The sequence below is a fragment of the Erythrolamprus reginae genome, chromosome 3 (genome assembly GCF_031021105.1).
Source record: "Erythrolamprus reginae isolate rEryReg1 chromosome 3, rEryReg1.hap1, whole genome shotgun sequence".
Lineage (NCBI taxonomy): Eukaryota > Metazoa > Chordata > Lepidosauria > Squamata > Dipsadidae > Erythrolamprus > Erythrolamprus reginae.
Genome location: NC_091952.1, coordinates 175900860 through 175972948, shown reverse-complemented (window position 1 = coordinate 175972948; position 72089 = coordinate 175900860). Strand labels below are relative to the sequence as shown.

At 41.3% G+C, this 72089-nt stretch overlaps 1 long non-coding RNA gene across 1 annotated transcript; it reads left to right on the top strand.

The window, feature by feature from the left end:
- The first annotated feature begins 29465 nt into the window (after positions 1-29465).
- Positions 29466-64202, top strand: LOC139165869 (uncharacterized). The gene is made up of 4 exons (XR_011558826.1): positions 29466-29613; positions 37480-37585; positions 62000-62220; positions 63821-64202. It is a non-coding gene; the product is annotated as an uncharacterized lncRNA (long non-coding RNA).
- The last annotated feature ends 7887 nt before the right edge of the window (positions 64203-72089 follow it).

Genomic DNA, 72089 nt, shown 5'->3' with positions numbered 1-72089 from the left:
CTTCCATCCTTCCGAGGTCACTAAAATGAGGACCCAGATTGCTGGGGGCAATATGTTGACTCTGTAAAAACCACTTAGACAGGGCTGTAAAACACTGTGAAGTGGTATGTATAAGTCTAAGTGCTATTGTATTATAAGACATTATTTGAAGCAAGGTGCCACAAATAGGCTACCTTACAGAATGTGGTCAAAATCCACATTCTCCTCAGAAAATGAAATTTGGTCAAATTGTGGCTGTTTCATGAAATTTGGTCAAATTGTGCCAGGTTGCAGCTTAGCACACAGCCAGAATGTGGGGGTGGCAAACATCTCTGAAAGGACTGTCCCTATATTTTGGGGCTGTTAAGATGATGTGGGGAAAATATTGTTTTACGCTTGCAAGATTATGTGAATGTACCTGAAAAGTCGGAAGACCACCGGCATTTGAACAACGCTTCATTTAGAAACAGCACAGCAGGATGGCAGCAGACGCCGGCTGAAAAACCGGTGACGAACTTGTTTACAATAGCCTTTTAAGTAGTCCCAGCCGGCTGAGGGAACAACCAATGAAATGTATATATTATTCCTGCTTAAACTGTAACTTAACCGGGTGGTAACAACCAATCAGAGACTTTCCCCCAACAAGCAATTGTCTCTAGGCAAACTACAAGGTTTGTTTCTATGCGTAGACATAACAGTACCCTTACAATAAAGTAGAATTAGTTCATCTGGGTCTGCCTCACAAGACTGATGTTAATTTTGCAAGTCTGAAAGCGGGTTAAGTTTGCCACTGTCTTTTATTTGACCATTGGTCTAACTGCAGCTCTTCCTGTCTGCAAGGTCATTCCCACATACCATTATGGCCATATAGAGGAATGAGTTGCTGCTAACCACTGTCTAGTCCAGCATCCCGTGTCACCTACGATAGCCAACGTAAGGGCAAATCTCAGTTACAATGCAATTACTCAATTATGCCCTGGATTTTCAAATTCATTGCCTGAAATGAAAGAATAATATAGTTGGCATTTTTGTTCTCATTTCAAAATTCACAGAAAACAAATTTACCAAAGTTGATAAAAACCAAAAAATCCTTGGGATTGTTTAGAATTAATACAAATGAGAAATTTAGTTTTCCTCAATGCACCATTTCTTGGGGTATATGCCACTGCTTGAGCAAAACTATCTGACACCTGCCTGAGTTTATGTTAATGAGTTGGAGAAAGTAACTTGTCCAGGTGGAATCTGGAACTCAATGATGTGTTTAAGAATCTCCTTTACACTTCTATTTTAAATGACCTTCACAAAGAAGGCAACAAGATAGTAATTAGCAAATCTGTTTTCCAGATGACAGGACAAATTATTGCAGACTTAAGGCCAATGTACTTTGCTCTGTCACATCAATATAAAAACTATATCAATATACTGAAATAATACTTTATCAAGTAAAATTGTTGAAGAAATTTATCTGTTTTATCACTGAGCTTTGACAGTGCTACTTAGTATGCATAATTTGGCAAATGCAATTAAGAAGTAGTTTATCTTATAACTTTAGAAGGTTCCTTTTCTCACCAAGCTTGAAAGATGAATTTACCATTGCAGCCCAATTCATCCTCCCATTTTTTTTTTGCTTTGAGTATCTTCACTTGAAGTGAAAGATCCTATGCTCTTTTTCCTGCACTTTTTTAGTTACTGGTTTGCATTTTGGTAATTCAATTATTTTATTCTTTGTAAGGAAAAAAATTATGACTTCTATACAGTGAAGGGCTACCAAAATTTTTGCTACCACACTGTGGATGTGGCTTATGCAGGATGCCCTGCATTTTCTTTTAACATCTTTCAGTGCAAATTGGGTGCTCTGGGGTGGAACTCCATTTTCACTACCCTACAGCGTTCCCCCCACCCTCCATGTGGGCAGTAGCCCAACCCTGCTTCTATATTCCCAAGGACAATTCTATATTCCCAAGAACAATTGCATCTGTCCGTCCATTACCCTGGGGGGGGGATCACTAACCCCCTCAAAGAGAGTCCGCAACTTGGGCGTCCTCCTCGATCCACAGCTCACATTAGAGAAACATCTTACAGCTGTGGCAAGGGGGATACCTCTGAAAAGTGTTCAGAAACTCCGGATCGTGCAGAATGCAGCTGCGAGAGCAATCATAGGCTTCCCTAAGTATGCCCATGTTACACCAATACTCCACAGTCTGCATTGGGTGCCGATCTATAAAGCCCTTCATGGCATCAGACCAGAATATCTCCGGGACCGCCTTCTGCTGCACGAATCCCAATGACCAGTTAGGTCCCACAGAGTTGGCCTTCTCCAGGTCCCATCAACTAAACAGTGTCGTTTGGCGGGGCCCAGGGAAAGAACCTTCTCTGGGCGGCCCCGACCCTCAGGAACCAACTCCTCCCAGAGATCAGAATTGCCCCCACCCTCCTCGTCTTTCGTAAGCTTCTTAAAACCCACCTCTGTCGTCAGGCATGGGGGAATTGAGATATTCCCTTCCCCCTAGGCCTATACAATTTATGCATGGTATGTTTGTGTGTATGTTCGGTTTTTAAAATAAGGGTCTTTTAATTATTTTAAATATTAGATTTGTTATATGTTGTTTCATTATTGTTGTTAGCCGCCCCGAGTCTACGGGGAGGGGCGGCATACAAATCAAATCAAATCAAATCAAATCAAATCAAGTAAATAAGTAAATAAGTAAATAAGTAAATAAGTAAATAAGTAAATAAGTAAATAAGTAAATAAGTAAATAAGTAAATAAGTAAATAAGTAAATAAGTAAATAAGTAAATAAGTAAATAAGTAAATAAGTAAATAAGTAAATAAGTAAATAAGTAAATAAGTAAATAAGTAAGTAAGTAAGTAAATAAATAAATAAATAGATAGATAGATAGATAAATAGATAAATAGATAAATAAATAAATAAATAAATAAATAAATATTTAAAAAGATCAAATGTAACCTCAAAAGATCTTCAAATAGTTGTTGGAAACCAGGGGTGGGCTACTACCCAGACCGGGGGGGGGATGCATTGGGGTAGTGAAAAGGGAGCCCCACCCCAGAGCACCCAATTTGCACTGAAATATATTAAAAGAAAATGCAGGGCATCCTTCATATGCCACACCCACAGTGTGGTAGTAAACATTTTGGTAGCCCTTCACTGTTGGAAGCCTAAATAAGAACCTTTTATCACCTTCTGTGGACTTTCAAAAAAGTTAAGATGGAAATTAATAATGTAATCTAAAAAAAATGAAAATTAATGTACAATATAGCAATAGCAAAAGCACTTAGACTTCACGGAGCATTACAGCCCTCTCTAAATGGTTTACAAAGTCAACATATTGCCCCCCCAACAATCTGGGTCCTCATTTTACTGACCTTGGAAGGATGGAAGGATGAGTCAACCTCAAGCTTGTCATTTAGATAGGAAATTCTTTGTTAGGGTTTGTGGATACAGCATTGGGAGGGAATCACTTGTTTCATTGTTATATTTGATAACAATTGCATCACTTTTTTATACATATGAGAAGCTGACAGTATAGTAAACCAGTTGAACTCTTTATATCTTCTTTGAAATATGGCCATCCTTTTGGGGCTACAAAAGTTTTGACAACTCTCTGGATAGAAGGAGGGATTTATAGAAAACATGAACATTTTGCTTTCATCTAAGGATGGTCCAGAGTTTTCCAGCTGACAGTGCTATTTTGAAATGTGCTACGGTTTATCGATACTTTTTTAGTGTTGGGAGATAATGTACAGATAAGATGGATATGATGACCTCCAACTAATGAAATGGCATATGGCCTTTTCTGTCACTTCCACTTCTAGATAGAAGAAATTTCTGCAGAAAGAATCCCATGTTCTAGATGTCTTCTATGATATATCAACTTCCAAGAAAGAGAAAAGGAAGAAGAGAAGGCCCACAGTCATCTAGATCAGGGGTCTCCAACCTTCATAACTTTAAGGCTTGTGGACTTTAACTCCCAGAATTCCTCAGCCAGTATAGGGAATTCTGAGAGTTGAAGTCCACAATTTTATAATTGCCAAGCTTGGGGATCCTTGATCTAGAAAATTGGAACATTCAGTAGCCTGAAATGAAGATGAAAATAAGCTCACCCAATACTTGAAGTGTTTTTAAGATGTTTTACATAAAGACATGGCTTTAATGCCATGTGTTTCCTGAAGCAAAATCATTTCAAATATTCCTAGACCAGGTTCTGTGTTTCTATTTAAAATAAAGTTTATTAATTAACAAAGGGTAAATGGGGGGGAGGGAAAGGGAGTGTACATAAATTCAAAATGGGTAAGGGTATTTATCACATGATATTATATTTCATAATATATGTAACAAAATGTAACAAAAATTCAATATTCACATTTGTATATTATTACTATAAATAATTCATTTATCTATCTTATCATATTAATTAAAGCCCGTAAGAATAATAAGTATTAGTAAGAGTAGTAAAATACTTATTTGTAGAAAGGTAAGTAGAAAAATAAGATTAGATTTATATGAAATATTCCGCAAAAGAAAAGTAAAAGGAGTGAGAAAAGAGGGAAAAAAAGTTAAATAAATGGGGGAGAGTGAAGGGGGGGATCTGCATAAGTAGCAGACATTATCAGGAAATACGACTAGGTGTATTGATATATTATTGGGTGTATCAGTAGTATATCGGTAGAAAAAAGGGGGAGAAGAAAAAAGGAAAAGGAGTGAATAGAGAAAATAAAATATATTTACATCTATGTAGTAAATATTGAAAAAGAAAGAGGGTATAGCTTGATTGATCTGAAATTAATGATTGAATTGTAAAATTGTAGTGAAAATCATTGTTTAATTGAGTTTAAAAAACAGGTAAAAAGAGTAATGTGGTCGGAATCAGTTTCTGGTTGAAATTTTGTTTTTTATTTATTTATGTTATTAGTTAGTTAGTTAGTTAGTTAGTTAGTTAGTTAGTTAGTTAGTTAGTTAGTTAGTTAGTTAGTTAGTTATTCTGTGTTTCTATAACAGCTTCAGCATAGACTTTGCCTATTAGAAACTCATTGTAAAGACCCCTCTTTAATGATTCCTAGAGGACTTTTAATTGATACATTCTCCCATTGAAATGTCTTGGCACTGTGTTTTAACACTCTCAAATCAACAGGAACCTCTGGGGAAAAGTCACAGTAAATTAAGTACAATTAGCAGAGCAAACATCAACTCCACTCTCCAGCCATTGTAGTAATTATTCAGTCAGCCCTTATTATATGGACCATTTCTCAAATCAGTGATCTTTGAAAATGATCACGAGAACCCTAAAAGAGCCAGGAATGAAATATACGTCCAGGCCCAAAATGTGTTCATCATGTTGGTGCCTTTCACTACCTCCTTGTAATGGCTGGGACATTTAATGCCATCCTGAGTGTTATTTCTTTCTCTATTTTTATTTACTTATTTTTCTATTTATCATTTATTTATTTATTTTCACATTTCTAAACATCTATCTCGTTCAAAGATTTTGTTTTATACCCAGATTGAAGAAGATTGCAAATGGTACATAATTTATTTTATAGCAATCTTAAGGTAGCTTTACTTTTTCTCAAGTATACAATCTGAAACCCTGTTGCGTCCTGAAAGTATTGCATGCAGCTCTCAAAAATTTCCAAAAATAGTAAGCTTTTAATAATAAGATAAAGATAATTATAGGATAGGTGGATGAAGTATATTAAATATACTTCATTTTAATTAAATATAAATGAGATTAACTATTTTCTCTCCTGATCCCTCACTCTTCCACTTTTGCAGAATAAAATCTGCACCTTTGTCCTATCTATTAATCTCCTTGTCTGCTGCACTAGAACTCCTAAAATGAAAGCACATCTGGAGAGCACCGGGTTGAAGAAGGATGCCTTGTGACATTATCAAAGTAGCATCTAAACAATCCTAGGAGGTCAGACAAGTCTTTGTAAATGCTCACATAGCAGAGTTCACAAAAATAAGTTTACAGAGCAAGATATAAAGATAGGACAGCGGCATAATTAGAGAGAGAGCTTTTTGAATAGCACTGAATGAAACATGGAGTCCATGATTCATTTCTAAGTCTGTATTTAGATTATGAAGCATTTTTGTTCTGCTGCTACATATGCTGTAATAATGAAATTGCACAGTCCACTACAAAGACGTTAGTTGGTTTTCTCTAAATACTCTGAATTTTCTGAGTCAATTCTTCAGTATGTATCTTTTTGTACTATGGAAAACAGTAAATTGACCCTTTTCAGAGCAGAGATAGGCAATTTGGTCTCTATAGATATTCTGGGCTACAAATTCCATATCAGACATGCTGATCTGGGATTATAGGCGTTGTATTCAAAACTACAAGGCAGTATCAGGTTCATACGCAAGCACCAGAGGAAGAAACATCTGAATAAATAGGACTAGTCATTGTATACAAGTAACATAATTACCTTAAGGGGAAGGCATTGCTTGATTGAAAGTTATTTGCTTATAAACCGAGTAAACAGAAAAACCATACCTGTTGAATTTCAACTAGCATGCATATATGCCAAAAATAGATCATGCCAGACAATTCTTATTGCATTTTTTACAAAGTGACAAAAGTAGTGCACCAGACAAATGCTGTAAATGTAATTTATTTAAACTTCAGTAAGGCATTTGATAAAGTAGACCACAACAGTCTGCATTGGTTACCGATCAGTTTCTGGTCACAATTCAAAGTGTTGGTTATGACCTATAAAGCCCTTCATGGCACCGGACCAGATTACCTCAGGGACCGCCTTCTGCTGCACGAATCCCAGCAACCAGTTAGGTCCCACAGAGTGGGTCTTCTCCGGGTCCCATCAACCAAACAATGTCGCTTGGCAGGACCCAGGGGAAGAGCCTTCTCTGTGGCAGCCCCGGCCCTCTGGAGCCAATTCTTCCCAGAGATTAGAATTGCCCCCACCCTCCTTGCCTTTCATAAGCTGCTTAAAACCCACCTTTGCCGCCAGGCATGAGGGAACTGAGATACACTTCCTCCTAGGCCTTTAAAATTTTATGCATGGTATGTCTGTATGTATGATTGGTTTTTATATAATGGGTTTTTAACTGTTTTTAGTATTGGATTATTGTTATATACTGTTTTATTACTGTTGTTAGCAGCCCCGAGTCTGCGGAGAGGGGCGGCATACAAATCCAATAAAACAAACAACAAACAATAAAACAAACAAACATACATCTTAATAAGATGTGGATTAAATGTGGGTTAGTTAACATCACCGCCTGATGGATATGTAACTGGCTGATTAACCACACTCAATGTATAGTTCTTAGTGGAATTGCTATTATATTGAGGGAAATATGAAGTGGGGTACCCCAAGGCTCTGTCTTGGCCCTGTACTCTTCAACAGCTTCATCAGTGATTTAGATGATGGGGAACTCATAAAATTTACAGATGACACCAAGCTAGCAGGAATAGCCAACTCTCAGGAGCTGTGGTGGCACAATGGTTAGAATGTAATATTGCAGGTTAATTCACAGCTCACTGCCAGGAGTTCAATTCTGATCATCTCAAGGTTGACTCAGCCTTCCAATCCTTCCAAGGTAGGTAAAATGAGGACCCAGATTGTTGGGGGCAATGACTTTGTACACCACTTAGAGAAGATTGTAAAGCACTATGAAGCAATATATGTGTGTTATTGCTATTGCGGTATCAGGAGAAAAACAACAATATGAACAAAACAATATATTAAACATCAACTTTCATTCAGTACAGACTCTACAAGCAAGAGTATCTAAAATTATTTCTAGCTCTTTTCTATCATGCTGGATTTATTGCCTTTCTAAAGGACGATGTGTTAATTAACCAACCTCAGTGAGCATTTCATTTTTCACATAAAAAGCTATTTTTTTACTTAATCATGTGCAATGTCAAGCAGCTAAAAAAGAATATGTCGGAAGGTTTGCCCTTGATTAAAACATAAAAATGTGGTCATAAATATTTTTTTATTGGCTGTAATACCTTTGCTTTATTAGGAAGATAACAGACTGCTGGTTAACTGGTCATGAAATATTAATTAAAAAGAAAAATATATGAGAGAGAGTTATTTCTGTTGTGTCTGGATTTTTTCTTCTCTTTCCCGTAAGAAAAGGGAATGTTTCTGGCTTCTTGTGAGTAGGACAATCTGCTATGTTAATGCACTCAACCCTACCTCTTTTTAACCCTGCTGTTCTGTTCAGGTCTGTGAAACCCAAAATCAAAGTTTGAGACCCTGTAAAAAAATTTCCCTGCATATCTGAAACTTGAAGTTTCATGACTTTGCATCATTTCAGGGGTTCTATCTATGAGAATGTTTTGGGGGTAGGGGGCTTCTTTCTTGCTGAAAAAAAGTCTCTAAAATTCTGTCCCTGGGTCACTCTGACCCGGACCGAAAATCCTTCTTTTGAGGTACTTATGTTTGGTCAATTTGAAATCTTTTTTCACTGGAAGGTAGTCTGAACATTTCTGCACACAATGATATGAAAATTGAACTGAAAAAAAATGATGCTTATTGGGGGGTTTTATCAGAAATAAGGCCTCCCCCCCCCCCAGCTGCTTGCAACCATTTTCACTTTAAATTTTTTTGAGTATAAGCCTATTTGAGTATAAGCATGGGGACCCATTTATGAGTAAAATAAACCAATATGCATCAATTTTTTCAGTTCAATTTTCATTTCATTATGTGCAGAAATGTTCAAACTAGTTTCCAAGTGAAAAAAGCTTTCAGAAAGACCAAATATAAGTACCTAAAATGAACAATTTTCGGTCCCGGTCAAATAGACCCGGAACAGAAGATTAGTGAGGTTTTTTGAACAGAACAGCAGGGTTAAGCAAAGTCTAAGTTCCAGTCTGTATCTGCTAGTGAACTGATTACCCATTGTGTTCCATAGAATTAGTTTAAAGAAATTGGACATGAGAATGTCATACACATATACATACACAACAATTAAAACTTCCATGAGAGGAACCCTGAGTGTTGGGTCAAGCCAGTCCTTCTCAAATAGTGCCCCCCCAGAGGATGAGGAGCAATGTCAAGGGGGCAGGTGGGACCCCAGGGAACATACCTGGTCCCTCTCAATTGATTCCTCTGGATGGGGAGTGTTTTTCCAGTTGCACGCTGCTTCAAGCCCGGAGGAGAAGGTGGCTGGAGAGGGATGGCTGCATGGGTTCTTGTTCTCACCAAGCACCATGGTAGCCATGAACAGCAGGATGAACCTCTGCAGCTGGGCAAAGGCTTCAAGTGGCACCTTAAAGCCTCCTTTCACACCATACACTATGAATGCCTGGCAGAGGCAGGGCTTATGGGCCAGGCTGGAGACCCCAAAACATCAGCTTGATTAAGCTGGCCTGGCCCTGTGTCAAAAGAGGGACCTAACCATGATAGTCTATGCCTGCCCAACTGAAAACAGGCTCCATGGAATTCAGTGGGACTTACCCCCAGGTAAGTCGGTAGAACAACATTCCCCAGCCAACAGTTTGCTTGCAGCTTATAATAAGTAAAATAATAAATCTTAACAACACTAAAATTCCATTGGGGTCCAGATCAGAGATTTGAGGACGGGGGGACGACACTAAATGTTTACTTCTTCCTAGGGGAGGCGTTATAGAAAATTGAGAAGCAATGGGTTAAGCCAAAGTCCAGATGGCAAATCTCCAGCATTCAGAAAGGTCATTCACAAAATATGGGGGGTCATTGTCCCCATTCTCATCTCCCAGCTATTAAAATTTGGGTCATGATGCCCAGGATTCCAGAAGACCTCTGCATCAGGAATTACCAACAACTCCATACATTTTGCTGCCCCCTTTTAAAAACCTTCTAAACCAATGTGAATCACTGATTTAGAGATGATTATCACTGATTGGTATTTTTAAGAGTTTAACTCCCCAAATTCTCCAGCCAGGCAGAGAGGGGGGTAGGGCTGTCCTAAGTTTGGAAAATGATAATATATTTCCTTTTTTGAGTCCAGAAAGTAATTTTGTTTTATATTTTATATTTTAAAATTTTATTTTATGGTTCACCACAAAGTGAGCCAGTTGTTCAGACCGGATTTGGCATTTTTGTTCACCTATCAAGTTCTTCCTAAGGATCTGACATAGGCAGATGTGGAAGTTTGATGGTATTACAGGATATACATTAAGCTGCTTCCAGTAAATCTGCCTTTTGCATGTAACTGTTGTCAATTTGTCAATGCCGTTCATATTCAAGTGGTGTTTCCATTGTTTTGGGATTGCCTCCAAGCCACCTATTACTATTGGTACTTCTTTTGCTTTCATTTATTATTTTATTTTGCTCAATTATCTGTTTTCTGATAGCCAAGCTATATCCTGATGGTCTCTTAGCAAGTCCAATTTTCAAATTCAGTTAAATAATTTTATATTATCCAATTTTTTTTTTCAAATTTAACCACATTTATGTCAAAGGAGTAGCTGGTTTGTACTCTTACTTTGGATTTAGTTAAATAAGAAATCTTATTACTGTAAAAAGCCATAACTCCCAGATCTCTTTATGGCTTGATGTTAAATATTCACCAATGTTGAGTCCCAGACAAAATACAATATAGTAATTCAATTGTGAGATTCTGCTAATGTCCCCACCCTATATAAACATAGCTTAAGGGTTTAGGTATGTGGTAGTGAATCTTTCAACCTTGAGAGTGAATTATAACCACACTGAATGGCCTGATTCTCTTCTCAAATGCTATTGCAGTGCAAAACTCTTTACAAGTTGCTTCTAATATTATCTGCGAAATAGTTATTAATATAAGAAAGGAAAGGTAACAGGACTGTAAATTAAAGTTCATTCAAGAGAATAATATTGTTCAGGGGAAACCAAGGCTACTCTGATTATTATTATGACAGAAGGAAACTATAGCTCAGGAGGAAGCTTTGATAATGCGAAACCCAATAGCAGTCTTGTGTTATTTTACTCACATTCTAAGAAAATTAATCCCAAATGGTCATTCAGCTAATTATCCTCTGTGAAGCTGAAAATCATAGCATTTGGAACATGAAACTCCTAATGTGTTGGGACTACAAAGTCCAGAATGTTCTACCGCATCATACTGGATAAGAATTATGAGCGTTACAGTCCAGACATATCCGAAGCACATTAAGTTGGTATAGGTTAAACTAGGAGGACCAACAATGGTTTTTTTTAAAGCATTTAGATACTCGAAATAAAACCATATTCTTAAGTGGCTGCTACTACTACTACAGAATATTTTTAATTCTGCACAATATTTTAACATCTAAGCTATTTGTAAATAAAACTAATAAAATAACAAAGACGAATATGGGCAAATGTACTGAATTTGTATAATGTATACCCATATAGTATATATGGAATGACTAAAACTCACTAAAATATGAAAAGCTTTGCAGTATACTGGCATAGATGAGAATACAGTAGTACCTCGTGATACGAACCCCTCGTCATACGAACTTTTTGAGATACGAACCCGGGGTTCGAAAACTTTTTACCTCTTCTTATGAACTTTTTTCGCCTTATGAACCCGCCGCCCGAACGCCAAACCCGGAAGTTCATCAAAAGTTCGGGTTCGGGTTTGGGATGCCGCTGAGAAGCGCCGCCGCCCGGCTGTCACCTTTGCAGAAGAGCCGCCGAGCTGTCGGCCGGTCCGGAGGCTCAAACGGAGGTGGGGAATCCCAATAGGGAATTCCATGGGTGGAGCTTTGATGTTATGGAGACGTTCTTCCTGGCCGGCCAAAACGTGGACTCCAGGAAGGACGTCTTTGTGACATCAAAGCCCCGCCCATGGAATTCCCTATTGGGATTCCCCACCTCCGTTTGAGCCTCCTGACTGGCCGACAGCTCCGCGGCTCTTCTGCAAAGGTGACAGCCGGGCGGCGGAGCTTCTCAGCGTTCTCCCAAACCTGAACTTTTGCCAAACCTCCGGGTTTGGCATTCAGGAAAACGCCGAGAAGCGCCTGGCTGTTTCAAAAGGTGACAGCCGGGCGGTGGTGCCCAGCAGAGTGCCGTTTTTGCGATTATTATTTTTTGCTTGCACACATTAATTGATTTTACATTGTTTCCTATGGGAAACATTGTTTCGTCTTACGAACTTTTCGCCTTACGAACCTCCTCCCGGAACCAATTACATTCGTAAGATGAGGTATCACTGTATAATGGTCTGCCAAATCCAGTCAATGGCCTTTCAAATTCATTTTATCAAGGGCCTCATTAAATGTTTGTGGAAATGGGATTTTTTTCTGTTGTTATGCAGAAGTTGGTCTTCAAAGGTCCTAAATTTCCATTGGTTGTGTGACAAATGATTTCAGGTTCTAATTGTTTCTAAGAGAAATGTATCTCTCCCCCACCCTTTCATACAATGCATAGTTTTAATCATCTCAATCATCTACTCTTACTTATTTCAATGGTAATCATAATCTATTACTCAATGTCATCGTCCCCTTCATGTCTAATGGCAGAGATTAACTAGTAGGTTTTAATGAAGAAGTTTGACACAATCAAATGCAAAACTGCAAATACTGGAATTCCTCTTTCCATAAAAACAATATGTAGTATTTTTAGAGTTGCTGATCACTCAGGCCGATATTCCCCTCCTTGCACAGTAACTCAGTAAATTATTCATCACAATCTCTGCTCAAAAGGCAGAAGTTTCTCCAGCCAACAGAATCAGTGCACAATCCAAAATGCCAAATCAGGATTATTTTTTTTCATCCCTAGAACATGCACCTGCAGCGCCTGTGTAAAATGTTTTCTGTCAGACGGCCAGCTGTCCATCTTGTTGATCCATTCTGTTTTGTTTTGTTGTTAATATAATTTTTATTGATTTTTTAATAATTTTACAAAAAGCAAAAAACATAAAACATAAAAGTGTGCCATCACCAAACAAGAAAATAAAAAATTCCCTTCACCAGGGAAGATTCAATTCTGTATCCTTCATTTACTTCATCTCTGGGTTACATTATTCTTTATAAAGTGATTGAATTTTATTTCTTACATTTGCATCGCTTGCTGATGCAAACCGCCTCATTGTTGCTTCTAATTTCTCTTCATTATAGTTATGTAATCTAATTTCCATTATTTCATAGTGAATGTGGTCCACCATGTACCTGCACCAATTTGTTATCGTTCATTTATTATCATCTTTCCACCCAAGCACTATATTTATTTATTTATTTATTATTTGTATGCCGCCCCTCTCCGAAGACTCGGGGCAGCTCACAACAAGTGAAACAATCATGATAATCCAATTAATTAAAATATTTAAAGATTTAAGAAAAACCCCATATACTAACAGACACACACACAAGCATACCATGTATAAATTAAGCGGGCCCAGGGGGAGATATTTAATTTCCCCATGCCTGACAGCAAAGGTGGGTCTTAAGGAGTTTACGGAAGGCAGGAAGAGTAGGGGCAGTTCTAATCTCCGGGGGGAATTGGTTCCAGAGAGCCGGTGCCGCCACAGAGAAGGCTCTTCCCCTGGGGCCCGCCAACCGACATTGTTTAGTTGATGGGACCCGGAGAAGGCCCACTCTGTGGGACCTAATCGGTCGCTGGAATTCGTGCGGCAGGAGGCGGTCTCAGAGATATTCTGGTCCAATGCCATGAAGGGCTTTAAAGGTCATAACCAACACTTTGAATTGTGACTGGAAATTGATTGGCAGCCAATGCAGACTGCGGAGTGATGGTGAAACATGGGCATACCTAGGTAAGCCCATGACTGCTCTCGCAGCTGCGTTCTGCACGATCTGAAGTTTCCGAACACTTTTCAAAGGTAGCCCCATGTAGAGAGCATTACAGTAGTCGAACCTCGAGGTGATGAGGGCATGAGTGACTGTGAGCAATGAGTCCCGGTCCAGATAGGGCCGCAACTAGTGCACCAGGCGAACCTGGGCAAATGCCCCCCTCGCCACAGCTGAGAGATGGTTTTCTAATGTGAGCTGTGGATCGAGGAGGACGCCCAAGTTGTGGACCCTCTCTGAGGGGGTCAATAATTCCCCCCCCAGGGTGATGGACGGACAGATGGGATTGTCCTTGGGAGGCAAAACCCACAGCCACTCCGTCTTATCTGGGTTGAGTTTGAGTCTGTTGACACCCATCCAGGCCCCAACAGCCTCCAGGCACCGGCACATCACTTCCACCGCTTCATTGACTGGGCATGGGGTGGAGATGTAAAGCTGGGTATCATCAGCATATTGATGATACCTCACCCCATGTCCTTGGATGATCTCACCCAGCGGTTTCATGTAGATGTTAAATAGCAAGGGGGAGAGGACCGACCCCTGAGGCACCCCACAAGGGAGAGACCTCGGAGCCGACCTCTGACCCCCCACTAACACCGACTGCGACCGGCCAGAGAGGTAGGAAGAGAACCACTGGAGAACAGTGCCTCCCACCCCTAGCCCCTCCAACCGGTGCAGAAGGATACCATGGTCGATGGTATCGAAAGCCGCTGAGAGATCGAGGAGCACCAGGACAGAGGATAAACCCGTGTCCCGGGCCCGCCAGAGATCATCCATCAACGCGACCAAAGCGGTTTCCGTGCTGTAACCGGGCCTGAAACCCGACTGCTGGGGACCTAGATAATCGGATTCTTCTAAGGACCGCTGGAGCTGGAGTGCCACCACCTTCTCGACAACCTTCCCCATAAAGGGAAGGTTGGAGACTGGACGATAGCTATTAAGTACGGCTGGGTCCAGGGAAGGCTTCTTGAGGAGGGGGCGCACCAGCACTTCTTTATAGAGTGTTGGAAAGACTCCCCTCCCCAAGGAAGCGTTGGTAATCTCCTGGGCCCAGCTCCATGTCACCTCCCTGCTGGCCAAGACCAACCAGGAGGGACACGGATCCAGTAGACAGGTGGCGGAACTCACAGCTCCAATGGCCTTGTCCACTTCATCAGGTGTCACCAGATCAAACTCTTCCCAGACAGGTGGACAAGTACGTGCCCCAGTCACCTCGACTGACTCGTTGTCAGTCGAATCTGTTTTACAATTGGAGTCGAGGTCGGCCCAGATCTGAGCGACTTTATCAGCGAAAAACGTGTTAAACTCCTCAGCACTACTCTGCAAGGGCTCCCCAACTCCCCCCTGATTAAGAAGGGAGCGGGTCACCCTAAACAGAGCAGCCGGGTGGGATTCCGCTGATGCAATCAAGGCGGCATGGTACACGCATCTTGCCGCCTTGAGCGCCACTTTGTAAGTCTTAATAAAAGCTCTTACAAGTGTTCGATCAGATTCAGACCTACTCTTCCTCCATCGCTTCTCTAGACGTCTCTTTTGGCGTTTCAACTCCCGGAGCTCCTCGTTGAACCATGGGGCTCTACGGGGTCTAGCGCCACGGAGAGGTCGCAAAGGCACAATCCGGTCAAGAGCCTCTGCAGCAGCCGTATTCCAGGCCTCCGCAAGAGACTCCGCCGAACTGTGGATGAGTTGCCTGGGCGATTGTTGATCCATTCTGAATGGTGTCATTTTATTTTTATTCTGCTTTGCAATACTTTGAGGTACCCAGAGTCATTTCGGAATTGGATGGGGGGCTAAGAGAAAAGAAATACCTTTGTGTTAGTTTGACCTCACCCAGGAAGGAAAAAAAGGGCTAATATTTCTTTCCTCCATACATTGCCCATCGTGGACTAAGAATGAAGAACAAACTTAAGAAATCAAGTTGGCAGTGCAAGCGTTTCTATTACTGGTCCGCCTGCTGGAGTCAAAGTTGTTTGTAATCTTATACAGTTTGAATCTTACAGAACCTTTACATTCTGTGGTATTGGAAAGCAATATCAGGAGCTGGCTTGTATAATCAGTTGTTTGATACATCTAGCCTGGTCTTGGCCCTGACTGATTTTCCAACTTTCTCTATCCTATCTAGAAATGCCAAGGCTTAACCTCAATCATTTGATTGCAAAACCTGTATTTACTATTGTGTTATAGCTATTTATTTTTGTGCTAGCATTGTACACACACATTTCTCTTTGAACATAAAGCACTACATGCTTTGAAGTTTGAAGCCCGTGGTAGGTTGCAAATTGCCAAACAACATGTGCTACGGAATAGCTTATTTCTGTACACAAAACTGAAATAACCAACTTCTTGGTTCTCCTAAGTTCAGGGTGCCATTGTGCACATAAAAACTCAAATATCTCTACTGTATATTCTAGCGCTGAGTTCTCATAACCCATCACCTCCTCCTCTTCCCTTCCCCCAAAACTCATCTATATGCTAATTTATCATGACTAATACTGTGCCGAAATTTAATGATAGTAATGGAAGGATGGGAAAAGAAAATGATGCTTGCTTTCTTTACAAAACCATTCTCCTTCTTGCTCTTTCCCTTCCCCCCATCTTTCCACTTTTTCTTTCTATGCAGTATGTAGAAACACTGGTTTAATGAAAGCCCAGGTGGCAAATAGGAGTAATCAAGAATGTGAGTATACATCAAAGCTGGATGAAGCCCAGACCTTGACCTAAGCAGAGAGATAACTTGCAATAGATTTTTCTTTCCTTTAGATGGAGTGGATGAGTTTAAGATTCCTTTGTCACAATTCTCTTATCTCCATAAAATTGCTATCCTGATATATTTCTAGCACAAGGGAGGGAGGGAGGGAGGGAGGGAGGGAGGAAGGAAGGAAATGCTCTAGTCATCTGTGTCTTTCTTAATGCAATCCAATTGCTCACCCAATAACTGGGAACTTGAGTCCAATTCTAAAGTCCAGAGAGTCCACACACAATCTTGAACAGCACAGAAACCACGATCTTGACGAAACAATGAATCAGATAAACTGCCATGAGGTTAAAACACCAGGTTGCACTTTTATCTGCAGCACTAATTACAGCAGCCCCACCCAATCACAGGTGGCCTCATTTTCTCTTGTAATAATCCTTCAGTTGTTGTCTCCTATGCATCACTCTACGCATGCGTGGATGTGTCATTAATTCTTGTTCAGAATCCAAGGATGATACAGATGATTGATCTCCTCCTGGGCTGTCTGCCAAACTCCCCTCTTCCCTGTCACTCACGCTTCCTTGGTCAGAGGAGGCTTCATCGGCAGATTCCATCGAGAGCAAAACAAGCCTGCGGCATGTGGATGTTTCCCCCACATCCACCTGCACATTCCTTGGGGCAGGAGCTGGGCCAGAGCTAACCACAACACCTATTATGTTTGACAAACAGACAGACAGACAGACAGACAGACAGACAGATAGATATTTGCCCATTTTGACAAATAGTCAAAGAATACCTACCAGTCTTTCGTAAGGCCATGAAGCCCTGGCTTTGCCGACAGGCCAAATTGTATTGATTGGATTGTTATGAGTGCTAGGTCGATTGATTTGATTTGTAATTCTGTGCTATGGGATTTTATTGATTATAATCTTAGAGTGTTTAATTTTAATATTACTTATTATTATTATAGTGTATTGTTTTTATATTGTTGTAAGCCACCCTGAGTCCTAAGGGATTGGGAGGCATAGAAGTCAAACAAACAAACAAACAAACAAATAAATAAATAAATAAATGATGAACAAACAAACAAACAAACAAACAAATAATGGGGGTGTCTCTCTACCCATTTTATATTACTTTTTAACTAAAATTTGTACATTTAAGTCCTTCCCCATATTTTTTCCATCTTTACAAACCTTCTACCAAAGTACACAGATTCACCAACTCTGTTCAGCATTTACTGCAAATCATTTGGGTTTTATTAATTAATTAACAACCCAGCATCATCTATGTATAATGAGCAACTTCCTCCGTGAACACATCTCTAATGCCACCCACAAACATTTTTTGTGCATTTAGCCATCATACATTTAAAAAAAATGAATGAGACGTCCTTTATTTCGTTTTACTCACTGCTAAGTATTGCACCATTCACTCACTCCATTTAATGCATTCACTAAGCATTCCATCAGAGAATGCTTGTATCTCATTCATCAACAAACTTCCAGTTCCATATTCATTCAAATAATCCATCATTCAGTCACGTTCATTTTATCTCACCTGTTCTCTAAAACTACAAATGCATAATAAATTGAGTTACTGGCATTCATGCATTTCTCAGTGATCTAACAAAGAGCAAAACCTAGTCTACATGCTCCCTGCCTATCATAAAATCATCTTGTTTCAAATGCTGTACAACGTATCTTTTTATTTCATTCATTAATTCATATAGAGTGGTACCTCTACTTAAGAACGCCTCCACTTATGAACTTTTCTAGATAAGAACCAGGTGTTCAAGATTTTTTTTGCCTCTTCTCAAGAACCATTTTCCACTTACAAACCCAAGCCTCCAAAACTGTACCAGAAAAGGCGGGGAGAACCCTCCGTGGGGCCTCTCTAGGAATCTCCTGGGAGGAAACGGGGCCAGAAAAGGTGGGGAGAACCCTTCGTGGGGCCTCTCTAGGAATCTCCTGGGAGGAAACGGGTCCGGAAAAGGTGGGGAGAACCCTCCGTGGGGCCTCTCTAGGAATCTCCTGGGAGGAAATGGGGAGAAGCCTTCGTGGGGCCTCTCTAGGAATCTCCTGGGAGGAAACGGGTCCGGAAAAGGTGGGGAGAAGCCTCCGTGGGGCCTCTCTAGGAATCTCCTGGGAGGAAATGGGGCCGGAAAAGGTGGGAAGAACCCTCCATGGGGCCTCTCTAGGAATCTCCTGGGAAGAAACAGGGCCTCCACCTCCCTGTGGTTTCCCCAATCACATGCATTATTTGCTTTTACATTGATTCCTATTGGAAAAATTGCTTCTTCTTATAAACTTTTCTACTTAAGAACCTGGTCACAGAACGAATTAAGTTTGTAAGTAGAGGTACCACTGTATTTACATTCTGAATGCTGTTTATTTTATCCCATTATAGATGGGGACGATTCCCCCATTCCCCCTAACCATGATTTTGATCCATTAAGGCTTTCACATGCATTACCAACTTTAGTCATAGTCTTGACAAATGCAGTATTTTCTGATATCACTGGAAACAATACTGGCACATATAGGCCATTGGTTCCAAAAATGTAACAAATGCCCATTTTCACCCAAATCTACAAAAAATGACTCACAAGCCAACACACTGTTGACTGAAGCCAACCACTCAGGTCATTCAAGAATGCCAAATCAAGAGATCTTCCTTCAAACAGATTAAATAAGAAGAGAAGAGCCAATCCCACTGAAGGGCTATATAATGCTTCGGTGATTTCAGAAATTTGAAAAAGAAGTGCATTGATTATTTCTCTCTCTTCTTATTCTGAATCTGATTTTTATTTGCAGTGTAATCACGGCATTACCATCTGTGACTTGGACAGCCATATAAATGTGTTCAATCAATCCCAGATTTCCATTTATGGAAGCTGTTGAATATTCATTGACTTGGTGTAAATAGTTACGTCAGATATGTTTGAATCTGATTGGGTCAGAATTGACCGGGAAATCTAAGTGAATGTCAGTTGCATTTAAGCGGGAAGAAACAAAGTATAAAAGCGGTAAACCGACACTGTTTCTCCATTCGCGCCTAGAGCGGAGTTCGCATAGCAACCTTGTTTCTTCTGTTACAAAGAATAAAAGCATCTAAAGTTACTGCAGCCTCGGTATTATTCAGAAGCAAATGGATAATATATATAAAATCTATTAGAAATCTTATGAACTAGACATAGGATGCAATTCAGAATCTGAGCATGCTCAATATGTCACTTAAGCCTAACTCTTTCACCCTCTTGAAAAGCAGGAGGAGAAAAAAAATGGAGGAAAATATGAATTTATGGAGGAAAATATGCATGTGGGAAAGAACTAAAGAATAGATTTTTCTCACCATCCCTTTGAAATGTTTTTTTCATTTGTTGATGGCAAGCAGTTTTGCTATAAAATTAGCCCCTTATGCACATATCAATCAGCAAGTCAGCCATGCTTCAGCCCTCAACCTCATTCATTTTCCTCATTATATATTCTCATTATTTCATTTATGTTTTTTTTAAAAAACTGTATTTATTTAAAAGCAACTATGAAATTATTCCAGAGATCAAGACAGAACACAAAATCTATTGTTGATAACATTGGTGTTACTTTCTTCATGGATAGTTCTTCTCTTAAGAGACAGTGAAATCATCATGATTTTTATTCCGAATATTTTGGTTATTATATTTATCATATTGATGTATTTACTCTTGTTGTGTTCCTTTGTCATTCTTTACCTTATTGTGCTATCATTTTACTTCTGTTCTGTTTACATGCCTTTTCATTTTTCTTCCTTTTTTTAATTGTAAGCCACCTAGAGTAGTCCCAAGGCGAGATAGGAGGCAAATAAATTTAATAAATAAGATAAATATTTTAAAGAGTTGGCCTTTTCCGGGTCCCGGCGACTAAACAATGTCATTTGGTGGGACCCAGGAGAAGAGCCTTCTCTGTGGCGGCCCCGACCCTCTGGAACCAGCTCCCCCCAGATATCAGAGTTGCCCCCGCCCTCCTTGCCTTTCGCAAGCTCCTTAAAACCCACCTCTGTCGTCAGGCATGGGGGAATTGAAATTTTTCCCTTCCCCCTAGGCTTATAGAATTTATACATGGTATGCTTGTTTGTATGATCGGTTTCTTAAATTGGGGTTTTTTAGATTATTTTTAATATTAGATTTGTTTACATTGTCTTCTTTATTGTTGTTAGCTGCCCCAAGTCTTCGGAGAGGGGCGGCATACAAATCAAATCAAATCAAGTAAGTAAGTAAGTAAGTAAGTAAGTAAGTAAGTAAGTAAGTAAGTAAGTAAGTAAGTAAATAAATAAATACTGGTTTTCAAGTTGTAACTGAATACAGAGAAAGTCCTTCTGTAACACCATCACTGATCTTAAACTGCAATAATCATTTTTAGAGAAAAGAAATTTCCCCTGACTTGCCATCTTTACTATAACTGGGACTACAGCTTCCATAATTCCTAGGCAGCATGGTATTGTCACCCTGTAGCAATCCTGGAAGGGTGCTACGTGAAGGAAAGTTTTTCCTGCAGGATCCATCACGCCTAGATAAAATTAAAGTAACGGCAAAAGAAACTGAATAAGATATAAATAGAAAAAGTGTACAATAACCGGCTAAGCACTGCAGTTCTTTTAAAACACCAGTCAATATAACATCTACATCTTCAGAACAGAAATGGAATTTTGTTTAAAAAAAAGATCCAGGAATATTAACATAGGAGTCCTATAGCCATAATCAGATAGTAATTGGCCTTGGAGATCACTTAAGACAATCAGGGAAGTAATAAGATTTCTGAATAATTATGAATAATTAGGCACATTTATGAATAATTGCACCCGTAATAACTACCTAACACATCCAATTTTTAAACAGTAATTCATATCATTATTGATTGGATAATCATCCATCCGTACCAGTCCTTTTTCTTTCTCACACGGAGACATTATTGATTCAGCCATTAGTCTCTAATTGTGGCCTCATTGTTTCAGAATAAATTAACAAATGTCATAGAGAATGGATAGGATGCTAGAGAGAAGAGAGGAGAGAGAAAAAAGAAGAGACTCCTACATGGTAAAAATTGCCCCTCCTATAGAATTTCTTTAAAGTTGAAACTCGGGGGAAAAACGCCCAAAATAAATAAGAGTTTACAACTTCCCAAAATTGAATTACATTTATGTTTAGGTAAAATTTAAAAATGCTCTAATTCTATAAGATTACCAATCTTGCAAGTTTTCACGTGAGAAGAGCAAAGCACATCCAATTTCTTCCTACCGGTACATGTTTTAGCACAGGGGTCCCTAACCCCCTGTTTGAGGCCTGGAACTCTGACTGGATGGTAGAGAAAAAAGCACCTTTGGGGCAACCATAACGTGGATGCCTGAGAATCTCTGCAGATATCTAGCATCCTCTTTCATTTTGCCATCCTTGCCGTTTGTGTTTTCAGTCTATTAAATTACCTGTTTTGTTCCCTTCCCTTGCAGTCTGAATGCTCGCAGAGTAAAAGAGCACATCTTGCCTCTTGATTTAGTCGGCGACCGTTGCCACAGCTTTAAACAAGGCAACAAATAAACAATGCCTGATTAGAAGAATAATCATCTCCAGGGGTTCAAACAAACCTGCACACATGGACTCCTAGAATTAATTCTGTGACTAAATATTAACAGGTCTTGTTCAGACAAACGATGCTGTTTCAAAGCTCTTTTGTGTGTTGAATACAGGAGAATGCAGAAAAACAAAATGTTTTGCACATGCAAAAGGAACGAATTGTGACTACCTTAATATTCTTCTGTATTCCCATGTTCATGAGTTTGGGGGAGAGTGCTTTTTTTTTTTGAAAAAGAAAGTTAACATGGAAAGTTCTTAGTGTAAAGGAAGAAGGCAACGCATCAGAAGGAAAATAAAAACTGCTCATTTATATTTATGTTGGAATAGCTACTTGTAAGGTAAATCACATTAAATTTAGTGGAAGTTGAATACAAATTAAAAAGGATGCAAAAAATAAGATAAGAAAGCAATGTACAATTAATTTTATTGCACAAAGAATTGGGTTAGAACTAGAAAGAAAGAAAGAGATTGAGAGAGAACGAAAGTGATTAAAACTTTTTCTTCTTTAGAATGATTGCAGGGAAAATCATTGTCTTGCTCCCAATTCCTATATTCCGACAGCAGTTGTTCTTGGGAGGGGAAATCCAAGAGATAAACATAGCACTGTGCTCTCAAATAAAATACAAAGGTAAGAGTATAAACTTTGCTATAAGCAAGGGGCATTTGCATTCCAAAGGAAGTACAAGTGCAGTGCAACTTCATCCCCCATCTGCATTCAAGGAACGATATTTTGCTTAATTGAGATAATTATTGTGTTCATCTGCTTTTTCAAAGGAGCTAAAAGCAGATGAAAGGCAAATTTCTATTTGAAATGACAGAGAGAGAGGAAAATGGAAAGATGCAAAGATGAGACCAAAGAAAGACTTAGGGGCCGTACATACTGTGTTTCCATGATCATCATCGTTCAAGTGAACTGTTAAGTCCTCGACTTGCAAGGACTTGCTCGCTGGGGTCGCTCGCTGGGGTGACAATTTGCTTCAGCGTTTCCCACACTCTCCTTCCTGGGTCGCCCCCCTGCCTCAGGCTGCGTAGTTAGGCAAACGGGTGCTGCCAGAAGCATAAATGTATTTATTTATTTATTTATTTATTTATTAGACTTGTATGCTGCCCCTCTCCGCAGACTCGGGGCGGCTCACAACATATAATAAAACAATTCAGAACAAATCTAATAAATTTTAAAAAAATTAAAACCCCATTATTAAACCAGACATGCACACAGACATACCATACATAAATTGTATAAGCCCGGGGGAGGGGGGGAATGCCTCAATTCCCCAATGCCTGACGGAAGAGGTGAGTTTTAAGGAGTTTACGGAAGGCAAGGAGGGTGGGGGCAGTTCTAATCTCCAGGGAGAGCTGGTTCCAGAGAGTCGGGGCCACCACAGAGAAGGCTCTTCCCCTGGGATCCGCCAGACGACATTGTTTAGTCGACGGGACCCAGAGAAGGCCCACTCTGTGGGACCTAATCGGTCGCTGGGATTCGTGCAGCAGAAGGCGGTCCCGGAGATATTCTGGTCCGATGCCATGAAGGGCTTTATAGGTCATAACCAACACTTTGAATTGTGACCGGAAATTGATCGGCAAACAATGCAGACTGCGGAGTGTTGGTGTAACATGGGTATACCTAGGGAAGCCCATGATTACTCTTGCAGCTGCATTCTGCACGATCTGAAGTTTCCGAACACTTTTCAAAGGTAGCCCCATGTAGAGAGCATTACAGTAGTCGAATCTGGAGGTGATGAGTGACTGTGAGCAGTGAGTCCCGGTCCAAATAAATGCTGCCAGCGCTGCTTCCACCCATGCCTTCTGCTTACATCTCAGGTGGGAGGTGGCCACGTGAGGCTAGAGGGGAGCCGGGCAGGAGAGAGGGAAGCTTGTCCGAGGCCAGGAAGGAGGAAAGAGGAAAAAAGCAAGGAGCGCAGATGCAGCAGCAGCAGCAGCAGGAGGAAAAAGGAGAGCCGAGCCGAGACCAGTAATCCAGAAAGTGACAGCCGCCGATCAGCTGGATCTGCGCACGCATCTTCATTTCCACCGGTGGAACTGCGTTCCACCCCATCCTGCCTTCTGCCCACCCCTGCATGTTTCCCTGTCTTATATTTTTTTTGAACCCTAAAATAAGCACTTGGCTTTATTGCCATGCACTCAAAAGCAGGTACGTGAGCAGTTGATCAACTCAGTTCCACTGTGCATGTGTGAGTGCCTCCCACTAGTCAGCTGATTTTTGGGTCAGACAAGCTCATGCTTTCTGCGGCCGTGTCTTCTCAGATCTCTGGAGATTCCACCCCAGGGCCATTTGAGCACGCAAGGCTTTTCCCCACTCCCAGCTCCATTTGGGCTTAGACAATTTAGAACTATGTCGCCTTCTGCCTGACCTAAGTGTAGCACATAAAATTATCTGCTACATTGCCCTACCTGTCAATGACTACTTCAGCTTCAATCACAACAATGCACAAGCACACAATAGATACAAACTTAATGTAAACCACTCCAAACTCAATTGCAGAAAATACGACTTCAACAATAGAGTCAATGCCTGTCTTTGTGGCTTCTTCCCCAGACTTCCAAAACTTTAATCTTAGACTATGTACTGTTGACTTCACCCCATTCCTAAGAGGTCTGAAAGGGGCGTGCATAAGTGCACCAACATGCCCACCATCCCAGTCATGTTTATACTTTTTCTGTTATCTTATTTCAGTTTTCTCAGCATTATCTACCTAATGAAGTAAGGGAAATATTGGATTTTGCTGGTCCACAAGATCTTTTGTAGATTTTGCTGCATAGTTGTTGTAAGCCGCTCCGAGTCTCCGGAGAGGGGTGGCATACAAATCTAATTAATAATAATAATAATAATAATAATAATAATAATAATAATAACAACAACAACAACAACAACAACAGCAATAATAATTTGAAAACCATTGGAATTGACAAAATCTCCACCTGTCAATTGCAAAAGGCTGCTTTACTGGGATCGGCAAACATAATTCGCCGCTACATCACGCAGTCCTAGGTGCTTGGGAAGCGCCCGACTGGTGATGAAATACGAAATCCAGCATAGTGATCTCCTTTGCTGTGTTGTATTGACATAATAATAATAATAATAATAATAATAATAATAATAATAATAATAATAATAATAATAGTTACTCCTTGATTTAGAAGTTATTTTTGTTTCTGTCTCTCCTTTTACATGTCCCTTCTTTTTATTGTCTCTATTCTTCTGCAACTCTGCATACTTACAAAATCTCTCTCATAATCATCTCATGATCTAAGCTTGATTTACAAAAGCTTATGTGCCATAAAATTGGTTAATCATACAAGTGGCTTAAATCAGTGTTGCTGTTATTTTTTCATTCAGTTGCTCACAGTCACATTTCAATTGCAGACCTTCTAGTAAATACAAGGGTGAAACAAAATGTGTGTTGCTTCACTGTTTCTATTTTTACAGCTCATGATTGCTTGAAGAGTAGCTCTCCAATAGCTGGGTTGCAAACATTCAAATGACCACTAGATGGGGGGAAAGAGTCACCATTTTTGGTACCTCTTTGCTGCTCCCCAGTGGCTGTCTGAATATCTGCTGGTTTAATATTGCAGACTGCTTGAAGGGTTACAGTGCAGAATAGTGATGGTGAACCTTTTTTTCCTCGGGTGCCGAAAGAGTGTGCACGCATGCTGTCGTGCATGCACGAGTGCCCACATCCATAATTCAATGCCTGGATGTTGGGTAGAGCAGAAACAGCTTCCCCTGCCCCCCCAGAGGCCCTCTGAAGGCCAGAAACAGCCTGTTTCCCAACTTCTGGTGGGCCCAGTAGGCTTGTGTTTCACCTTCCAAGGCTCCAAGATAAAAAATACCTCCCCATCCCACCCAGAGGCTCTCTGAAAGCCAAAAACGCCCTCCCAAAGCCCCTGTGCAAGCCAAAAATCAGCTGGCTGGCACACAGGAACATTGGAGCTGAGCTAGAACAACGGTTCGTGTGCCAGCAAACAGGGCTCCATTTGCCACCTGTGGCACCCGTGCCATAGGTCCGCCATCACTAGTGTAGACTATAGAAATTAGTTCTCACACAGCTTAACTGGATGTAATAAGACATTAAGATGATCAGCAGCAACAAAAAACAAAGATGAATAAAGTTTGAATGGCAGCAAGAAGACAATAAGTGCCTAATAGGCATTCTTTTTAATAAAAACAAGAATGGGGGAGCAGAGGGAAGAGGAAGATTGGGGAACTCCTTAAAAAATGCACAGATATTAAGCCCTTTGTGCTGGGGAAACAGGAGCCCTGTTTTCTTTCAGTGCTAGCAGCTGAGTTTGTGTTGGTGCACACAGAAGTAAAACGGGGATTCAGACAAGTGGAACGTGATCTGATAAGCTGGAAATGATTCTGCCCATTCATCCGTCCTGGAATGACATCTCTGCCAATGCCCTTTCATCACTTGTGAGTAGAGCACAAGCTTCCCAAGGGAAGATATTCTCTCTCTCTCCCTCCCTCCCTCCCTTCCTCCTTCCCACTCTTCCTCCCTCTTTCTCTTTCTTTCTCTCTCTCTCCCTCCCTCCCTCCCTTCCTCCTTCCCACTCTTCCTCCCTCTTTCTCTTTCTTTCTCTCTCTCTCCCTCCCTCTCTCTTTCTCCCTCCCTCTTTCCCCCTCTCTCCCTCCCTCTTTCCCCTCTTTCTCCCTCCCTCTTTCCCCCCTCTCTCCCTCCCTCTTTCTCTCTCTTTCACTCTCTCCCTCTCTCTCTTTCTCTCTTCCTCTCTCTCTCCTCCCTCTCTCTCCCTCCCTTCCCCTCCCTCTCTCTTTCTCCCTCTCTCACTCCCTCTTTCTCTTTCTTTCTTTCTCTCTCTCTCCCTCCCTCTCTTTCCCTCTCTCCCCCTCCCTCTCTCTTTCTCCCTCTCTCCCTCCTCTCTCCCTCCCTCTTTCTCTTTCTTTCTCTCTCCCTCCCTCTCTCTTTCTCCCTCCCTCCCTCCCTCTCTCTCTTTCTTTCTCCCTCCCTCTCTCTCTTTCTTTCTCCCTCCCTCCTTCTCTTCCCCCCTCTCCCTCCCTCCCTCTCTCTTTCTCCCTCTCTCTCCCTCCTCTCTCCCTCCCTCCCTCTCTCTCCCCCTCTCTCTCCCTCCCCCCTCTCTCTCCCTCCCCCCTCTCTCTTTTTCTCTCTCTCCCTCCCCCCTCTTTCTCTCTCCCCCTCTCACTCTCTGTCCCCTGTCCTGGTTTGCTCCCCGGCAAATGCAATGATGGGCATAGGGAGTCAAACCAGGGGCGGGGAAAAGCTGTAATGCTTTTTTTTGAAGGACAGCACTCGTTCTGCCTTTCAGTTTTACAAAATCTCTCTTGTCTACTCTGGAAATGCCCATTTGTGCCCATTCTTATGAAACATATTTAATGCAATCAAAATGCAATCAAATAGTTAACACCCTGCTCTTTTTCATTGCCTTCTTCTGCTTTGGTGAAATTCTCTATCTGTCTAATGATTGGTCATTCTCAGCTTCCATTTTCTTCTAATTAGTTGTATAAAAAACCCACTTTCTTCCCTGGACATTTAATTATGTGAGAATATTTTTATTGCATTTGAGGAATATTTCAATACCATCTGTACCCTTTTATTTCCCCCTTTCCATGAATATTTCTTATTATAGCAATGAAACTGTGAAAGATTTGTGGCTGTGAGTCCTTTTGCTTCCAGCCTCCCGATCCAATAACATTTACATTTTGCAAAATTTCAAATTTTTAATATAAAGATTTATGTTTTGTCCATGCATTTTAAGTCCTAAATTATCATGATTTATGAAGCGGTTCTAGTAGTTACATGAATTCCATTAAAATTATTCATTCAGCTTAACTGCACTGCTTGTTCATGGGAGGTAATTTTACTGAATGCCAATGATCTTTTGCTCATGAACACAGAATTACACTGCACTAAATTGTTCCCCTTTCTTACTACGCTCCAGACTTGAAAGGATACACAGCTCCATCTAGCAAAGACAAATAAAATTAACTCTTTATGTGTTTAACTTGCCAAGAATGTTTTCTAGTGGCTTCATTTAAAAGATGCATGCAATATTTGACCTTACTTAAAGGTTACAGGAAATCTTTATTGTCAGTGAACATATCTGCATGAATGACCTTGAAGTAATAGATCATGGGTAAGCAATGGGTGGGGGTCAGGGTGGGGGTCTTTGAGGGAGTCAGATGAAAATCAAGTAAAGCAGGAGGGAAGGTGAAAGACCCAACTATTTTTATTTTCTGAGGATGTGGAGCTCACAAGTTTTCATATAGATTCAGAGGGGGACTATATTTTGTTCAGCAGCAAACCAGTTTATTTACTTTTTAAAAAAAAATAAAGTAATTTTTAAAAAATTAAAAAGGTTACATGGAAATCTATTGTTACTTTTAAGTCTTTATTTCCAACTTTTCTTCTTTAACATATTGGTTTCCAGAAATAATAAAATAGAAAAAGTAGAGCAAGGTTACATATAGAAGGCAAGATCTGCACTTTACAGAGCTGTCCCCACACACATAATTTGCAAGCAACACCCCCCCCCCCAATGGAATTGGCTAATCTATATTATTTTCATGCAATTTAGAGCTCTTGCTTTAAATAGTGAAATAATGGTGCTGTTTAGCTTAGTCTAGGATACCTTAGCTTCCAAAGCTTTTCATGAACAATGATGAAGAATGAAGATACATTACTTAGAACCTCTAAAAAAACAAGTGTCCAATCCACCATAGCTAATTTATATGAGAAATATCGTAACCCCTGTTTATTACTTTCCCTTTTGGTATTAAACTGACTACAGGCCTTCCAGTTTATGGATTGTAATTTTAGTATTGTAGACCATCTGTAATGGACAGACTGGATTTTATCACGGATTTTATCTGTTATTTGTTATTTTATTTTATAACTTTTGCTTGTATATTTGCTGGATGCTTTTGTTTGTTCTGGTCTCTGGTCTGTGACTTGAATTGATGATTGATTGATTGATTGATTGATTGAATGTAAATAATAAAGGTCTATGAAATTAGTCTAACATCATTTCTTCCCAGAGTGTTCAATATAGGCTACAACAGCTGGAATTTGGATATTATTGATTTTAACTGTATATAACCTAAATCAATTTCAGGATAGCTTTTTATGGCTATACAGAAAATATCTATGTGGACAAAGGGATAAAGCTTTTTGCTAAAAATGTATTATAATTATTTTGAGAAGGAAATAATAGAAAGAAGTAAAGCTCACAAGTTCAGCAGTAGATTTTTTTAATCCCTTCTTTTTAAGGCATTTTCTGCAGCTGTGGTTATGCTCCTTTCACTATAAGCTCTAGCCATGCAGAAGAAAGGTTAAAGGTTACCTACATTTCTAATGTCAGGCACTGAGGCTGGTTTAAAAAAAAGGTAAATGGTAATTTTATCATTAGCGTGCCTGACCTTTGCCCCCACCATATCTCATGGGAGACGTTAAGAACAGTTCACCTGTCAAGATCCAAACACTTAAAGGTCAACGCACACAAAAAAATGTTGAAGAGTTTACAACTGAATCGCTGACACCTTTTATTATCACCACTTAAATAAATGATTCAAGCAGCAAGACAAGGTAAAGACCAGCTTAATGTCAAGATTTATGCCAGAAATGGTTTGTGAATACTATTGTGTGTGGTTTGTTTTTTTAAATGAACAGTAGCAACAACCAGGTTTTCACTTACATTTGGAAATGTGGAAGCAATGAAGTGGGTTTCGTGAGATGCGTGGAAATTTTATGCTTCATAATGCATTCATCTCTAAGCCTTCAGAATGTCAAAGCTCGAAACGAGGATTAAAACTGCATAAAGGCTGGAAGGATTTTTCTCTTATGCAGGATGGGAGTTATGCTGACCCAAAATTGGAGGTGGAGCAGGGTTTGGTAACTTTTGTCTTCTTGCTCATTTTTAATTGCTTACTTTAATGCCATTTCTTCACACTGTTGGGGCATGTAGCATTCATCGTAAAGAGTTAGACATTGTATGCATTTTTTAAAATCAACATTACAATTACTGCATGCATGTCATCTCTAAGGCATCCCTCCCATGCAGTAGGGTGCAGTAGTCAAGCCATGTGAATTACTCTTATCAGGGTTTGCTGGGTTTGCTATAACTGATGCACCTTCCAAAACTTCGCAAGAACCCTCTACCTTTTCAGATGTCCTAGGACCAGCAGTGTTTGAGGTCTAAATCTGCAGGGCTTTAAATTTTGCTGACTGATGAAAAACAAATGTGACAGATCAAATGTTACTTGCTACAAAGTAAAATCACATCAATGATGTGCATGCCTATACATGTTGGGTTAGCTATTATTATTTTATTATTATTTATTGGATTTGTATGCCGCCCCTCTTCGTAGACTCGGGGCAGCTAACAACAATGATAAAAACAGCATGTAACAATCCAATACTGAAACAACTAAAAACCCTTATTATAAAACCAAGCATACACACAAACATACCATGCATAAATTGTAATGGCCTAGGGGGAAGGAATATCTCAACTCCCCCATGCCTGGTGATAAAGGTGGGTCTTGAGTAATTTGCAAAAGACAAGGAGGGTGGGGGCCATTCTAATCTCTGGGGGGAGTTGATTCCAGAGGGCCGGGGCCCTCAGTTCCCCCATGCCTGACGGCAGAGGTGGGTTTTAAGGAGCTTACGAAAGGCGAGGAGGGTGGGGGCAACTCTAATCTCTGGGGGGAGCTGGTTCCAGAGGGCCGGGGCCGCCACAGAGAAGGCTCTTCCCCTGGGTCCTGCCAAATGACATTGTTTAGTTGACAGGACTCGGAGAAGGCCCACTCTGTGGGACCTAACTGGCCGCTGGGATTCGTGCAGCAGAAGGCGGTCCCGGAGATTAGTTAGTTGCAAGTTAGTACTTGCAACAAGACTGTTGAAATAATGAACTGACATGCGACTTCAGGGCAGAGAGGTTGAAATCACCCCAATGCAACAAGCCTTGTGAACTCCGGTTCACCAGTTTTGAGATGAAGATAAATCCTATGGAGATCTGGGCTAGACATCTGAGCAATCAGTACCCAAGCAGAGCCCTGGCTTGTCTCTATAGCCTGATTTCACACAGAGACATTCATGGCTGATCAGCCATGGGACAGTTCTACTCTACTGTGATGTGAAGTGATGGTCTCACAAATGGTGGTTACCCTCTTTCGTGACCTTGATGTTATGCCTGTGTCAGGATACGAAATCCAGGTAGGCAGATTTCCCTATTCTCTCACTGCAGGATGAGCCTCCTATCTGGGGTGATTTCCCATTTCTTCTGCTGCCGCTTTGATCAGGGACTCGACATGTGGGCGCATGCACATGTGCAGTAGTAAAAAAAGCTGTGCATGCATAGAAGCAAAAAGACAAGGCTATGGCCCCACCAAGAGAACCAGCTCGGGGGCATGGCAGGCTTGGGACACTGCTAATTCCAGCGATCCAGACCGCCAAGTTACTACTGGTTCTATAGAATGAGTCTCGACTGGTAGAAACCCACCTCTGCCTCCTATACAACTCCTTGGCTTTTGGCTTTGGAACCCAATCTAATAAACTATCCAATCTAGTAAATTACCAAAGGTCCAATATTCTTCCCTAATTCTCCATGACCTCTTGACCTTCTCTGATGCTTCCATCAGTGTCTCTCTCTCTCTCTCTCTTTCTCGTTCATGTGATTTTCACAGTACTTGTTCTGACCTAGGCTTCCTGATAAACTCACACAGCACAAATAGTGTCCCACAAACCTCATTTTATTGTTAGCAACTGCTAATTGTTTGCATTAACAGTCTTCCGAAGTCCAAATAAAGTCAAGTAACTCTTTTCTTTTCAACAGTTGCTAATTATTGTCATTAACAGTCCGAATAAATAAATAAAAAATCAAACAAGTCTGACTAAGAGTCCTTCATGTAAAAGCAGATAACAGACACACCTGTTCTTCTTTGGCAAGCTGCCAAAGAACAGTTTGCAGGAAAACTTTGCCAAGTTTACACAGAAACAAAAACGAAGGCTTGGATTGCAAAAACAAGATCTGGAAATGAACGGAGTTGCTTCTTGCAACTCATCCATTCTTGTTCACTTAAATTATCCCTACGTCTTACTTCTGAGTAGTCCTATTCCTCAGGAACTGTTCTTATCTTTTGGCAGCTCTGCTCCTGTACACATTGAGAATAGGCTTCTTCTCCAGGCTCCAGGCCTGGCCCAAGTTCCTCCCCAGCCTCCTCGCTGTCCAACTCTGCTGCCACTGGCACAGGCTGCTGGATGACCACAACAGTACTATCTTCTATGTCCAGCTCTTCACACTGGTTACAGCTCTTCTTCATCTTTCTTGCACTTTCTTCCAACAGCTTCTCCCAAAACATACTAACTTGGGTACCCTATGTAACTCATTGTCTTTCTCATCCATTCAATATTTATTTATTCATTTTCTTTAATTATTTGTCAAATGTCAATGCTGACCTTGGATAGCTTAAAATTTTAAAAAGCTGACATAAAAAAAACCAAAATATCAACCGTAAACTTACAAAGCAATACCAAAATGAAATGAAACAAGACCGAAGGGAGATCCACTATCACCCATCCCCAAGACAAGGGGAGAAAAATATTAATGTATTAATGAATTCTGGAACAACATAACAGTGGGTGTTGAACCATACAATCTCTGGGTAGATTCACATGGCCTGTCCTTTTACAACTATACCTGCACAATACGTACCAAAAATGCAGGTCTCCATTGAAAAGTTGTTGATGTCTAAGAATATAAATAATTCCATTTGGTTTTTACCAGCCAAAACCAAGCCAGAGTCCCCTACACCAGTGATTTTCAACCGTTTTTGAGCCGTGGCACATTTTTTACATTTACAAAATCCTGAGGCATACCACCAAGCAAAATGACACAAAATGACACTCTAACACAGTGCATATTATACATATAGTTAATAATATAGTTTCTAAATGTATTTATACTCACGTAGAAATCGAGACCATGAGGAAGAGTAGCAGCTTCAACTACTCGCCGCGGCCACACAATGACAAGTGCGTGACAGCCTGAGCTTTCCTGGGTGTGGATAAGAGGGGGCCTGCTATTGGTTTATCGATAGAGGTCAGGTGATTGGTCAGTGAACGTTCCCTGTGCCTCCACTCTTCCTGTCGCTAATATCTGGAAGGATTGTGAGGGGAATGTTTATGTTCAGATGGAGGCGGCTGGTGGTGGGCCGGATAAATGGCCTTCGCGGGCCATATCTGGCACGTGGGCCATAGTTTGGGGAACCATGTTTAATTTCCCCACGGCACACCTGACCATGTCTCATGGCACACTAGTGTGCCACGGCACACTGGTTGAAAAACACTGCCCTACACCATTAGTCTGCAACTCATTTCCACTCCAGTATACCTTTCTCCATGCAGAGCAGCATGATGGCCTAGTGGTGAGCTCTCACCTCGGAATCAGAAGTCTGTGAGTTTGATCCTAGGCAGGGGCAGGTGTTTATTCTCTTAGCCTAAAGACAAAATATCTGCTGTGAGCTCCGCGTAGGGGTCAGGAAGGGCATCCAGCCAGTAAATGCTCAGCTCAATTCAGTCACTCTAGCTCCACCTGGATGCAAGAAATTACAGGGTTGTTAAAACAAAAAAAATACCATTCTCTATCCATCCACTCATGTCTATTTATATCAAGCAGTTTCGCCATCTCTAATCTTTCTAAAACTCTATTACCTTCTCACATATTCATCTAACATTCCTCTATTCTGCCAGGTAAAACTATGTCCTAAGACCATGTCTGGGGGGTGGGGGGGTCATTACTAAAGCCATTTCCTTTTTTAAAAACCTATGCACACTAGTTACGGAGTCTATGGAGAGGGGCGGCATACAAATCTAATAAACAATAACAATAACAACAACAATAACAATAATCAATCTGTATAGTCTGGAGGACAGAAGGAAAAGGGGGGACATGATCGAAACATTTAAATATGTTAAAGGGTTAAATAAGGTTCAGGAGGGAAGTGTTTTTAATAGGAAAGTGAACACAAGAACAAGGGGACACAATCTGAAGTTAGTTGGGGGAATGATCAAAGGCAACATGAGAAAATATTATTTTACTGAAAGAGTAGTAGATCCTTGGAACAAACTTCCAGCAGACGTGGTTGGTAAATCCACAGTAACTGAATTTAAACATGCCTGGGATAAACATATATCCATTGTAAGATAAAATACAGAAAATAGTATAAGGGCAGACTAGATGGACCATGAGGTCTTTTTCTGCCGTCAGTCTTCTATGTTTCTATGTTTCTATAACAATAACAAAGAGAGGCAGGCTTCAATCTCACACCATTGCCAGCTCTTGAATTTTTTTTGGCTCATACATGCACACTATATCAGGTAAAACAACGATCTACACTGGTTGCCATTTTTTGTCTTTAAAAAAAAACCTCCAAGGGTTTAATTATTATCTATGGCAGCAAAATAAAAGTGTATATTTTTTTTTTTTTAAATCCTGCTTTCATAAGCAGAATTGGCAACAAAGCAAAGAGGGGTCAAAAATGGAACCCGTGTCAGAGGAAAGTGATATGCACCAGATTGTAAATGGCTGGAAATTAAGGGAATTGGTATAAACCATCTGGACAACATCAGAACAGAATCAATACTGGACTTGGTTCAGTACAGTAATGTTATTTGTTCCAAATGCTATTGCTGATCAGTAGGTAAACACAAAACAATATGAAAACATATGAGCTTAACTTATAGCCTATATCAGTGATGGCAAACTTTTTTTTCTTCCAGTACCACAAGCACAAGTGTACAGGCTACTGTGTGCGTGTGACTGTTCACACCCATAATTCAATGTGCCCCTGCCCCCATGCATGCACACATAACCCCCCCACCCCCCATTTCCTGACTTCCGGTGGGCCTGGTAGGCTGGCTTTTCACCAAGAAAGCCTCTGGAGCCCGGAGACAGCAAAAATGGCCTCTCCCACCCCTTCCAGAGGCTGAAAGCAAAGCGTTTCCCAACTTCCGCTAGGCCCATATTTCGCCCTTTCCAGGCTCCCGAGGCTTCCCTGGAGGCTGGGGAGGGTGAAAACATCCTCTCCTGCCTCCCTGGAGGCCCTCCAGAGACCGAAAACACTCTCCCAGAGCTCCACACAAGCCGAAAATCAGCTGGCCCATGCGCACCTGAATGCTGGAGCTGACTAGGTCAACAGCTTGTGTGCTGGCAGATATAGCTCCGTGTGTCACCTGTGGCACGTGTGCCAAAGATTTGCTATCACTGGCCTATAAGTCATACAATATACAACCTTTATAACATAACCTGAGGAAACCTGTAGGAAATGTTGAAAAGATAATATTTTTCAGCTTATAGTTGTTATGCCGGGCTTCTCGTTAACAGCCCCCAGTGAGAGAGGAAGGCAAAGTCAAATACACACACACATGCAAGCTCAGAAGAAATAAAAGTATTTTATCTGAAACAGTGTTAAAAGCATACACATTTGAGCAGAGGCAAATTTCTCTCACTTAGATAACAGTCCTGGAATGCAATCAAAAGCAGGAACAAAAGAGAGCAATTAAGGCAGCTGTGATTCCGCACAGCTTCTTTGAGTCCACAAGAATAAACTGTGAATTGTCCAAATAGTCAATAGAAGTCCTGGAATAGTCCAAACCTTAGCAATGATTCTTCTCCAAATGAATAAACATCCACACACTCACTCTCCAATGCCCATAATTTATCATCAACCCCATTAACCTAATTGCCTCAGCAAGAGATGTTCTCCCTTATCTCTGATGATACCTGCGCAGTTGGTCCCTTCTAGCCATGAACCTGTGCATACGGGCATCTATCCACTGATCCGCCTCTGAGTCTGATGACTCACTAATGGGGTCATTAACTAATGGGCTGGCTGCACCCATCTCTCCATCTGATTCTGCTTCCCCACCGTCTAACCTTGGCAATGAATCTTCACTATCAGAAGCTGCTGGCAATAATACAAGTCTCTGTGACCCTGAGGATTCCCCTAAACCAACGTCTAAATTCCCTGCTGCAGGAGCTGGCCCAGAGCCAACCACAATAATAGTACTACAGCAATGGACTCTCATAGCTTTTGGAGTTAGTAACTGTGTGCATCTTAAAAAAGTGAGGTGCTCACATTGACAGGGTATATGGCCAGATAGATATCTTGGCTGATGAGATTCTGAACTCTGGAATTGTCCCAGCTTTATCATTCAGGTACAGATCCGTATGATGGAGTGATTCCAAATCTAGGGAAGTGGGGGGGGGGAGGCAGTGAAGGGCCACCAAAATTTTTACTACCACACTGTGGGTGTGGCTAATGCTGGACGCCCTGCATTTCTTTCAACATCTTTCAGTGCAATTGGGTACTCTGGGGTGGAGCTCCATTTTCACTACCCCACTGCATTCCCCCCCCTGTGCGGGCAGCAGCCCACCCCTGGGGGGGGTAAGAAAACCTTGCACACAGAAAGTTAAATATCAAGGCAACTGGTAAGTGGGAAGCACCCCAAGACAAAGAGAGTATTGAGTACGGAGATTTAATCCTTTATGAGATCCCTTAGCAATTTGCTAAATCCGGACAAACATCTATCAGATAGTTGAAACTGGACAATGGGACATGGCAGTTAAGAGCAGAATTAGGATAAAATCAACTGCTTTAAGTTAATTTTCTTAATGTCTTTCCAGATTCTTGTACTCATTGCTTGCCAGAGTGTTTTGGTGATGGTGGTGGTGTTTTTTACTGGAAAGGTCAATGCAAATAATCAAAAACATACAATTTCAATATTCCCAGAGGAGGATTGAAAAAAAGGAAAGAAAATGAGATCAAGTTTTCTTTTTAATCAGAGCCTTTTGGGGGGGTTGCTGAATCTAATCTTTAATGGTATTCCAAGGCAACTGGATCAGCTCCCAACTTTTTAATAATTAAAACATTTGATGCAGGGAACAAAAGGAAGGACAGGGCTGAAAATTTTGCTTCCAACTGTTTCTCTTGTAGTGATGTCTCAATTCTGAGATTCAGTTTTTAAAGGACAAAAAAAATGCTTTAATTGCAGAGGAACAGAGGAAAGCTGAATGCCATTTAGTTCCAGATGCATCTCTGAATGGGTTTATTTATTATTTTTTTATTTATTCCTTTGTCCAATACACAAATACTTAGGAAGAAAAATAGACATGTAGTAATATATATAAGGGTAAAGTGAACTTAGAGGAGAGAATACATGAAAGAAAGAAAATATATATGATAAGTGAGAGAAAGGAAAGACAATTGGACAGGGGACGAAAGGCACACCAGTGCACTTATGTACGCCCCTTACTGGCCTCTTAGGAACCTGGAGAGGTCAATCGTGGAGAGTCTAAGGGAGAAATGTTGGGGGTTAGGGGTTGACACAATTGAGTCCGGTAATGAGTTCCACACTTCAATAACTCGATTGTTGAAATCATATTTTTTACAGTCAAGTTTGGAGCGGTTGGTATTAAGTTTGAATCTGTTGCGTGCTCTTGTGTTGTTGCGGTTGCTTGATGACAGAAGGCAATACAAGGTGAAGACAACCAGGCAAGGTACTTAGTACTTTAATACTTTGAAATGTACTAAAACTATCCCCCCCAAAAAGAATGAAATATTATTGTAAACCCCCAGGTGGATCCCCTACCACCCCTACAAGTCAGAATCAACAGGTTTTGGGTTTCCAGGGAAGAAATGGCAAACTGAAGGTGTTCCCACAAAAAGTGGAACCAATAACTGCAGTAGAACAAAGAGCAAGCTAGAGCTAGCTGGAGCTAGATCATCTCTTTATAATTTAATTTATAATATGATTTGTTATTTGTTAATCGCTGTTATTGATGTAATTGTCTATTGCATATTTTTGTACTTATTTTTGCTTTGTCGTAGTAGTAGTAGTAGTTGTTGTTTTTGTTTGTTTGTTTGTTTCGGTTTCTAACTTTTTGGTTATTTCTTTTTAAAAAACAATTCAATAAAAATTATTAATAGAGGAAAATATATATATATAATTTATCTCTGGACAAGGAGAGGAGATTGCCCACAAGTGCTCCAGATAGTTGCTCCTCATCAGAGGTGGGTTTCTACCAGTTCTAACCGGTTCTTTAGAACCGTTAGTGAACCAGTGGTGATGTCACGGAGCCAGTTCTGTTGGTGCCAATCCATGGTGCCACCATCTTGGATTTTGCTTCTGAGTATGTGCAGAAGCTGTTTTCTGGGAAGGGATGCGCACTTCCATCGCAATCCAAACCAATGGGCAAGGTAAGTAGGACCCACTCATTCTCCTCATGAAGACATTGCAAGACAGTGGTCCCCAGGAAGTATAAGAATCTGGAAGATGAGAAAATATCCAACTTGCTTAAACCATGATTAACATATTTGAAAGGATGTTGAGTTCACATTATTCTTCTTCTAATCACTTTCAGAAATTGCTTATTAACTGTTTTTCAAAAACAGGGACCTTTGGATTGACACCAGGGGAGTTTCCTTCAATCTTTAGTGAAACAAATTTTAAATAAAAATTTAAGGACTTAAAAAGAAATTCCAGAATAAACAGCAAAAGAGTGATTAAAACTTTGATTTTAGGAAATTACGAACAGACTGTGTCAAAATAAATTTGAAATGAGATTTTGGAATTAATTATAAACAATCTATCCCATGGGTAAATGGTTTTGTTTTCAATTCTTTTTAAAAAAGCATAATAAAATAAGACTTTAAAATTGAACACTAGAGGGAACTAGAAATAACTAAAGAATATAATTAAAGAAGAGAAGGCAAACTTTAATTATTAATATAGAATGAAGCGAAATATTTTAATATTGGAGATGAACAATTGACTCGGAAGTTAAATTTAAAGGTCTACTTTTACAGATGGGCTGTGTTATTGGAGAGAAAGAGTTGTTCTTCCAGAATGTAACAATCATTTACTGTGAAAAGACGACTAGAAAAGAACCATTTTTGTTTTCTAAACTTTGCATAATTATCTTATTTCTAGATTAGAGGGAAAGTTCATTGCATCATTAAGGTGAGCAGAAGCACCCAAATGGAAAAAGATTTAGAAAAATCTATGTTTTTGCTGTCATCTAAAGGAAGTCCATATTTGAGAGCCTTAATATAATAACAGAGAAAGAGAGAAAAGGAAGATGGATGCCTCTGTATTTACAAGGACTGTGAAATAATAATAATAATTATTATTATTATTGTTGTTGTTGTTGTTGTTATTATTTATTAGATTTGTATGCCGCCCCTCTCCGAGGACTGCAAAGACACGCTAAGCTTCTCAGAGGACAATTGAGGTCAGCAGGGATGGTCACTCTTTGAGAGCTTGGTGGAATCTTTCGAGTTAAATTCTAATAGTCCAATCAATGTCAAATTCAACGTATACCTTTGCGGTATTTCACCCCAGGTGATATGACTAGTTAGCTCACTGAAGCATAGGACTGCTATTTGGTTGGACAATGCTTCTGGCTCTTCAACAGAACCGACTTCTAGACATTCATCAATAGCCAGTGAATTCAATGTATTACAATTCAAGCAGTTGTGATTAAAAGAAGAACAATTAAAACTTTGTTTGCTCAAGAAAATGAATGCCCAAATGCAGTGACCTGCTTCTAGAATAAATGATTGCCTGGTTACTTACTGATCCTTACTGATCCTCAGGGAATTTGGGGCTGGATCAAGTTTGGTTGACCTGAAAAAGAGACACGAAGATGTTTGTCGAGGCAATACATTCAGTTATTGTTAAATAAAAACAAAATCCAGAGTCTGTCAGCTAAATGGGCCTTCCGTTCAGAGATAGCCTAGATTTTTATGATTTTATGATGAGATTATGATCCCGCTATATAAAATGCTGGTGAGACCACATTTGGAATACTGTGTTCAGTTCTGGAGACCTCACCTACAAAAAGATATTGACAAAATTGAACGGGTCCAAAGACGGGCTGCAAAAATGGTGGAAGGTCTTAAGCATAAAACGTATCAGGAAAGACTTAATGAACTCAATCTGTATAGTCTGGGGGACAGAAGGGAAAGGGTGGACATTTAAATATGTTAAAGGGTTAAATAAGGTCCAGGAGGGAAGTGTTTTTAATAGGAAAGTGAACACAAGAACAAGGGGACACACTCTGAAGTTAGTTGGGGGAAAGATCAAAAGCAACATGAGAAAAAATTATTTTACTGAAAGAGTAGTAGATCCTTGGAACAAACCTCCAGCAGACGTGGTTGGTAAATCCACAGTAACTGAATTTAAACATGCCTGGGATAAACATATATCCATCCTAAGATAAAATACAGAAAATAGTATAAGGGCAGACTAGATGGATCATGAGGTCTTTTTCTGCCGTCAGTCTTCTATGTTTCTATGTTTCTTTTGTGATGGATAGAGGTTAAGTGGACATTGTTGATATTTTCAAGATTAAAGTCAATGACTGATTTCTCTAAGGACATCTGCTGTATAAGATTAGGGCAGAGTGCACAAGTCAGCAATAGGGGAAGCTGGGTTTACTTAATGACCACATAAGAATATAAGAGGAGCCATGCTGAATTGGGCCAAAGCCCATCAAGTCCACACAGTGTCACACAGTGGCCCACCAATTGTACATGGGGATCTTGAGCAGAAAGAGAAGGCAAAACCCTCCCTTTCCCTTGACCCCCCAACAAGTGTTACCCAGCGAAATCCTGCCTGCCTCAACCAACATAGAGCAGTACTTGGACATCCATTTTAATAACCACCAATACATTTGGCATCCATGAAAAGCAAGTGTGACTCAGTGTTCTAGACCGGGTCTCCAACCTTGGCAACTTTAAGACTTAGGGACTTCAACTCCCAGAATTTGCTTTGCTGGCTGAGGAATTCTATGAGTTGAGGTCCACAAGTCTTAAGGTTGCCAAGGTTGGAGACCCTGTTCTAGACTGACAAGATAAAATTATATCCCTTGTTATAGAATTGTTTTACTCAGTATGGGTAAACCATTTTCAAATGGTTTAAAAGCCGCAAGAGCCACAGTGGCGCAGTGCTTAGAGTGCAGTACTGAAGGCTACTTTTTTCTGATTACCAGCTGCCAGCAGTTTGGCTGTTCAAGTCTCACCACCCACTCAAAGTTGACTCAGCCTTCCATCATAGAAACATAGAAACATAGAAGTCTGACGGCAGAAAAAGACCTCATGGTCCATCTAGTCTGCCCTTATACTATTTTCTGTATTTTATCTTAGGATGGATATATGTTTATCCCAGGCATGTTTAAATTCAGTTACTGTGGATTTATCTACCACGTCTGCTGGAAGTTTGTTCCAAGGATCTACTACTCTTTCAGTAAAATAATATTTTCTCATGTTGCTTTTGATCTTTCCCCCAACTAACTTCAGATTGTGTCCCCTTGTTCTTGTGTTCACTTTCCTATTAAAAACACTTCCCTCCTGAACCTTATTTAACCCTTTAATATATTTAAATGTTTCGATCATGTCCCCCCTTTTCCTTCTGTCCTCCAGACTATACAGATTGAGTTCATTAAGTCTTTCCTGATACGTTTTATGCTTAAGACCTTCCACCATTCTTGTAGCCCGTCTTTGGACCCGTTCAATTTTGTCAATATCTTTTTGTAGGTGAGGTCTCCAGAACTGAACACAGTATTCCAAATGGGGTCTCACCAGCATTCTATATAGCGGGATCATAATCTCCCTCTTCCTGCTTGTTATACCTCTAGCTATGCAGCCAAGCATACTACTTGCTTTCCCTACCGCCTGACTGCACTGTTCACCCATTTTGAGACTGTCAGAAATCATTACCCCTAAATCCTTTTCCTTCCAGCTGGGTAAAATGAAGACCCAGATTGTTGGGGGCAATAAATGCTGACTCTGTCAACCACTTAGAGAGGGCTATAAAGCACTGTGAAGCAGTATATAAGTCTAAATGCTATTGCTATTGCTAAATATCTTCAACAATCTGATGTGAAAACTGTTTTTCCAAACTGCTTAAAATTGCAATTTCAGTATTCTTTACAATAAACGGGATTTTTGATCTACTTTCTCCTTGGGTTATGCAAAGTGTCTCTGACTGATCTCAGCCCCAAATCTTCCTTCAATGATATTTAGTGATGGGCGAACTGAACCCACACAATCCGGGTCCGTACCGAATTTTGCGGTGTTCGGTATGCCAAACACGAACCTTAAATTTTTTCAAACTTCGGGGAAAGTTTGGGGTCGTGTTCGACATTTGGAGCTTTGACATCACCGGTAGGTTGCTAAGGACACCAAGGTGATCACTTCCTGGATTCCATGGATGTTTATTTTTACGTGAAAGGACTGCCCTTTGCTTGCAGCACCGCTGCAGCATCCTTTTTCGTAAAAATAACAATGTTTATTTTTATGTGAAGACCTCCCTTTGAAGGAGCTGGGGAATCCATCCCACGAAGAGATTCCGGGGGCGGAGCTTTGATGTCACCGGCAGGTTGCTAAGGACGCCAAGGTGATCACTTCCTAGATTCCATGGAATCCAGGAAGTGATCACCTTGGTGTCCTTAGCAACCTTCCGGTGACATCAAAGCTCCACCCCTGGAATCACTTCGTGGGAGGGATTCCCCGTTCGGGTTCGAGTTCGGGTTCGGTTCGACCGAACTTTGTGTAAAGTTCATCCAAACTTGCTGAACTCAAACACCGTTGGGTTCGCCCATCACTAATGATATTCCTTTAAAATCTTCAAATATGATATCCTGGGATTTGATTGAATAACAAAATTCGGTGTTTTCTTATTCTTATCAGCACTACTGACCACAAAATTCTGTTCATATTGCAATGAAAAAACAATGAATATCATTTACAGAAAGAATTAATAGTTCCAAAATTGTGAAGGTTCCCCCCCCCCCCCCAGTCTATTGTCCATGCACTGTTGTGGAAGGCTAGTTTCCAGAGATTGGCGCTCCTCCTTTTTGCCATCCTCTGTAGAAAAATATCTTACAAGCACTTTTTTTGTATTTTTCGTTGTTCCCACAAGCCTTGGGAAGGTCAAGCACAATTTGATGCCCCGAATTTCCCCAAGAGCAAACGATTCCTTAGATGATAGCTTCAGAAAGTTCTACCTTTACCTATTGGTTGGTTTGTGAAGCATAAAATTAAACATTTAAAAACTGATAACCTTCTTCCAGGGAGAAGGGGGGGGGTCTATTTTAATAAAACTGCATTTTTAAATACATTGTTAGAAAGTTACTTCACCTTGAAAAAGTTGGTGATGAAGGTTGCATGATCCATAAGGCTCATTTTAGTTTTACTTCCCTGCACTACAAATCTTGACCAAGTTGTATTATTAATAATACTAGGGTTAGTCAAGATATAGAGACCCTGCTATTCCTCAGCATCAGGTATCTTTAACTAGAGCTATCACTGTGCATACCCAGAGGCTATACCTCTTAAAAGCTGCCACATGGCCTCCAATAACCAATAATGCTCTGTTTTACCAACGGAAGATTAGTAGCTATGGTGGATGGGAGTTAATTTACCTATTTTTTCTCCTAAATTGGAATGGGGGAAGCATAAAGTAAGTGGGCATAAGAGGAATACAGTTTGTTCTGGAAGAAACATTACAGGAGAGGGTGTGGGGAAACTAGAAGGATTTGTGAAGGGAAAAAAATTTCAAAGAATTTTACAGAAAATGAGTACTGTGATTCTAACTTTTCATGTGTTTGTGAGTAAAAATGTGTGTGCATTTGAAGTGTGAACAGTCTCCAATTACTTCCTTCTAAGATGACTGAATCTTGAATAAGAACCAACATTCCTGAGATTTCTCATCAGTCTGAAGTGAGATTGCATTTGTACAATGATATGCAACATGATCTTCTGATGTCATTATCTGGGTCTCAAGGGTAAAGATGGGAGAAGCTTGACTGATGAGTTCATAGATCAATCCCCTTTGGGACTTGAGGTTAAAGAATTCCCTGTTGGCCTCTTCCATGCAGCATGGGAACTTCAAATATCAACCAACAAATGCTCCACCCTCCACATCGGCAAAAAGAATCCAAACCTCATATATAAAATGAATAAACAAGTTCTCACAGCCAGTGTTCCCTCTAATTTTTTGGGGGGGGTGGGCGGAAAAGTATAATGTCTGAGCGGCAGTCCCTTTCGGGACTGGGCGGCACAGAAATAATAAATAACTAAATAACTAAATAAACAAACAAACAAACAAACAAAAAACCCCACCCTGTTTTGCCTCAGAGAATATCAAAATAAAATACTGTACTGTGTGTCTATAACAGTGAGCTCATAATAGGGCAACTCTATCAATATCAAAATGCCACTTAAATAGTTGAGCTAGTTTCAAACTAGATTTTGATTTTTTTTTCTCTCTTCCTTACTCCCATTCTTTTTCTTTCTCTTTTCCTTCCTCTCTTTTTTCTATCTGTTTCTCTCTCTTCCTCTCTTCCTCTCTCTCTCCTTCCCTCTCACTCTTTCCCTCTCGGCTTCTGGGCAGGTTTGGAAAACTCTGAGTTGATGATGATTTTTAAGTGAGCAATTGCTCACTGCTCAGCTTAGAGGGAACTATGCTCACAGCCAACCCACACAGTAAAAGACCTTGGAATACTAATATCAAATGACCTAAGTACTAAAGCCCACTACAACAATATCGCCAAAAAGACTTCTACAGTTGTTAACCTGATCCTACGTAGCTTCCGCTCCGGCAATCTCACACTACTCACAAGAGCCTATAAAACTTTTGCCAGACCCATCCTTGAATACAGCTCATCTGTCTGGAACCCATACCACATCTCGGACATCAACACCCTTGAAAACGTCCAAAGATATTTCACCAGAAGAGCCCTTCACTCCTCCACTCGAAACAGAATACCCTACCAAAATAGACTAACAATCCTGGGTCTAGAAAGCTTAGAACTACGATGCCTAAAACACGATTAAAGTATTGCCCACAAGATCATATGCTGCAACGTCCTACCGGTCAATGACTACTTCAGCTTCAACCACAACAACACAAGAGCACGCAACAGATTCAAACTTAATATTAACCGCTCCAAACCTGACTGTAAAAAATATGACTTTAATAATCGAGTTGTCGAAGCGTGGAACTCATTACCGGACTCAATAGTGTCAACCCCTAACCCCAAACATTTCTCCCTTAGACTATCCACGATTGACCTCTCCAGGTTTCTAAGAGGTCAGTAAGGGGCGTACATAAGTGCATTAGTGTGCCTTTCGTCCCCTGTCCAATTGTCTTTCCTTTATCTCATATATCATATATATTTTCTTCCTTTCATATATCTTCTCCTCTATTTTTACATATTATCTTTATATATATTACTTCATGTCTATTCTCTTCCATATGTATTGTGTATTGGACAAACGAATAAATAAATAAATAAACAAACAAACAAACAAACTGTGTCAACGAGGTCCTGTTTTCTTTCACTATGTGGTCTTTAACAAGAGGCTTTCTAGAGATACAGGTTACAAGGAGAGTCAAAGATGAATGTGGTTTCACCAGCCTACTGTTAATTGATGGGGTGTAGACCTGTATAAATACAACTGGGGGGAAATGGTACAATGATTATGTCTGTCCTTTTCTGAGACATGGAAATTAATTGCAGTGTTATTCATACACTATTTCATTCCATGCTGTAAGAGGAAAGGGAATAAGCTTTGAATTTGGTACACTGCCTTTGTCCCATAGGCAGACCATACTCCATTTTGTACTGCATAGATCACGTGTGTTGATTCACACTTATTTAATTTAATTCAATTCAATTTAATTGACTTATATGCTGCCCAATCCTGTAAGACTCAGGGTAGCGTATAACAATAATACAATAAAAGTCAAATATTAAACAATAAAACCCCATAATGGTAAAAAAAACAGATTAACTATACAATAATACACTCATTAATACCAAGCAAACCATGATTCAATCAGGACAGGGATGTTAACTGTCACAACCCCCAGGCCTGCCGGCAGAACCAGGTCTTCAAGGCTTTTTGGAAGGCCAATAGGATGGGAACAGTACAGTCATCAGGGGGTATTTGGTTCCAAACATTCCAAAACATTTATCCATATTTTATTAAATGCCAATCAAGATCAGTACCTCCATGCATTCAGTTTCCATGTTAAATCACTGAAGGTCTAACAGAGTAGAATAGGGAAGGGTAGCAGATGGGATCGGGTGGGGTGGGATGTACCAAAGCAATGTGCTCTTCAACATTTTCATCAATGACCTGGACGAGGGAATAGAAGGGCAACTAATCAAATTCGCAGACGACACCAAGCTGGCAGGGGTAGCCAACACTCTTGAAGACAGGCTCAAATTACAGAAAGACCTGGACAGACTAACACAGTGGGCCCACACCAACAAAATGATGTACAACATCGACAAGAGCAAAGTCCTTCACCTAGGTAAAAAAACCCTGGACACACATACAACCTGGGAGAAACCCCTCTCAGCAGTAGTGGCGGCAAAAGAGATCTCGGAATCTTGGTGGATAATTTATTTATTTATTTATTTTATTTATTTATTACTTAGATTTGTATGCCGCCCCTCTCCGAAGACTCGGGGCGGCTCACAACATGTAAAAACAAATCATAAGCAATCAGACAAATTTAAAATATTTAATATTTAAAAAACCCCATATGCTAACAGTCACACACACAGACATACCATGCATAAATTAAACGTGCCCAGGGGGAGATGTTTCAGTTCCCCCATGCCTGACGGCAAAGGTGGGTTTTAAGGAGTTTACGGAAGGCAGGAAGAGTAGGGGCAGTTCTAATCTCTGGGGGGAGTTGGTTCCAGAGGGCCGGGGCCGCCACAGAGAAGGCTCTTCCCCTGGGGCCCGCCAACCGACATTGTTTAGTTGACGGGACCCGGAGAAGGCCCACTCTGTGGGACCTAATCGGTCGCTGGGATTCGTGCGGCAGGAGGCGGTCTCGGAGATATTCTGGTCCGATGCCATGAAGGGCTTTAAAGGTCATAACCAACACTTTGAATTGTGACCGGAAATTGATCGGCAACCAATGCAGACTGCGGAGTGATGATGAAACATGGGCATACCTAGGTAGGCCCATGACTGCTCTCGCAGCTGCATTTTGCACGATCTGAAGTTTCCGAACACTTTTCAAAGGTAGCCCCATGTAGAGAGCATTACAGTAGTCGAACCTCGAGGTGATGAGGGCATGAGTGACTGTGAGCAATGAGTCCCGGTCCAGATAGGGCCGCAACTGGTGCACCAAGCGAACCTGGGCAAACGCCCCCCTCGCCACAGCTGAAAGATGTTGTTCTAATGTGAGCTGTGGATCGAGGAGGACGCCCAAGTTGCGGACCCTCTCTGAGGGGGTCAATAATTCCCCCCCCAGGGTGATGGACGGACAGATGGGATTGTCCTTGGGAGGCAGAACCCACAGCCACTCCATCTTATCCGGGTTGAGCTTGAGTCTGTTGACACCCATCCAGGCCCCAACAGCCTCCAGGCACCGGCACATCACTTCCGCCGCTTCGTTGACTGGGCATGGGGTGGAGATGTAAAGCTGGGTATCATCGGCATATTGATGATACCTCACCCCATGTCCTTGGATGATCTCGCCCAGCGGTTTCATGTAGATGTTGAATAGTAGGGGGGAGAGGACCGACCCCTGAGGCACCCCACAAGGGAGAAACCTAGGAGTCGACCTCTGGCCCCCCACTAACACCGACTGCGACCGGCCAGAGAGGTAGGAGGAGAACCACTGAAGGACAGTGCCTCCCACTCCCAGCCCCTCCAGCCGGTGCAGAAGGATACCATGGTCGATGGTATCGAAAGCCGCTGAGAGGTCAAGGAGCACCAGGACAGAGGATAAACCCCTGTCCCGGGCCCGCCAGAGATCATCCATCAACGCGACCAAAGCGGTTTCCGTGCTGTAACCGGCCCTGAAACCCGACTGCTGGGGACCTAGATAATCGGCTTCTTCCAAGGACCGCTGGAGCTGGAGTGCCACCACCTTCTCGACTACCTTCCCCATAAAGGGAAGGTTGGAGACTGGACGGTAGTTGTTAAGTACGGCTGGGTCCAGGGAGGGCTTCTTGAGGAGGGGGCGCACAAGCGCTTCTTTATAGAGTGATGGAAAAACTCCCCTCCCCAAGGAAGCGTTGGTAATCTCCTGGGCCCAGCTCCGTGTCACCTCCCTGCTGGCCGAAACCAACCAGGAGGGACACGGATCCAGTAAACAGGTGGCGGAACTCACAGCTCCGATGGCCTTGTCCACTTCATCAGGTGTCACCAGATCAAACTCTTCCCAGACAGGTGGACAAGTACGTGCCCCAGTCACCTCGACTGACTCGTTGTCAGTCGACTCTGTTTTACAATTGGAGTCGAGGTCGGCTCGGATCCGAGCGACTTTATCAGCGAAAAACGTGTTAAAGTCCTCGGCACTACTCTGTAAGGGCTCCCCAACTCCCCCCTGGTTAAGAAGGGAGCGGGTCACCCTAAACAGAGCGGCCGGGCGGGATTCCGCTGATGCAATCAAGGCGGCATGGTACGCGCATCTTGCCGCCTTGAGCGCCACTTTGTAAGTCTTAATAAAAGCTCTTACAAGTGTTCGGTCGGATTCAGACCTACTCTTCCTCCATCGCTTCTCTAGACGTCTCTTCTGGCGTTTCAACTCCCGGAGCTCCTCGTTGAACCATGGAGCTCTACGGGGTCTAGCACCTCGGAGAGGTCGCAAAGGCGCAATCCGGTCAAGAGCCTCCGCTGCGGCCTTGTTCCAGGCTTCCGCAAGAGACTCTGCCGGACTGTGGACAAGTGCCTCTGGTATAACCCCAAGCGCCGTCTGAAAGCCCTCAGGGTCCATCAGGCGTCTGGGGCGGAACATCTTAATTGGTTCCGCCTCCCTGCGGGGAAGGATTGGAGCCAGGAAGTCAAGCCGTAGTAGGAAATGGTCTGACCATGACAAAGGCAGCGCATCTAAGCCCCTTAGTCTCAGACCATTACTCAGTTGCTCAGAGAGGAATACCATGTCAGGTGCGTGCCCTCCCTCGTGAGTCGGACCCTGAACTACTTGAGTCAGGTCCATGGCTGTCATGGTGGCCATGAACTCCTGTGCCAACCCAGAGGTTTCGCCGAGTGACGGCAGATTGAAGTCCCCCAGGACAATAAGTCCGGGGAACTCCACCGCCAACCCGGCTACCTCCTCGAGTAGCACAGGCAGGGCTTTTGACACGCAGCTGGGAGGCAGGTACGTGAGAAACAAGCCCACCTGAACCCCTAAGTCCAACTTCACAAGGAGGGACTCGCAACCCGCAATCTCCGGAGCAACGAGCCTACGCAGGCCAAGGCTCTCCCTGGCTACAATAGCCACTCCTCCCCCCCTTCCCTGGGGTCGAGGTTGATGCCATATCTGAAACCCAGCTGGGCAGATTTCCGAGAGAGGAACTCCTCCCTCCGGGCCCAGCCAGGTTTCAGTTACACATGCCAGGTCGGCCTCCTCATCCAGGATTAAATCCCGGATGAGGAGAGCTTTATTTACCACCGACCTGGCATTGAGCAGCAGCAACCTGAGCCCAGGGCCAGAGTTACACTCATCACCAGTGCCCTGGGTTGAGCTCACGGAGCCTGAACAAGGAATAGTTATTAAACAACGATCCCTCGTTCCCCTGGAACGGCTAACTCCGTGGCTCCCGCCATATCTACCTCTCCCCAGCAACACCGGGATATTCCGACCCTCTGCCACCCCAGAGATCGATGCCCCCGTCCCTCCCGCCTCTCCTGCGTCAGGTGGGCCAAATAAATCATTCATACTATTCCCATTTATCCCATAACCCCACCCACTCCAATCTTCCCACTCATACCAATCATTCCTCCCATACACATTGTTGCACCCACCCCAGTTATACATCAATTTAACCCCCCCCAGTTGATTTAAAATAGATTAATTAGAGTAATAAGTTAATATAAAAGTGTAAAAAAAAATATATTAAAAATTAGAATATCAATATTAAAACACCATTAAAGCTAAAAATAAAAATAACTAAATATGAACCAACAATGTGCAGCAGCAGCCAAAAAACCAATACAATCCTAAGCTGCATCAACAGGGGAATACACTCCAAGACCAGGGAAGTCTTAATACCACTCTACTATACCCTGGTCAGACCACACCTGGAGTACTGTGTTCAGTTCTGGTCACCACACGTCAAAAAAGACATTGAAACTCTAGAGAAGGTGCAGAAAAGAGCAACCAAAATGATCAGGGGTCTAGAAACTAAGACTTACGAAGAGAGACTGCGGGAACTGGGCATGGATAGCCTAGAGAAAAGGAGGGCCAGAGCGGACATGATAGCAGCCTACAGGTATATGAGGGGTTGCCACAGAGAGGAGGGGGAACACTTTATTCTCCAGGGCACCGGAGGGCCGGACGAGGAACAACGGCTGGAAGCTGACCAAGGAGAGATTCAAGGAAATAAGGAAGAACTTCCTGACGGTCAGAGCGATCAACCAGTGAAACAACCTACCAGCGGACGTTGTGAATTCCAATACTCTGGACATTTTTAAAAGGAAATTGGACTGCCAATACAGGGTTCCTGCTTAGGCAGGACTTGATGACCCGCATAGTCCCTTCCAACTCTAACAATAAATAAAATTAATAAAATTAATAAATTCAGCAACCTTGGTTTTTGTCTATAAGTTCATTTGTAATCCAACTTTTTTCATCCTGAGTCTGTATTTATGTATGCTTAGGCTACAGAGATTGCAGTGTCAACCTATCAAACTTAGTGGGATGCTAAGCCTGCTTCTGAATGATGGTGCCACATCTTGAATGAAATTCTTGAAATAAACCAAGTCAACCATTTGTAAATACTTGCATGATGGATGCATGGTGAAATCAACTACATCAGCAATCATCCCTTGACATTACAAAATACATAGAAACATAGAAGACTGACGGCAGAAAAAGACCTCACAATCCATCTAGTCTGCCCTCATACTATTTTTTGTATTTTATCTTAGGATGGATCTATGTTTATCCCAGGCATGTTTAAATTCAGTTATTGTGGATTTATCAACCACGTCTGCTGGAAGTTTGTTCCAAGGATTTACTACTCTTTCAGTAAAATAATATTTTCTCATGTTGCTTTTGATCTTTCCCCCAACTAACTTCAGATTGTGTCCCCTTGTTCTTGTTATTGGTGAGAATTCAGTAAATGGATTGCGGGGGGGAGTTGCGTTGGGAGGGAAATGTATTATCAACAAGGTTTTGCATACAGCATGTTGAATTCAGTCAGGATAATTTTTTTCGTAGTTAAAGAATTAATTATTTCATGGTTGGTTTAGATTTCCATTTTCTGGACATTTACATTGGGAGAAAATATATGCATTGTTGTTGTAATTTAAAACATTTCATTTCATTTTTCATAAAACTTTTAAGAAATATACAAGGTCCCAATTTGTTTCTGAGCTAGGCAAAAGCCTGTGATTAAAACTTGCAAGAAATGAGCATTCATGCTTATAAGCTAATTGAGGGGAGTGGAAGGAGCAATAACATCCAAATTTGTAGTCTTTTTCCTGAAGCATGTTATTAACACCATTGCTGGATTTTTGAAAGGTTATTTTTATGTGTTTGCTATTTTTGACAAGACATCTGGAAGTAATTGTGTATTCCACATTTAGGGTGCTTCCACTTTTTTTTTTCATTTCTAACTTCTTTCAAATGATTTTTAAGTGGACCATATGTCAGCTAGGTAGACCAGACCAGAAAATCAACACCGTGGGAAAGCTATAAATTTGTTGAGATTGCCTATAATAAAAGAGAGACCCAGTTTTGTGAAGCAGTTAAGGAAGGATTTCCAAATGTGGCATCTCTTAAGACTTGTGGACTTCAGATGAAGTTGAAGTCCACAAGTCTTAAAGTTGCCAGGTTTGAAGACCTCTGAGTTAAGGCAACAAGCTGGAAAGTAGGAGACCCTAAATCCTAGTCTTGCCTTAGGCACAAACCCAACTGTAATCTAAGCCAGACACCGTCTCTCAGCCCTATGAACAAGACAATCACAAACCACTTCTGAAAAATCCCATGAAGACAAGTGCACAAACTAGTCTAGGCAGATGGCAAGAGTCAACAGTGACTCAAAAGCAGCTACTAATAGTCGTAACAACAAAATATTGCAGTCTACTCTCTGCTTGTTCTGTCCATCACCCTTGGGGGGGAATTATTGGCCCCCTCAGAGAGGGTATGCAACTTGGGCATCCTCCTCGATCCACAGCTGACATTGGAACATCATATTTCGGCTGTGGTGAGGAGGGCGTTTGCCCAGGTTCGCCTGGTGCACCAGTTGCGGCCCTATTTGGGCAGGGAGTCATTGCTCACAGTCACTCATGCCCTCATCACCTCGAGGTTCTATTACTGCAACACTCTCTACATGGGTCTACCTTTGAAAAGTGTTCGGAAACTTCAGATCATGCAGAATACGGCCACAAGAGCCATTGTGGGGCTTCCCAGATTCGCCCATGTGTCTACAACACTCTGTGGCCTGCATTGGCTGGTGATCAATTTCCGGTCACAATTCAAAGTGTTGGTTATAACCTTTAAAGCCCTACATGGCATTGGACCAGAGTACCTCCGGAACTGCCTGTTACCGCACAAATCTCAGCGACCGATAAGGTCCCACAGAGTTGGCCTTCTCCAGGTCCCGTCAACTAAACAATGTCGTCTGGCGGGCCCCAGGGGAAGAGCCTTCTCTGTGGTGACCCCAGGCCTCTGGAATCAACTTCCCCCGGAGATTAGAACTGCTCCCACCCTCCTTGTCTTTCGTAAACTACTCAAGACCCACCTATACCGCCATGCATGGGGGATTTGAGACATCTTTCCCCTAGGCTCCTTATAATTTATGTTTGGTATGTATGTGTTGTCTGGTTTTAATATGATAGGGTTGTAGTTATTTCTTTTAATATTAGATTTGTGTCACTATAATATTGTTTTTATCATTGTTGTGAGCCGCCCCGAGTCTTTGGAGAAGGGGGGCATACAAATCTAATAAATTATTATTATTATTATTATTATTATTATTATTATTATTATTATTATATCCTCTGTTTCTTTTCAGTTCATTGAATTATCTCATTCTGGACTTTTAAGGTCAGAATATAAAACAGCAGCCTTTGACTCCTCTAACATGGAAGCCCATGAGGGATGGAGGAGGGGAGTTCAAATGACATTGTATGCATTCTGGCTTCAGATGTAAATGATGTGCATTGTGTAATTTGTATCAATTATACAACATCATTAGAGCATCATAACACCATAAAGAGCTGATAGATAAATTAGTGAAGATTGGACTTAATCCCTGGATAGTTCAATGGATTTGCAGCTGGCTGAAGCGTAGACATCAGAGAGTTATTGTTAACGGCGAGTATTCTGAGCAGAGTCAGGTTACAAGCGGTGTGCCACAAGGGTCTGTTCTGGGTCCTATTCTTTTTAATATGTTTGTGAGTGACATAGGGGAAGGTTTGGTAGGGAAGGTTTGCCTATTTGCCGATGACTCTAAAGTGTGCAATAGGGTTGATATTCCTGGAGGCGTCTGTAATATGGTAAATGATTTAGCTTTACTAGATAAATGGTCAAAGCAATGGAAACTGCAGTTTAATGTTTCCAAATGTAAAATAATGCACTTGGGGAAAAGGAATCCTCAATCTGAGTATTGTATTGGCAGTTCTGTGTTAGCAAATACTTCAAAAGAAAAGGATTTAGGGGTAGTGATTTCTGACAGTCTCAAAATGGGTGAACAGTGCAGTCAGGCGGTAGGGAAAGCAAGTAGGATGCTTGGCTGCATAGCTAGAGGTATAACAAGCAGGAAGAGGGAGATTATGATCCCGCTATATAGAATGCTGGTGAGACCACATTTGGAATACTGTGTTCAGTTCTGGAGACCTCACCTACAAAAAGATATTGACAAAATTGAACGGGTCCAAAGACGGGCTACAAGAATGGTGGAAGATCTTAAGCATAAAACGTATCAGGAAAGACTTAATGAACTCAATCTGTATAGTCTGGAGGACAGAAGGAAAAGGGGGGACATGATCGAAACATTTAAATATATTAAAGGGTTAAACAAGGTCCAGGAGGGAAGTGTTTTTAAAAGGAAAGTGAACACAAGAACAAGGGGACACAATCTGAAGTTAGTTGGGGGAAAGATCAAAAGCAACATGAGAAAATATTATTTTACTGAAAGAGTAGTAGATCCTTGGAACAAACTTCCAGCAGACGTTGTAGATAAATCCACAGTAACTGAATTTAAACATGCCTGGGATAAACATATATCCATCCTAAGATAAAATACAGAAAATAGTATAAGGGCAGACTAGATGGACCAGGAGGTCTTTTTCTGCCGTCAGACTTCTATGTTTCTATGTTTCTATGTTTCTATACATGTGATATCACTGTCTCTTCTAATGGATAAATAATGTGGCTCACTCTCTTTCTAAACAATACTACAAGGAGGCCCTATGACTAGGCATTGCTTTTGGGAAGACAAAGTCAAATCAGCAAAAAGAATCCAAACCTCATATATGAACTGAATAAACAAATTTTCACAGCCAACCCACACTCAGTAAAAGACCTTGGAATACTAATATCAAATGACCTAAGTGCTAAAGTCCACTGCAATAATATCTCCAAAAAGGCTTCTACAGTTGTTAACCTGATCCTACGTAGCTTCTGCTCCGGCAATCTCACACTACTGACAAGAGCCTACAAAACTTATGCCAGACCCATTCTCAAATACAGCTCATCTGTCTGGAACCCATACCACACCTCGAACATCAACACCCTCGAAAACGTCCATATCTTGGGTCTAGAAAGCCTAGAACTACGGCGTCTAAAACACGATTTAAGTATTGCCCACAAGATCATATGCTGCAACGTCCTACCAGTCAATGACTACTTCAGCTTCAACCTCAACAATACAAGAGCACGCAACAGATTCAAACTTAATATTACTTAATATTACTACCAAACATGACTGTAAAAAACATGACTTTAACAATCGAGTTGTCGAAGCGTGGAACTCATTACCTGACTCAATAGTGTCAACCCCTAACCCCCAACATTTCTCCCTTAGACTCTCCACGATTGACCTCTCCAAGTTCCTAAGAGGCCAGTAAGGGGCTTACATAAGTGCACTAGTGTGTATTTCGTCCCCTGTCCAATTGTCTTTCCTTTATCTCATATATCATATATATTTTCTTCCTCTCATATATTTTCTCTTCTATTTTACATATTATCTTTATATATATTACTCAATGTCTATTCTCTTCCATATGTATTGTGTATTGGACAAAGAATAAATAAAATAAATAAAATAAATAAAGTAAGAGATGGTTCTTCAGCAATACAAATTTCTTCCCTCCATCCCAATGCCACAAAAAAGAGAAATGAAGGAAAGTACTAGAGCAGAGATCTTCAAACCTGGCAACTTTAACACTTGTGGACTTCAACACCCAGAATTAGCCAATCAGCATTGCTAATGGTTGCTAACAGTTTGGGTGATCTGGTCCGAACCTACCCTTGGGCGTAGTGCATCAAGTCCCCTAGGGAGGTGCTGCCAATTATCAATTTAGTCTTCCTCAAATTAAAAATACAGGAAGCCTTCAATTTACAACCACAGTTGAACCTGACTTTTCTGATGTTAGGTGAAATGGTTGTTAATTGAGTTTTGCCCCATTTTATGGAACAACCTACCAGCGGACATTGTGAACTCCAACACTCTGGACATTTTTAAGAGAAAATTAAACTGCCACTTGACTGGTGTGCTTTAGGGTTCCTGCTTGGGCAGAGGGTTGAACTTGATGGCCTTCATGGTCCCTTTCAACTCTAACAATAAATAAATAAATAAATAAAAAATAAATAAAATAATAATAATAATAAATAAATAAATAACTTTTCTTGCCACAGTTGTTAAGTGAATAACTGAATTTGTTAAGTGAGTAAGTGAATCTGGCTTCCCCATGGACTTGGCTTGTCAGAAGGTCACAGAAGTCACATCACCCCGGGACATTGAAACCATCATAAATATGAACCCAGTTGCCAAGCATCCAAATTTTGATCACATGACCACAGGGGCTACTGCAACAGCCATAAGTGTAAGTCACTTTCTTTCAATCCCTTTCAGGATGATGTCAGGATGGCATCACGGACTTGATTTGGTCGGTGCTGGTCCATGGATGCTGCCATCTTTTGGGGGGGATTTGTGATGAATTTTTAAATGTTTGGACGTTGTTTCCTCTGCTGCTACTTGCCCTCCCACCTGCCCCCAGGTTTAAACTGACCTTTATGCCTTCTCCCGAAGCACAGCTGACCAGCTCCTCAGCTGTGTTTCAGCTGATTCCAGCTACTGAGCATGCACAGAAGCCAAATTGGATGGGGGAACATGTGCACATGTGCAAAATGTCACAATGCAAACCGGCAGCAATGTAAGTAGGAACCCATCCAGGTGAGGGTTCCTACTTACCGTTGCTAGGGGTGCAATGCACAGCTACATGTGACTGACAGGTGGGTGGGTATATGTCCCGGTGAGATTTCGCTTCTGCACATGTGCAGGAAGCAAAATCTCGCGAGAGGACGCATGCGCAGAAGCAAAATCTCATTGGGGCATGCACACCCGCCTGTCATCCAGAGATGCGTGCGCATCTCTGTTTTTACTACCGGTGCTCAGTGTGGCCCATACCAGTAAGGAACCTGTTGTGTCCCCACTGTTTGTTGATTGGTTCGTTTGGGAGCGGGAGAGAGTCTGGGTGTTGATTGGCTATTACCTCAGATGTTGATTCCTGTATAAGAGCTGTCAGTTCTGGAGTTGGCAGTTTTGTGGTTGCGTGTTCCTACCAGTTAATTAAATAAACTACCACCACGTCTTCAGAGCTATTCTTCCGACTTAATAGAACCCAATACTGAACCCACCTCTGATCCCATTGTAAGTTCTTTTTTTTATGTCTTTATTAGTTTTAAATATAAAAGAGAAACAAAAAAGCAAAGGAAAACCATGTCCAATACAATTACAATATCAAATATCATATAAAGAAAAGGAAAGCCGAGAGGAGAAGAAAATAGAAAGGAAGAAAAAAAAGTGGTGAAAAGAAGAGAAAAAAGGAAAGAGATGAAGAGAAAAAAAGGGGGGAGGGAAATAAATAAACAGTGTCAACTAGACTGTTGACTATCATATTTTACACAGCCTTTAGATTAATTAATTATTAGTATGTTTGATAACATAAGATTATTGTTCTATACTTTTGTTTAAGTAAGTTCAAATGATCACTAAATGAACTGTTGTAAGAGGAGGGCTACCTGTAGGAAATTAGAAACAGGACTTCAGAAGATCCAGACCGCTTGAAATCTTGGATGCTATCAAGCGATTGCCCAGATATTTATTTTTATTTTATTTATTTATTTATGTATTTACTTTGTCCAATACACAATGAGGGTTTTAGTGGATATATATCTATATACACATAATAAAATACATGATGAAGGTTATAGAGGAGATACTCATAGTAAAATATATCTAAGAAATAATAGAAAAGAAGGTATAGTAATAGAACATATCAATGAAATAATAGAAGAAGAGATATAGGAATAGAAGAAAGGTATAGGAGATATAGGAGAGCAATAGGACAGGGGACGGAAGGCACTCTAGTGCACTTGTACTCGCCCCTTACTGACCTTTAAGGAATCTGGATAGGTCAACCGTAGATAATCTAAGGGTAAAGTGTTGGGGGTTTGGGGATGACACTATGGAGTCCGGTAATGAGTTCCACGCTTCGACAACTCGTTTACTGAAGTCATATTTTTTACAGTCAAGTTTGGAGCGGTTAATATTAAGTTTAAATCTGTTGTGTGCTCTTGTGTTGTTGTGGTTGAAGTTGAAGTAGTTGCCGACTCGCAGGACGTTGCAGCATATGATCTTGTGGACAATACTTAGATCTTGTTTAAGACGTCTTAGTTCTAAACTTTCTAGGCCCAAGATTGAAAGTCTAGTCTCATAGGGTATTCTGTTTCGAGTGGAGGAGTGAAGGGCTCTTCTGGTGAAATATCTTTGGACATTTTCAAGGGTGTTAATGTCTGAGATGCCCTACTTTAAAATAAACATTCCTTTACATCTTTCTGGGTCCAACTCTTATATCCTGATTGAACGTGCTCTGGGGAGAGTTGTGCCAGAGTCTTTTGTTCTGCTTTTTGTCCCATCAGTACTGATGAGTTGACAAAGGGACTCACATTCCACAGCTACCGAGAACACAATCTATCAGCTGACCTTCCATCAAGAAATAGGAGGATCCTGTTGGAAAAAATGCCAGAGGCAAAGAGATTGCTTTTTTCACACACTTTTTTACGCCCATAGGTATGAGCTTTTAGGAGCTGGCAAGGCATGGAGAAAGAAATGAATCATTCCCTCTAAAAGCAAACTTAAAGTGAGAAGTGACCAAAAGGCAGCCAAAACAAAATTCCTGAAAAACAAAAAAAGCAGCCGTTAGCAAGTTCCAGAGATTATGAAATGGCAGAAGAACAGAAACTATTAGTAGTTTTAGGACAATGTATGGGGACAATTAATAATATTTTTTTAAAAAAAAAAATACCCATCCCTAATAAGACTAATAAGGACTGGGCAAGCTCAGTGATCAGAAACTGCAGAATGGTTATTGGCAAAGGAACACAGGAAAGAGAAAACGAGGAAAGGAGAGAAATTGAATGAAGGAGTAAAAGAAAAGACATTGAACGCTAAGATAGTATTTTGTTACTGGATTAATATGTATTACATTTGAGATTCTTTTTTCTGCTGAATCTTTTAAAATGGTACTGCAACGCTCTCTACATGGGGCTACCTTTGAAAAGTGTTCGGAAACTTCAGATTGTGCAGAATGCAAGAGCTATCGTGGGGCTTCCCAGATTCGCCCACGTTTCTACAACACTCCGTGGCCTGCACTGGCTGCCGATCAGTTTCCGGTCACAATTCAAAGTGTTGGTAATGACCTTTAAAGCCCTACATGGCAGTGGACCAGAATACCTCCAGAACCTCCTTCTACTGCATGAATCCCAGTGGTCGATTAGGTCCCACAGAGTTGGCCTTCTCCGGGTCCCGTCGACAAAACAATGTCGTTTGGCGGGCCCCAGGGGAAGAGCTTTCTCTGTGGCGGCCCCGGCCCTCTGGAATCAACTTCCCCCGGAGATTAGAACAGCCCCCACCCTCCTTGTCTTTTGCAAATTACTCAAGACCCACCTATATCGCCAGGCATGGGGGAACTGAGACACCTCCCCCAGGCTTTTATATTTTATGTTTGGTATGCATGTGTTGTATGGTTTTAATTGTTGGGGTTTTATATATACTTTTTTTTAATATTAGATTTGTATTACTATTATATTGTTTTTGTTACTGTTGTGAGCCACCCCGAGTCTTCAGAGAGGGGCGGCATACAAATCTAATAAATTATTATTATTATTATTATTATTATTATTATTATTATTATTAATAATAATAATAATTTATTAGATTTGTATGCCGACCCTCTCTGAAGACTCGGGGTGGCTCACAACAATAACAATTAATAATAATAATTAATATTATTAATTAATTAATAATAATAATAATAATATTTCTTCTTCCTTGAAAGCTCATTGGTTTTGGGTTTGTTGTTGGGTAAATAGTTCAATCTTTTATTGTTGTAAATCATTTTTACTAATTGTTAGCATTCCACACTGGGAACACTCCAATGTAAGAATACCAAACTTAGAAACAGAGTATATGTGGCAGTGGTGGTTGTTCAGCCAATAACACAGACCAATATAGTAGAGTATAAATATAATTTACAATGTATACAACAGACTAACCAGCATATACAGTCAGACATTTCCAGGTCGAGCAATCATAAACAGTTCTATACATACAGCACTAACCATTAATATTACACACAGTTCTACATACTACCATAATACATAATACATAGACCAATATTAAGCACAGAGCAAGTATATAGACCAATATTTAGCACATAGCAGCACAAGCCACCAGTGTGTGGGATGACAACCTCTTCATACAAAACAGCTATCAAACTGAACATCTGCTTGCCTTGTATTACTGGTCACCATATTTTCTTGAATATCAGAAACTGTGTGATTTCTTCAAAAGCAGCATACGGGGGGGAGGGGGGAGGAAAGTCAATAGTGCAGCAGCAGCAGAAGTTTATTGAACCTTTAATAGATGGTAGATCCAAGAATTCAGAAGAAGCTGGAATTATCCTACTGCTTTATATTAGACCTTACAAAGCAAAAAGCCCATTTGCTTTATGTTAGACCTCAAATCTACACAAACAAATGCAATAGATATGCAGCATATTTGTATCAGATCAACTTTCTTGAATTATTGCTCTACAGTTTCTATTATCTCTCTCTAATCATGCTAGCTGAGACTGACGGGTGTTGACATGTCAAACTCTCAAGTGGTTTATGCTGCTTTCGGCTACCTGATATGTTCCTTTGAAAGTTTTAATTATCTTAGCTTACCAAGGATGGGTTCCTACTTACCTCGCTGCCAGTTAGCTTTTTCCCATGCCGCCTGAGCATGCTTTGTGGCAAAAGTGCAGGAAAAAAATCCCAAAACAAGATGGCGACCTCATGCACAGTGCTGGAAACTCAACTTCTGCACATGCTCAGAAGAAGAAAAATAATTTAAAAATCAGAAACAATTTTTTTTTTAAAAAGATGGTGGTTCCCGCAAACCAGCACGGACCCAACCAGGTTGTTGACAACATCTTATTTATTTATTATTTATTTATTTGATTGTTTGTTTGTTTGTTTGTTTGTTTCTTTATTTATTTATTTATTAGATTTGTATGCCGCCCCTCTCCGTAGACTCGGGGTGGCTCACAACAACAATAAAACAATTTAAGACAAATCTAGTAATTTAAAAACATTTTTATAACCCCATTATTAAAGCAGACATACACACAAACATACCATACATGAATTAGATAGGCCCAGGGGAGATTTCTCAATTCCCCCATGCCTGACAGCAGAGGTGGGTTTTAAGGAGTTTACGAAAGGCAAGAAGGGTGGGGGCAGTTCTAATCTCAGGGGAAAGCTGGTTCCAGAGGGTCGGGGCGGCCACAGAGAAGGCTCTTCCCCTGGGACCCGCCAAACGACATTGTTTAGTCGATGGGACCCGGAGAAGGCCAACTCTGTGGGACCTAATCGGTTGCTCGGATTCATGCGGCAGAAGGTGGTCCTGGAGATCTTGACATCACCAGCGTGTTGCTATCAGTTTGCCCAAACCAGTCCAAACCGGGAGGAATCCACCCCTGTAGCTTACCCATTCTCAATCTAGCCTTTGTTGCCTGCTGTATTTTTCAACCCAAGGCTGTGGATCTATTTAGGAAATTGTCTTCTAGTAATCTATGCCCCCTAGAGGCATTTTGGGTGATTATGGTCACCCCTTCTATAATTTATATAATTATAAAAAATGTGATTCTTCTCAGTCTTCGGTTCCATTTATCTTATACTGTCCAGCAACGAACAGAATAGAAATCAGATATTTCATTTGTGCCACAGGTTATTATGTACTTCTATACAAATTTCCCTTAAGGTTTAACTAGAAACATCAATCTCTCAAATCTATATCCCTCAGAAGCGATTTTGTACACCTAGTTCCTTGCTTCTCATCTTGAAAATATTTCAGCAAACTCTCATACCAGGTGTCTATGCATTATTTCAAAGAGTTGATTTATAGAAATGGCAGCTGAAGAGGTCACTCAAAATTGAAATAATTCAATTTTCTTGGCTCATAATCCGTTGCTTGGGAAGTATTTACTGAAGGTAATTCCCTTTTTGTCCTCTGACTATTTCCTGGACTGGGTGGTTACTCTTAAGAAAGTGATGTGGCCAAAGGACATTCTTGGAACTGCTCCTTTATTTCATTTAATTATCTTCTATTCTATTTTAGTCTAATAAAATCACTCTCTTATCCCACTTCATTACACAGGGAAATGTGTGACTAACCAGAGAGCAGGAAGATCTGTTAAGCAGATTTGAAAGAATCCGAAGAGAAAAAAGATAAGCAGACACTCCACAATAATAAAATACCATATAGCTACATGGATATCTGACAAGTGCATGGTGTAGGAATCAAAAGTGGTCATGCAGAAGGCTTGGAAATTATGAAGTGATGTAATCATATTTGTACTAACAAAGCTCCAGCTTCAGGTAAGACTTTATTTATGTATGTATGTATGTATGTATGTATGTATGTATGTATGTATGTATGTGTTCTGTCTGGGTCCCCCCAGATGCCAACACCAACCAAAAAGCGTATCCAGACACACTGGTAAAAAGCAAAGGCAATTTATATACTGGAAAGCAAACACAGGTAACAAAAACTGTTCTTACAGACAGGAACACGATGAAGCTTCACAGAGGTTTCACGAAGGCCAGGCAATAAAACAGGATTCTTGCTGGCAAAAACAACACTGGAGATAATAAAACCCACGCCTCCCCCAAGTCTTTCAGCCTTATAGGCCACAAGCCAAGATCAGAGACACCAAGAATCGAAGCAAGGTCACAGGACTCCCAGTTGATAACTCTCCACAAGACTGTAAGGGCGGGCCTGCCTTTTCAACCCTGCTGAGGAGAACCACACCCAAACCCAGCTGTTGCCAATTCAGGGATGGAAATACCTTTCTAATTTGCCCCTTCTTTGAGCTGCACGTCTCTGCCTCATGTCTATTATAGCCTGTGCGTCTTCATCCAATTAATCCAGGCTACTAGCTGGGGAGAGGGCCCCCCGGGGGTCTCAGGCTGCTCTCCCTCCTCCTCTTCCTGATGTTCCTCTCCCCCATCTGCCTGGTCCTCCCCCTCCTGGTCACTGTCCTCCTCCTCTAGGCATGGATCCGGCAGAGCTCCAGCCGGTCCCTGAGGAGCCTCAGGCTGAATCACAACAGTATGTATGTATGTATGTATGTATGTATGTATGTATGTATGTATTTATTTATTTATTTATTTATTTATTTATTTATTTATTTATTTATTTATTTATTTATTGGATTTGTATGCCACCCTTCTCCGGAGACTCATGGCGGCTAACATCAATAATAAAACAATGTACAATAATAATCCAATAAAAATGATTAAAAACCCATTAATATAAAAAACCAAACATACATACAGACATACCATACTATTGTAAAGGCCTAGGGGGAAAGAGCATCTCAATTCCCCCATGCCTGGCGGCAGAGGTGGGTTTTAAGTAGCTTACGAAAGGCAAGGAGGGTGGGGGCAATTCTAATCTCTGGGGGGAGTTGGTTCCAAAGAGCCGGGGCCGCCCCAGAGAAGGCTCTTACCCTGGGTCCCGCCAAGCGACATTGTTTAGTTGACGGGACCCGGAGAAGACCCATTCTGTGGGACCTAACTGGTCACTGGGATTCATGCAGCAGAAGGCGGTCCCTGAGATAATCTGGTCCGGTGCCATGGAGGGCTTTATAGGTCATAACCAACACTTTAATTGTGACCGGAAATTGATCGACAACCAATGCAGACTGCGGAGTGCTGGTGTAACATGGGCATATTTGGGAAAGCCCATGATTGCTCTCGCAGCTGCATTCTGCACGATCTGAAGTTTCCGAACACTTTTCAAAGATAGCCCCATGTGGAGAGCGTTACAGTAGTCGAGCCTCATGCAGTAGCTCTTTTACTTTCTAGACTTCTGTTCTTTTTCTGATGCTTTTAAACTAGTAACCTCCATGCTTAGAGCTCTCTGCTGCATCCTGTTAGTTCCTATTTTTTATTTCTGTTTTCTTCATATCTCCAGGAATGTACAGAAAACCTATGCAGCAATTAACATCATTCAGGGATGTACAGAGATTAATTACTCACTCCAAACTTTGGAATTAAATGCGTTCCAGAATGAGCCATAAGAAGTTATCAGAGACATTGACAAACTCTCTCTCCTTTCTATGCAATTCCTGGGCCACCTTCTCCTATCACAGACAGTTCATGAGGAATTGTCAGAGTCCACCTACCTCACTAGAAATGCCCAGCCTTCTTTCTGTCTCTTGTCTTGAAGGTAATCTAACACAGTAGAGATTTCAAACGGTGGGTTATGACCCCTAAAAACCATGAGTCATTAAGAAGCTACCAAAGCTTTTTAAAAGTGTGCCTCAGGCATAGTCAACTTTGAACTTTTGAGTATTACTAATGCCAATAAAATAAATCATTTTATTCTTGTGGGGGGGTGCACAAATTCATTTATCATTTTACGTGGTTGTGGTATCACAACATTTGAGTATTACTGCTCTAAGGAAAGGTTAGTTTCTAGAATCAATCGGGAAACAAGAGTGGAGATGGGTATCACATCGATCAAGATGGGTGATCGTCTCCCTCAAGGTTGCATTCTGTTGTGGTTAGCTCTGGCCCAGCTCCTGCCCCAAGGACTGTGGATGTGGGGGAGACATCCACATGCTGCAGGCCTGTTTTGCCCCTGGTGGAATCTGTTGATGAAGGCTCCTCTGACCAAGAAGACATGAGTGACAGGGAGGAGGAGAGTGGGGCAGACAGCTCAGAAGGAGATCAATTATCTAGCTCCTCCTTGGATTCAGAACAAGAGTTAATGATACAGCCACGCATGCGGAGAGCGATGCATAGGCAACAACAACTGAGAGATTATTATCAAAGAAAATGAGGCTACCTGTGGTTGGGTGGGGCTGTGGTAATTAGTGAGGCTGCTATAAAGAGCAGCCTGTGGGTTTGGCCATTGTGGAGGATTATCTGATCGTTGTGTTTCGTGACTGCTTTACTGACTTTGACCTTTTGCGTGCTGATTTTCCCCCGCTTTGAAACTAAAGCAGAGCAAAGGGTGTTTCACTTTGTGAAAGAAGAAGGACTGTGAATTGCCTCACAGCTGCAAGATAAGTATCACAGAACTGATAAGGGACTTGTACAAATTACCAGTTTGTTTGGAGACGAGTGCTCTTTGCTATACCAAAAGAGGGCTTAGTTTAAGTGAATTTTCATTATAAAGAACATTGTTTTGAATTTCCAAACGTGTGTGTGTCTGAAATTTGTACCTGTGAATTTTTGGGAGGAGTCTACCAGAGAGCCCGACAGAACACATTCTAGGACCAACACTCTTCATAATTTATATAAACAACCTTTGTGATCATATTGTAAGCAATTATTCGCCGATGATGTTAAACTATTTCACACCACCAACAATGCTACTAACCTTCAAAAAGACCTTGACCATGTATCAGAATGGTCAAACAATTGGCAACTTCAAATCTCAACCAACAAATGCTCTGTCTTACACATTGGCAAAAAGAATCAGAACACAAAACACAAGCTTGGAAGACATAACCTTGTAGATAACCCTCACTCTGTCAAGGACTTTAGAGCAGAGGTCCCCAACCGCCGGTCCGCGGACCGGGACCGGGCCGTTGGGGCTTTTCAGCCGGTCCGCGGCACCAGGGCCCCCTCGGCCTTTCCGCACCACCAGCGGCGCTCCCCCCGCCAGCCAGCCAAGCCCCGCACCCGCCGGAACCGGCTCCTCGCTCTCCCCCCGCCGCCCGTCGCGTTTGCAGGAGGTGGGGAGGGTTGGGCGGCCCGCCAAGGCCAGGAGGGACGCCGCTGCCCCCCCTTCCCTCTCTCCGCCCGCCGCTGCGCCTCCTTGACGCCGAGAGGAAATGCCGGCAAAGGCTTTCCTCAGCGGAGGCCGGCGAAGGTGATATTGAATGTCGGGGGAGAACGGGTGGTTGCGCGCGCTCCCTATCTCCCTGCTAGCCCACTCGGAATATTCAAAATAAAAAAAACCTTTGCCAGCGAAGGCTTTTCTTATTTTGAATATTCCGAGTGGGCTAGCAGGGGGATAGGGAGCGCGCGCAACCGCCCGTTCTCCCCCGACATTCAATATCACCTTCGCCGGCCCCGCCTCTCCTGCAAACCCCCTTGCTGAGAGCCCGGGGCGAAAGTGCTCTCGCAAAGGTGAGGCGGGCAGGGCGTGCGCGCGTCATCGCTGAGAAGAACGGAGAGAGAACGAGAGTGAGTGAGAGCAACAGACAGCAAGATAGAGAGAAAGTGAGAAAGAGAGAGTGAGAAAGGGGGGGAGAGAAAGAGATAGCAAGAGAGAGAACAAGAGAGAGAAAGAGCGTGAGAAAGAAAACAAGAAAGAGTGAGAGAGAGAGAAAGCAAAAGAGACAGAAAGAAAACAAGAGAGAGAAAGTGAGAAGAAGAGAGAGAAAGAGGGGGAGAGAGAGAGAAAGAGAGAGGGGGGAGAGAGAGAAAGAGAGGGAGAGGGAGAAAGAGAGAGGGAGAGGGGGGAGAGATAGCAAGAGAGGGAGAGAGGGAAAGGGGGAGAGAGGGGGGAGAGAAAGAGAGAGGGAGAGAGAGAGGAGATAAAGGAAGAGGAGAGAGAGAAAGGAAGAGAAAGAAAGAAAGAGGGATAGAAAGAGAGAGAGTGTGAGAGATGCTCAGTGAGCCTTTCTTTGAAGTTGCCTTTCTTTCTTTCTCTTTCTTGCTTTCTTTCTTGCTCTTTTTCTTTCTCTCTTTTACCTTCCCTTCCTCTATTTCTTCTTTTCTTTCTCCTTCCTACCTTCTTCCCTTACTCTCCCCTTTCATAAGTTTCCTTGCTTCCTTCCTCTGTTCCTGTCCCTTCCCCCTTTCTTTCTTTCTTTCTTTCTTTCCTTCCTTTCCTCCCTCCATTTCTTGCTTTCCTTTTCCTTCCTCCCTTCTTTCCTCCCTCATTCCCTTCTTTCACTCCTTCCTCTCTTACTCTCCCCTTTCACACCTTTCCTTGCTTCCTTTGCACCCTTCTTTTGTTCCTGTCCCTTCCCTCTTTCCTTCCTTCCTTCCCACCCTCCGTCCATTCATTCACCCATTCCTCTCTTGATCGCCCCTTTTACGGCGCCGCTGACAGCTAGCTCCCCCCCCCCACCGGGCCATGGAAAACTGGTCTAGCTTAAAGCCGGTCCCTGGTGCAAAAAAGGTTGGGGACCTCTGCTTTAGAGTACTCATATCTAATGACCTAAGTGCCAGAGCACACTGTAACAACTTTGCCAAAAAGGCACTAAGAGTTGTTAATAAAATCTTGCGTAGCTTCTTCTCTGGCAATATTACACTGCTAACCAGAGCATACAAAACATTTGCCAAACCAATTCCCGAATACAGCTCATCTGTCTGGAACCCACACTACATTTCAGACATTAATACAATTGAGAGAGTCCAAATATATTTTACAAGAAGAGTCGTCCACTCCTCTGCTCGCAGCAGAATACCTTAATCCACCAAATTTGAAATTTGGGGCTTAGACAATTTAGAACTACAGTGTTCCCTCGATTTTCGCGGGTTCGAACTTCGCGAATAGCCTATACCACGGTTTTTCAAAAAATATTAATTAAAAAAAACTTCATGGTTTTTTTCCTATACCACGGTTTTTCCCACCCGGTGACGTCATATGTCATCGCCAAACTAATAATTTTTGCAAATAAATAACAAAAAAAATAATTATTGTTAATAAATAGTTATGTTTATAAATATCAGGATCGCTAAGTGTCTTATTCAATGGTGAGTACCAGTAATAATAGTGAGTAAATGGTTGTGAAGGGAATGGGAAATGGTAATTTAGGGGTTTAAAGTGTTAAGGGAAGGTTTGTGATACTGTCCATAGCCAAAATTGGTGTATTTACTTCCACATCTCTACTTCGTGGAAATTCGACTTTCACGTGCGGTCTCGGAACGCATCACCCACGGAAATCGGGGGAACACTGTACATCTCCTTCAAACTGATCTAAATGTAGTTTATAAAATCAATGACTACTTCAGCTTCAACTGCAATAATGCAAGAGCACACAAACTTAATGAAAAGCTCTCCAAACTCAATTGCAAAAAATACAACTTCAGCAACAGAGTGATCAATGCATGGAATGCACTACCTGACTCTGTGGTTTCTTCTCCAAATCCCCAAAACTTTAACCTTAGACTGTCTCATTCCTAAGAGGTCTGTAAGGATAGTGTATAAGCAGGGGTGGGCTCCTGCCCAGATGGGGTGGGGAACACAGTGGGGTAGCAAAAAATGAAGCTCCACCCCAGAACACCCAATTTGCAATGAAAGACGTTGAAAGAAAATGCAGGGCATCCTGCATAAGCCTTTACTACCACAATGTGGTAGTAAAAATTAGGGTAGCCCTTCACTGTGTATAAGCGTGCCATTGTGCCTATGGTCCCTGTCTTACTGTCCTATTGTCCTCATTTATCTATAATTATGCTTATGTTTATGTTTATGCCTTTACCTGCTCTCTTGTCCATTTTTGACAAACAAACAAATAAAAAATATTTGATTTTTGTCAAAAAAAACCCTGCCTGTCCTCATTTGTGAGCTTCCATTTCTGAGTGAAACTGAATGCTGGAACAAATGGTACTTTAGGTTGCTCCAGCACAGTTTTATGCTTTCTCGACATGAGAAGTCTGTGTAAACTCCTAGGAAGGAATTTTCCATACTTCATTGTCATGAATAGATACAGTTGGATTAAGTTATTAAAATTCATCTACAGTGAACATGATCATTTTAGTGTATCTTTGTTCATGCATAGGCCTAGCAAAATATAAGACAGTTAGAAAATTAATCAATGGAACAACTTGCCTCCAGAAGTTGTAAATGCTCCAAGACTGGACTTTTTAAAGAAGAGAATAGATAACATTTGTCTGAAATGGTGTAGGGATTCCAGCCTAAGCAGCGGGTTGGACTAGAAGACCTCCAAGGTCCCTTCCAAATCTATTATTCTATTCTATTCTTTCCATTCTATCCTATTCTATACAGGGGTGGATTCTAAATTACATTTCTGCCTATTCACTTCCTCCTGCGCTGTGTAGCCACACTCCGTGGGTGCGCGTGTGAAACACAGTGCGCAGTGGCAAATCCCAAAAAATCCCCCCCAAAAAACAAGCCCAAAACAAGATGGTGACCTTATGCACAGTACTGGAAATGTTTTTTTTTTAAAAGGTGGCACTCCCGTAGATCAGCACCAACTGAACCAATTCCATGACATCATCATGATGTCACCAGAGGGTCACTACCAGTTTGGGCAAACTGGGAGGAACTCACCTCTGATTCTATTCCATTCCATTCCATTGATACAGAGGTATGCTAACATGTAAAAATATGCATCTAAACCCAGATGAATTTAATTTTATTATTTATATTTTGTCTGTATTTTGGGGAGATATTGGTGATACAGCTAATTAGTGGGTTACATTCTTCTATGGCTTTTCCTTATTGCCAAAAGCACACACCTTGAGTTATAGAAAATTATAATGAAATCATATTTATTGTCCTCCTTATCAAACCATATTCTGTCAGTGTGGCTACCTTTTACTTCTTGTTCACTCATAATCAGTGATGGGCTCCTATGGGAATGGTCAAGAACGCAATTCCAGTAGCAAAATTTGGAGCTCCACCCCAGAGCACCCAATTTGCACTGAAAGATGTTGAAACAAAATGCATAAGCCATGCCCACAGTGTGGTAGTAAAAATTTTGGTAGCCCATCACTGCTCATAATGGTTCACTGGACTTTAATTTATCCAGGTTGCTGCAAGCAAGCTACATCTATGAGCCATGGTGGCACAGTGGTTAGAATGCAGTACTGCAGGCTGCTTCTGCTGACTGCCGGATGACTGCAATTTGGTAGTTCAAATCTCACCAGACTCAATGTTGACTCAGCCTTCCACCCTTCAGAGGTGGGTAAAATGAGGACCCAGATTATCGGGAGCAATATGCTGACTCTGTAAACTGCTTAGAAAGGGTTGTAAAGCACTGTGAAGTGGAATAAAAGTCAAAGTGCTATTGCTATAAAGATGCTGTGCATAAGCAATTCTGTAGAACCGATGACCATAACATTGTATGAATTAGCAACGTTATTCTGAACCTTATTCTGGCCTAGAAAACAAACCTATTAGTATTCGGTCTGTACAGAAGATGAAACTAATATATTAGATATGTCTATCTCATCTTAACACGCAGCCACATATGGTTCCTTTTGGCCAGGAGATCAGAGTATCTATAAATTTGTAGGACATTTTCTTAGCCGTGACCTAAGGAATATTAAGTCATCTTGAATCATGTTTTCCTACATATATTATTGAGTATTCAGCAGGCGGAGCTGTTGGCCTCTGTATAATTGCTTGAGATGTTGACCAGTTAATATCACATGAGATCTAGTGTTAAAATGGATGTATTTTTCAATGTCCTGTCAGGGGCAGTAATGAAATCCTGCTGGTAAATTGTAGAAATATTCTAATGAGTAAGAGGGCTTTTTGTTAAAACTGGACACTCCTATGCTGTGGGTATACTGATGCAAAATTCACCACGGAATAAATAAAACTTACAACATGCTAATGTTCAATACATTTCAATGGTGATACTTTTTCTCCTTTTCTTTTCCCTACTATTGTGGCAATCCTTGGGCTAAAGCCTCTTTGGTAATTTAAAACTTGCCCCTCTAATCCCTGTCCAATTCACCTTACATCTTAGAGCCACAAATTACAGCGTGGCATGATATTTAAGTCTGAAAGCTGGTGATAAAGACTTCCCACTGAAAACCCCACAATCATTCTTCATATCATCATGTATGGTCGAATGACACACAATATGTTTCACAGGCAACACACCGAAAATGGAAATGTTAAGTATAAATCTTGTTAGAAGTTTCAGTAATTTTTAATATTTTCCCCCCTTTTTGGTGGCGTGCGTATGTGAATGATATATTTGTCCTAGAGCAATATGAATTCATTTCACCCACATCTGTAATATCTGCAGTAAGTGAAATTAAAAATACATTTGTACTTGTACAGTTAAATGATCATATTTAATGAAATGTCGGAGATGAATCTTAGCAAATAGGAAATTATTTCAGAAAGAGCAGCATTTCATGACTGGCAGTCAAGGAAAAGCAAAGAGATTATACAAATGGTGTAGGACTTCGACATATTAGGGGCCAAGAGTTGGGCAGTTCTGCATAAAGGAATCATTGTGTGAATGACATAGAGAAGCTCGGCTACAGCTTTCAATTTATTTCCTATGGGAAAGTGCTTCGAATGCCTTACCAAATTCCAGTTGAGAACAAAAGCTATTTTTTAAGAGTACAGTGGTACCTCTACTTAAGAATGCCTCTACTTAAGAACTTTTCTAGATAAGAACCAGACGTTCAAGATTTTTTTGCCTCTTCTTAAGAACCATTTTCTACTTAAGAACCCGAGCCCGGAAAAATTTCCCAGGAAATTTGAGAGTGGTGCGAAGGCCTGGCCAGTTTCCTGCCATTCTCCCTGGGTTTCTCTCTCTGGCACAGTGTATGGGTGGCAGCCTCACGCCAGGTGTATGGGAGGTACGTGCTCCTCCTCGCCACCTCAGAGTCGCTCTTTTTTTTTTAAAACCTTAAAGTTTTGGATATTTTTGATTCCACTCACCTCAACTTCTTTCTTCGGCAGCGACTGTCCTCCTCTTCTTCCTTCTCCTCCCACCCAAATTCTGAGCTTTTATTTCTTTCCTAATGGGCTTGCATGCACTATTTGCTTTTACATTGATTCCTATGGGAAAAATAGCTTCTAGTTAAGAACGTTTCTACTTAAGAACCTGGTCACGGAACGAATTAAGTTCTTAAGTAGAAGTACCACTGTATCTACTAAGTCTTCCACACTATCTGTGCAGGAAGCAAAATCTTGTAAGAGGACACACATGTGAGATTTTGGCAATTTTTTGCTTCCATGCATACGCAGAAGCAAACAAAATCACCAAAATTCTCATACGTATGCACCCTCTCATCACATTTGGTACCTGAGCATGCGCAGAAGCAAAATTTTGCTGGGGCATGTGTGCATGCCCACCAGTGATGCAGAGCTGCATGCACATCGTTCTGGTAGTGGCGGTAAGTAGTAACCCCCGCCTGAAGCCAATTTATGGTAATTTTCATTCCCACCAATTTAGAAATACAAAAATCACACGAGACAGCCAATGCTCTCTCGGAGATGCTCCCATCCCTAATCTGTTTTGCCTAGCAACTCATCTAAGCAGAGGTATCAAACTCAGGGAAATATT